Raw genomic sequence first — 72,089 nt, forward strand, 5'->3', positions numbered from 1 at the left:
TTCAGTAATCAACAAACAAGATTTATTAAATATAATGGTATGAGGGGTGTTTTATTAGAACCTCCAGATTATGTCCTAGTGATAGTGATTTTTTCAATAGATTGATGTCCTGGTAGAGATGGTTGTGGCTAGAGATTATAGACAGACAGGAGAGTGCAAGTAATAGTAGAAGAAGTATGAGTACAAGAGACAAGTTGAAACATAGTCTTGTTAATGGTTTGACATTTACAGCGAAAAATATATCTAATACAAGTCTTTCAGACAGTTTTGCCTCTTTCATCTCTGTGAACAGCAGGAGAATTATTGAAACAACTGAGACAATTTGGAAAATTATTTCAGGAAATAATGACTTAACTAAGATCATTGGTACAAAACCTGATTTTGTGTATAGAAAAAGAAGAAATTTGAAAGATCTTTTGGAAGCTATCCTGCAGCTGACCATCTGGGAACTCTAGTGCCACTCCTCAACTGACAGGACTACCTAACCCTCATAGCCTCCCCAAGACTTTCTCCAATAAGGATATGAGCTGTAGATGAGATCAAGTCATACCAGGTCTTCATCATACTGCTGCCAGTAATATTTTCCTACATTTCCCCACCCCCATATGTCCCTCAGGGACACCTTGTGGGTGGGATGTGTGCAGTGGGTGGACTCCATCAATCTGCTCCTCACCTTCACAATAAGCTGACCTCAGCAAGCTGCCCTGGCCTCCATCAGAAAGTGTTTTGCAATTATTTCTTCAGCCTCTACAGTGGAAATCTAGTGGTTTTGTGTGCGCAGGACACATAACCTTCCCATCCCAGGAAGGGTACGTCCATCCTCCCGTTTTAGCAAACAAGCCTCTAATTTAACCTGGGTTACTTGTGCTGCAATCAGGGCTTCACAGCACTGAGGGAATTTATATCTAGACCAGGGCAGATAGTGATGAGGTCTACAGGAACTTATCTTTGTGGACAGGGTAAATTGTGCAAATATATTTACTCAGGTTCTAGAATTTATTTTCCACATTTGAATCATAGGGAGACCATCAGATATCACTTCAACGGTTGAAGTATAGATGTGGTATATGATACATTGTGCTTAAGCTGTGAGAGTCTGTATGAAGATAAAACTGTGAGGAAGCTCTTACAATGCATCTATGAAAAAATATACTATTAACACATTGAGCAAACAGAATAATGCATAAGAGCTTAAATAAAATTTTTGTTAATGTATTAGTTTTTATTATATTAGACTGTGTTCAACCTAATGATAGGGGTAAGGGAATGAATAACTCACTGGAAGTTAATGAACTTAAATGAGAGCTATTGTTAAAATGCACCTGGTGGGCCAAGGATTAATAACTATGCTAAGGTGAAATTTTACATAAGGTCTTAACCAATGAGGAAATGGCAAGATGATTTTCTGATTGGTCATTTTATGTCATATGGTCTTACTCATGTGTATTTAAATATAAGGCCAGATTCAAAAAGGTTACCAGAATGTGTGGCTTGTTGTGATATTCTGGAAGTTTCAGTCTGTTTTGTGGATTATTGGTTTTATTTGACTTGTTATGGCTGAGAGCAATAAGGGGGATCCTCTTCTTGAATGCAGTATTCATCCTACACCAGGCAGCAGTGAAAATGGCCTCATAGTGTACTTGCTTAAGACCATGGCTGGCATTCAAAAATCCTTGGATTTGCTGGTGAAAGAGTGAGTGACAGAATCCCATGGGTACACCAGTTCCGAAGATGATGGTGACACGGTGGTAGAGTGTAATATTTAACCTATTATTGCACAAGGTAACCACACTGAAGTTCATTTAAATTCTAAAAACAATTTTGCAAATGTTGCATCTATTCTTACTAGTGGTACTGATCCTTTTTTTACCACAGAAAGACTTATAAACAAGCTGATATGTTATCTTACAGCAGGGGCGGCTCGTCCTATCGGACTGCCGGTCTGTAGCCCTCCATTTAAATTCTAAAAACTATTTTGCGAATATTGCATCTATTCTTACTAGTGGTACTGATCCTTTTTTTACCACAGAAAGACTTCTAAACAAGCTGATAGCAGGGGTGGCTCGTCCTATCGGACTGCCGGTCTGTAGCCCTCCCACCTAGAAAAAAAATAAGAAAAACAATCTGTGAAACAAAAAATCCATTCAGACTGCCTTTATTGGCAGTCTGAATGCAGAGAAACAGGTACCCAGCAACCTGTGCTGCAGAATACCCAGAAATCTGTGCGGTCGATGACCGCACAGAACAGAGGAGCTCCGGACTGCTTCCCTTGCAGTCAGGGCCAATGAGGAGTGAGCTGAGAGCTCTCTCTCAGCTCTCGCAGGGATTTTGGTGCGCGGGCATCGTGTAGAGCGATCGGTTCTGTTGGCTGGATTATGTGGCTTCCCTGCAGGTCAGTCGCTGGCTTCGGATATGTTCACAGGTAGGTGCCGACATGGTCGGACTGTGTGTTTGTGTGTTTGTGTGTTTGTGTGTTTGTGTGTTTGTGTGTGTGTGTGTGTGTGTGTGTGTGTGTGTGTGTGTGTGTGTGTGTGTGTGTGAGACTTAAGTTTCAGAAAGAGAATTCTGTACATAGACAGCATAGTTATATAAAGCAATAAGCTTGTATAACTTGTTATACAGAGAGATTTGTTTCTTATTGACTTTAATATTGTTCCCTTTTGTCTAGAAGACTGGACAATGCTTGCTATTTTTTGAACAGTCTAAAGAGACTAGGTCCTAGAGGAAGATAGTACTGGTTCCCAGACAAATCAGGCAGCATTTCCGGTATGCATTTCTAATAAAGACAGCAGTACAACGCAAACTGCAAACAAAAATATTGCTTTTCAGCCAGGTCTACTAATGTCGACTTGAAAGCATGCTGAATAGACCTTAGGCTTTTACTTATATAAATGCTAAGTATGATTTTTTTTTTTTAATTTTGCACTATACAGTGTCACATGTTTATGTTTCAGAACTTTTCATAGGTGTGCCTTGGTGTTTACTTTTTTAGTATTGAGTCAGTTAGTTTTTCTCAAGATTATGCCTGGTCGTGTAATGGTAACAAGTTCCGGTCTGTTGTGAAAGGAGGTAATTGCTCTTTCAGTGGTATCACAGTTTTAAGAAGGCAAGAAATTAAATGACTGTACTTGACCTAAAAAAGCACATGCTGTTATCTGATGTCACTCTTACCAACAGAGGTTTACTAGCTCCTACCAAAAGACCTGTAAGTGTGATGTTTCAGCACCAAAGACCACAGGAATAGACCACACTAAGTGCCATTAGAACTACAGCTAAGGAGGTAAAGAAATTGCTTGTGAACAATTTTCGTTCTACACACTTGTGCTTGCAACCCTCAACTTCTTCCTGTGCATTTGTGCAAAACACATTTTATTCTGTTTATTTTTATTACTTATACTTTGCTTGCACACCTACATGCAGCAAACTAAAAAGGGGTCTCCCAGAGAAATAGATTACTGGATGAATCATTAACACACTAGTAAGGTTCTTTAACATTATGAGTTTGACATGGACAATAATAAACTCATCAATTAAAACTGCAAAATTCACGACAGAAAATGCATATCACAAAAGTGTGTTTTTCCTTCTCTTTGTTGTAAAAACTGTTTTGTACCATATACAAAGAATCTGTAGTATTTATCTACTTTTATAGCCAGATTTAAGGTCCTATTTGAGACTTTGGAAAGGCCATCAGATAATGTCCATGTTGCACCTGATATGGGTAAAACAATTTTCTGTTTTACATTCATTGTCTCTGTGTACTGGCTACCTAGTTATACAATATTTTCTACTTTGTTTTTAGTTTACATAGGTGTTTTAGTAGTTCAGTCACTTCTGCTCAAAATGTATGCATTTTCAGAAAAGCTGTCTGTTAAATACCGATTTTTCCTGTTTCCAACATACTTTACCCCTAATGGCTACTGGCAGTGCATAACTAGCCACTGATCCCAGTTGCTTTGTACATTCTATGATTCTAGGTACTGCTGTTGCTACCTGCTGTGACTTTGCCTGATCATAAACCATCCCTTTAGCCAATTTGTCAAGCAGTGACCACTTTTGACAGCTGCCCGTATGCCAAAACATATCATCTCCTTGCACACATTTCACTCCTCCCTACAAACATCCCTGACATCCATCCTTTGTCATAAACACCTTTGTCATAAACACTATTGGCTGACATTTCTGTATTTAGAATTAAACTAACCAAACACTTCTATCAGTAGTAAGGTCCTTTGGTATTATGAATCTATTCACATGTAACGTAGTAACAAGTAACACCAACCCATCAAAGTTGTCATTATCAGGGACCCTTTAAGAAGGTTGTCATCACTTTCTTTAACAAAAATGCAGTTTATACTCTGGTGCAGTGGTAGCGTTGTCGCCTCACAACAAGAGGTTCTCCCATTCGATTCACGGCTGGAGCACCTTCTGTGTGGAGTCTGCATGTCCTCCCCATGGTTGAGTGGTGTTTGAAAGACATCCGTGAATGGGCGGGCCTTTGTTGAAGGTTGGGCATCGGGCTGGCACCGAAAAAATCTACTGCCAATCATTAGCGGACCGGAGTTCCACTGTGGCGACCCCAACCGGGAAAAGCCGAAAGAAGAGCAACTCTGTATGCTATTCTTTTTCTCTTCCTCAAACACTTCTATCAGTAGTAAGGTCCTTTGGTATTATGAATCTATTCACATGTAACGTAGTAACAAGTAACACCAACCCATCAAAGTTGTCATTATCAGGGACCCTTTAAGAAGGTTGTCATCTCTTTCTTTAACAAAAATGCAGTTTATACTCTGGTGCAGTGGTAGCGTTGTCGCCTCACAACAAGAGGTTCTCCCATTCGATTCATGGCTGGAGCACCTTCTGTGTGGAGTCTGCATGTCCTCCCCATGGTTGAGTGGTGTTTGAAAGACATCCGTGAATGGGCGGGCCTTTGTTGAAGGTTGGGCATCGGGCTGGCACCGAAAAAATCTACTGCCAATCATTAGCGGACCGGAGTTCCACTGTGGCGACCCCAACCGGGAAAAGCCGAAAGAAGAGCAACTCTGTATGCTATTCTTTTTCTCTTCCTGCTATATCACCAAACTGGAAAGAATCTACACTACAACTGATGTAGACTCAGAAGGTCACCTTATAAAAAAAATATATGCTTGTAAATATATAAACACTGTCTAAATATTCATGTACTCTGAAAAATTATGCACACTATTTAAAATATCATGTACTCTATGAATACCTGTATACTGTTCATATACTGTCATTTGATGGTGCACTGGTAGCATTGTTGCTTTACAGCTGTAGGTTCTTGGGTTTGATTCTTGGCTGGGGTACCTTCTGTGTGGGGTCTGCATATTCTCCCTGCATTTGTGTGGGTTTGCTTTTGTGTCCTCCCATGTTATAAAGACATGTCTACATTATTTTTTCCTGGGCCTCTGCTAAAAATTGTTGTTCTGTTCCAAGTCAGATTGTCCGGATTAACAAAATTGACAGGCATTTGAATTTCAGACTTCAGGTTTCTGAATGTTTAATTCCTTACATATTTGATAGTGTAGTGGTAGCATTGTTGCCTCACAGCTATAGGTTTTCTGGTTTGATTCTTGGCTGGGGTGCCTTCTGTGTGGAGTCTGCATCTCATCCCTGTGTTTATGTGGATTTGCTCTGGTGTCCTGCCATTTTACAAAGACATGTGTCTGCAGTATTTCTCCCTGGGCCTCTGTTGAAAATTGTTTTTGTTCCGTCAGAAGTAAAATTGACAGGCATTTGAATTTCAGACTTCATACTCTTCAGAAAATACATAGTAACACAACCTTAGTAACACAACCTTTTATTCTAGCAATTTTCTAAGTTTATAAGATGAATATTTGAAATTTGTCCTTATTTTTGGGACTGTATTACCCCATTATTGGCTTTGTCCAGGTTTTTTGTGCTAAGGTTGACAACTATGGCAAGAACTGAATTCACTGAATATGTTTGAGGGCTGTATTTCCTCATTACTGGGTTTGTCCAGGTGTTTTGTGCTAAGAGGTTGACAGCTATGGTGAGAACTGAATTCATTAAATGATAGCCATTTAAGTTTCAGTCTTCCTCTCTTTCACAAAGCAGCTGATTTGGCATAGTGGTATGTTGCTGTGACTCTTTTGCACAGGGACCTTGGCAGTAAAATGTATGGTGGTAACACAGCATTTTATTCCAGCAACTTTCCAAGATTATACAAGCAATGTTTAATGTGTCCCTGATTTTTGGCCTTTTGACCCCCCCCCCCAATAAATTTGGCCTTTTCCAGATTTCTTGTGCTGCAAAGTTGAGATGCAGTTGAGTATTGAGTAGATTTTACAAGGAGCTGAGAGCTGCAGGGGAAGAGAAGTTTAGCGCTGCTTATGCTAAGTCAGCTCGCATTGTTAATAGCACAACAGGTTGTGTTCTTGCTTTTAATGCAAAAGGTTGTTGGTTCTACTCCTACAAGGGGTGAATGCTGCCGTACTGAAAAAGTTAAGATACTAACAATGAGCCTGTTATCAGTTTGCCATCCATTTCCTATTGCAATATTACTAGCTTATCATTTTTAATGTAATATAGGCAATTTATTCCTCAGTGGCATTAGACACTTTATTTTTCGATGAAGCCATGAAATATAAAGGTGTTTGCTAGCAGCAACCTCTTCATTAGTTACAGATTTATTTAATGTGGAATTATTTAGATGACATTTTTACTTCTTCAGAGATTGTGCATATTTACTGATAATGGTGGACTGTAGAATTGTGCATATTTACTGATAATGGTGGACTGTAGAAGTTTGAGTAGACTTTTATGATGGAAATGTTCTGAATTGGGCAGTTTTGTCATTATTGGTGCATGAGTTTTGTTTCATTGTTTACTGGAAAAATGTTCAAAACAATAGGAAGGTGTATCAAAGAGCACATGTATGTTTCATATGCAAGGGGCCTGTGATTTGAAAACAGCCCAGAATTAATCTTTATCTGCCACCGGTAAAATGTATTTTCTTTGAATGTGGGTTTCAATGCTGTTTTAATGAATGTGAGTTTCAAGGCCAGAGAAGTTTTAATGCTAAGATTGTTTAGCAGATGCTGTAAAATGCAAGATAAAACTTTCAAATGAAGTCCAAATCATCATAGAAGTAAATCAATATGCACATTAGTGTTTATGGTAAATGGAGTGAAATAGCCAAGTAATGGATCATTGGAATGGCTGCAGGGGAAGGCTCCAACTCGACCATGATTTTGTGAAGGGGAAGGGCGGCAAACTTAGACAGCTCCAGATGAACTATACCTCCCAACTGTCCAGATTTTCAAAGAATGAATAGGTTTTTGCTTCTTATTTTTGGTTTGTTCCTCATAAAATTTGTGGTTTTCTGGCAAATAAATGAAGTCACTAAATAATACGCTGAGTTTCAGACTTCATAACCTTCAGAAAATTGCATGCTAAAGTAAGACCTGTTGTTCTATCCAACTATCTCAGTTTATACAAGAGCAATTTTTAGTACTATTTATATGTTCCCCCGATATATTTGGCCTTGTCCAAATTTATTGCATTAACAGGTTGAGAGGTACATGCAAATACATTGCTTTATAGAATTAGGCATAGCCAAATCTCTCAAATGTCTGTGATGTTGGCTCAAAATGCTGTCCTTCCCTTAATAATCCCTCTGCAAAATAGCAATTTTGGAAGAAAACATGGAGGGTTTACAATTAAGAAATAACTGTAATAATTAGAGTTATAGATTCATAAAATTGTGGGGTTTTTTGGCAAATTAGTGACAAATCATTAAAGACTGAAGTTAGAAAATGACAGACATTTGAGTTTCAGATTTCATACCATTCAGAAAATGCATACTAATGCAAGACCTATTCTATTACCTTTCTAAGTTTATAAGAGCAATATTTTTAAAATTGTCCTTATTTTTGGGCCTTTGTCCCACTTCTTTGTATGGCTTTGTCTAGATTTCTTGCTCTGAGGTTGAGAGGTATGACAAATGTGTCAGGGTCATCACAGTCAGCCAGAGACATTTCAAATTGTGACATACTTGTTGCACCCCACTCCCCCATATAGTGACTCTGGGTGTGCCGAAGCAAGACAAGGAGTAGTTATGCAGTGTAAAGGTGCAGAGTACCCCCCCCCCCATCCAAGGTAGACACAAGTACTAGAGTGGCTTTTCATCTGTCCTCAGAATGAATTAAAGTCCAACAGTATGGATAGAATTATGAAGTGACAAAGGTGGTGCTTTGGTTGTGATGGATCAAGATAAGTATATTCATAGTATTGAAGCCATGTTAAGTAATACCTTAGAATACCAGGCAGCCAATGCAAGTGATGTATTAACATGTTATTGAAGAATTTATTTTTCTTTGTTTGACAGTTTCATGTGTGGTAATTTAGGCAAAATTTCTTATGAATTTTCTGCAACATTCAGAATCCCAAGTTAGGGGTTTTGTTTGGAATACCAAAGGTCCATAAAGACCTCAACCACCCTTCATTTAGGCTCATTGTTTCAGCACCTAATTACAACACAGAAGGAATTTCCCTTATGGTTGATTTTTTAAACCCATTACTCAGTAAAATGAGTTCTTTTTTAAAGGACTCTTGGGATTTTTTGGAACAGTTCAGGAAATTTAATGACCCCTTTTCATTTGACCCACGAAAACATATTTTGTTCACCATTGATGTGGTATCCCTTTTTACATGTATTCCACATGAAACAGGAGTAGAATATGTTAGACAATATGTTGGGAAATTTTCCAAATTCTGTAATGACAAGTGCAACTTTTGCTGTGATCTGATAGATGTTCTGTTGAAAGCAATTTTTCATGTTTAATAATAGTGTATAAACAGAACGGGGGGGGGGTTGCTATGGGTTCTCCAGTCACCCCTTCATTTGCATTGTTGTTCGATGGTGGGAACATACATTTTTGGAGCCTATTATGGGCAGATACAATGCTTTGTTTTTTAAAAGATTTGTCAATGACTTGTTTTTCATCTTAGAAGGTGACCCCCAACCAGGTAAAAGAGTTTATAGACTGTTTACATTTTGGTTCTGGGTTTCTAAAATTTACTTTAGGTGATGTGGGTTTAAAGGTTAACTGTTTAGATGTCAGTTTAGAATGGATTAAGGTAATGAAGAGATTTGTAAGCAGGATTCACCACAAAAAAAACTTTTACTAACAGTTACCTACACTATAAAAGTTTTCATCCACAGTTTATGAAAGACAACATACCAAAGGCCAATATATCAGGGCCAGCTGAATGACTAGAGAAGACAGTGATTTTATTAATGAAATAGATTTCATTTGTTCACTTTTTGTGGAAAGAGGTTACCATGAAGACAAATTAAGAAGTACAGCTAAGTATGTCATGGACAATCGAATGACACTCTACCCGCTTATATTACAAGTTCCTTATAGTGGATCAAAAGTTTTGAGCAAGTCCAACAAATAAATATTTTGCAATTTGAACATGACTTTGGACAGTGGATTGATAAGAAGCATTATACAGGACAACTGGAAAATTTTCGAGGGTAATCAGGATCTTTTTGCTATGGTTGGCCCCCATCCCCATGTTGTGTATCAAAACCAGTATAATTTAAAATTATTATTTGTTGGGTAAAAAAAAACTGAGAAAAGGACTGTTTTATACACAAACAAATGATTTGGCATGCATAAATGTGGAAGTTGTGCCATTTGTAGGTACATATTAGAGGGACCTTTTGTTAACTTGCCACATTTGTCATACACTATTCCAGTGTCAGGTCATTTTAACTGTAAAACTAAAGGTGTGGTGTACATTGGGTTATGTTTTCATTGTAATGCATTTTATATTGGGATGACCACCCGGGTTCTCTGTGCCAGGATTGAAGAGCACTACTATAGCATAAAAAAGAAAGACAGTAGAAATGCATTATTTAAACACACTTTGAAGTGTCCCAACTATAAGTTCCTTTTTTTTCAGTTCTGGAACAGGGAACACATCATACAAAGGGTGGGAATTTTAAGACAGAGTTAGAAAAAAAAAGCATTCTGGTAGATCAGGTTAAACTCTGACAAAGCACCACGGTTAAATGATGTTATTAACATCGTGTTTCTTAAAGAACCGTAGGCTTCACTTGAACAAATAAGTTTTTAACAGAAGTATGTCTTTAATAGTTGAGTTTGTGATGTCACTTAATTGTGGGATGAAGATGTACTTTCTATTGGCTTACAGATATTTTTAAACTGAATGTTTTTTTACAGTTGAACGTATTGTTTTCTGATTAACTCTAATGATGAAGGGGAAAATAAATGGTTGTTTATGCTAAAATGTGTGCCTCTTGTTCTCAGTCTAAGTTCTAGTTCTTGTGGCTTATCTGCATGGAATTGTGCACAAGCACTAAAAAGGGGGTAGTTATACCCACTATATGCAGCTTGCACATACCCTACCAAAGGACTGAAAAAAGATATTAAAAAATTTCATATAATTTGATTGGTCCATTCAGAGTTCTCTTTCATAGCAAAACAGTTTTATTTTTTTCTCTAATATGCAGAAGTCATAATTATAGTTTAATTTCCGTTTCGTGTCTAATTCTATTATTCACACAATTAATTATGTCTGACCTAAGTTTTTTTTTCAGAATTCTTGTCAGTCAGTTTGCATTTAGTGTGCAATAGTAAAGTCATCACTATACTCACTTGAAGGGTAAAACATTTTATTTTAGTAGGCTATGAAACTTCAAAATTTATGAGCAATCATCCTGGCATATTATAATTGGGCTTAGTCAATCTTTTAATAAAACCCTTAGTTAGATAGGCTTCATTTAAAGTTATAACACGGGGGTTCATGATTAGCAAGGCCTCCTTTGGCAATCAAAGTGATGGATTTATGAACCAAACTTAAGTTCTCTGCATGTTCCAAACTAAAAAAAATAAAAAAAAAAAATAACCATTTGGATGCATGACAGAAAAAAATCTACAGAATTATACATTTACAAAATTTCTTAAATTGTTATTTATGCTCTTGAGTATTTTTGTAAGATATTCATTTGTTTAGTTAAGTATTGTCAGCTCCATTGGCATAAAAGTATAAAGCCCTACGATCCAGACATCCTGAGTTTGACAAACAGTTCAGTCTACTGCTAGAGCTGGCAAATGAAGAATAGGTGTGCCCATCCTGTAATGTAGGGAGCACACTTGGTCTATTTTGTGTCACAGTCCTTTATAGGAGGGATGACCATGCAAAGAGATAGACTAACAGTGGACATTTGACCAAGCTATTTCAGGAATAACTTTCATTGCAACTGCATGGGAGTGTTCACTCATGTGAGGATGAATATAATGGTCAGTGATCTGAGTCATTTATATCCCCTGCCAAAAGGAGGGTTTAAGGCCTTCAAAAATATTCCCATGTAAGATACTCATACCCCTGTCAACAGAAGTATTAGAGCCTTCCAAATATATGTCCCTCTTTCTGGGATAGCAGCAAAGGCCCAAACCATGCTCAATGTTCCCTGAATTATGCCTCTACTGGACTGCTCTCATCCCCAAGTTGATACCCAGTATAGAATAATAAATGGATAGAGTCTGATTGGGGAGACTTGGTGGTCAGTATGCATTGGGGAAAAGCACCTAGAAAAATGGCTAAATATTCAGAGCAATAGCTAAGGTTATTAAAATCAGTACTGCTAAGAATGCATTCTTTTACGTTAGCAAGGATTTAGCTAAGACCATTAAAATTAGTACTCCTAAGAAGTTCAATTCTTGCAAAAGGAGTGATAATGGGTATTATACTGATAGGTCTAATATCACTGATATATCTGATTTATTTCTAGAAAGTGTATTTCTGTGTCCCCACAGGATCTAAATGATGGCATAACTGAAAAAATACTTAAGTAGATTTGGAATCAGTGTATTTCCACTGATCATGAAAACAGACTAAAGCAAAACATCACAGTGGATGGCATTCATTGAAATATTAGTTGGCCCAGAATGAATACATCTACTGGGGAAGATGGATTTTCAGAAATATTTTTAAACCCTTTTATATTACGATTTGAATGATTTTATTGAAAGCTTATGATGATATTCACTTATATCCATCAGATCTCAAAACTATAACACCACTGCATTTAAAACTGTAAAGTATTTACTGCAAGTTCAGCTAATATGTTAAAACTGATTATTTCTAAAACAGTTTCCCCATTTCATCCTAGCTTCTCATTGAAAGGAGAAAGACCAGATTCTAACCCAGGAATCACTAATCAGTAGCAATAGCCAACCAATAAAGCAATACATCGATATTACTTTTTTCATTGAAACTTCTAGGGCATATAGTAGAGCTGGTTATAATTTATATGATTTTCCTGTTTTAATAAAAATGATAAACAATCATATATGATAACTGTCCCACATTTTTGGATTAATAATCCCAGCTTAAAACCAAATACTGTCAAAACAGAAGCTAAACAAGATTGGTCAATTTCTTTGTGTTTATTTAGCATTTATATGGAACATTTGTTTAACTACCTTTTAAAATGTCACTTCTCTTGGTACTATCCCCTTTTTCATTTAAAACCAATGCTTCATCTAGCACTGTCATTACATATACTTCCTTTTCTGAGTCTGCTGTCTTGCACATCTTATATGCTATTAGTCATTTCCCTCATTGTTTAATAATATACTAAATCGGAAAAACACACTTCTGTTTTCTTTTAATGATATCTATATTCATATTTAGATTTCATTTAATTTAGTGGCATGATTTAAGTGTTTCCATAATGTTAAGCATCTCCAAATGAGGACAGTATTTGTAAATCCTTGAGAAATACAAATAAATATTATGAGACCAACACTTTTGAAACTATCATTATTTTTTTAAAATGTCCATATTAAAGATGAATATTTTCCACAGATTATTATTTTATTTAACCTTCTCTCTCTCTCTCTCTCTCTCTCTATATATATATATATATATATATATATATATAAATTCTGATTTTTTTTCTAACAAATAGATAAAACATTGAAAAACTTACAGTTGTGAAAATTAACAGTGGACTTAAGATCCCAACTATTTATGTTTATTATTTAATTGCAAGAATTTATAAGTTAGTTCATATTTCTAGGAATACGTTTTAACACCTGCTGTCATTTTTATCAAAGGATAATATAGCATAAATGTACATACTGTAAATAACCTAATTGTACGTATTATAAATAATGCTTCCCACCTTTTTTCTCTCTTTTCCTAATAAGTCTTTATTCTCCCTCCCAATTAAGTTACCACTGCCATCCTAAATATTTAGATACTATATAACAAAAGAATTTATTCCTGTTCTGTAGCATAAAATGAAATTGTAATTGTGTTTCCTTTACTATGATTGTATCTGTAACTAAACTACGTAATGCAGAGCTTTTCTCCCCAGGCCTCCACTGAAAATGGGCTCCCTGAGTCCAGTAGATCTCCCCGGTCATCAAACTGGAAATAAATAAATAAATATAAATTGAAGATGATTTATGTTTGAGAGGAATAGTGTTCACATTTCAAAATGTAACATCCTTACTGAAATTGGATGATGTTCTCTACTTTTCTCAACTAGACTGCACAATTTCAACAGCTGATCGAATTATTCAATGTTTAAATGTGACTGTGTTCTATATTGTTTGCATTAAAAGGTTAACATTTTGTTTTACACAGTTTATATGCTACCAAATATGTTTAAAAAAAAGAGATTACTCTCTGGGTGTATGTCTATAATTTGGGTCTACTTGAATAGACCAAAATGTCACATTACCGACACTTAAAAGGCCGGGACCACATGCCTGAAATTTCAAAAACCTGAAACCACAAAAGCCTGACTATGATTTTTTTTAACAGAAGTATATGGCTTTAATAGTTGAGTTTGTGATGTCACTTAATTGTGGTATGAAGACATACTTTCTATTGGCTTACAGATATTTTTAAACTGAATGTTTTTTACAGTTGAATATATTGTTTTCTGATGAAGTCTAATGACAAAAGTGGAAAATAAATTGTTGTTTACCCTAAAATTTGGGCCTCTTTTTCCAGTTCTTGTGGCTTTTTGTGATATTCTGGAAGTTTCAGTCTGTTTTTGTGGATCCATGCAGATAACAATGAAGGCTTCTATATTCAGTATTGTTGAGAAAAATGTATATCCTTTGACTAGCCACAAGCTTTGTTGTCCTCCCTCTGAGAACTAACATCTCTTCCCCAACATAGGCTCCCTTATTCTCCCTGTACTGCTCCTGCACATGCCTGTATAAATAATCAAGCTTGAATCACCTGATTCTTAGGACTTTTTCCCTCTATGCTGCTTGGTTTTGAAATGTTTGAAATGTTATGGTGATCTGAGTTAGTTTCATCAAAAATCTTATGATTTTTACAGGGATGTAAACATTCAGCAGGAATATGGGACACTTTAAACTTAGAACTGTATTGGTTAAATGCTTAGTATAGAAATTTGTGAATTGTCAACATTTTAAAGAAACTTCTTCTTAACCAAATCTGCAACACCCACACCAGATATCTCACCAGCTACAATATTTTATTCTATTTATTTCTGGATGCTTATCTGTTGATCAATTAATATGTACATGCTTCTTGTACAAACAAAAAATTAGTTGAGTTTTCAAATACTAAAAGAAAAATAGACTTCTTTTCCAAGTAATTTGAGTCCCATAAGATTCCAAGATGTCAACTTCACAGTCAAAAATGTAAGTATGGAAGTAACATTATTTACCAAAAGGCAAAAGAAAGTCAACCCCTTAGTAAGTATCTGCCAAGGGAGCTGAATGAGGGCCTTCAGAAATCTGTCTTTGATAATCCATTATTTAATAACAATGCTATTTAAAAACAGAATAGAAAAAAAGTAGTCAGCTCTCTTATGTGAAAATGTACAATGAGCTAATGTAACACTCTAGTAGAGCAAACTAATGATCCCTTCCCAATCCTCAAAAAGTAAATCAATCACTCTCCCACTCAGGAAAGAATCTGAAAAACACACAAGAAATGAATTACAAGATGAAAAAATATGACAGAATATGGTCTAAAACCTTTCATAATATTGACCAAGGCTCAGGGGCTAAAATTACCTCAGATATCATGACATACAGACAAAAAATATGTTACAAGAATAGTAGTATTGACACTATTTTGTGTGAAAACGCAGGAGAATCCAACCAAATTACATGCACATGATAACTATTAACAATAACTGAGTACATAAAGTTAAAAAATATATTGTTTTGAAATAAAGGATATATTTTGTTAAATTGAATGAAAACAGAGCAAAAATACATAAAAAAACACAGAACAGAATTTCTGCTAATCTGACAAAACCGTGAAACTCAAAAAAATGAAAAGAATATTTTTGTGGGGAAGGCCTCCCATGCACCCCATCCTCAAGATATATAACATATATATATATATATATATATATATATATATATATATATATATATATATATATATAAACAAAAGCCATTCAACAAAATGGCTTTCAAAAATTAAACAAAACCCAAAATAAATGTCACTCATTTTTGTGTGTGTGTGTATATGTTTTGTGTATATATATATATATATATATATATATATATATATCAACAAGAAATGTAAAAATAAAAATTTCTAACAGTTGCAAGTCTACAATAAAATATCAATGCCATTCATCATTTAAAAATATATGTATCGCTTCATCCATAAAGAATTAACAATCTTTTCTAGAAAACTGTTCTAGTTTTTAAACATAGCTGGAAATAACTATACCATTCAGTAGAAACTACAGCCAGTGAAAAAACACTAAAAGAAATAAGGAATGCCTAATTAAGACGCAATCAAGATCCATAAAAATGTCTGCTAAGTCTAATACTAAAAATGTCTTCATGAACTCAAACAAAAAGATACACTGAAACTCTTAGCATCATAATAAGGAATGCATCCTTAGCATTAACCATGAAATGTGAGATATTGGTAATAGCTATACTGTAAGTACAGTGAATAAAAATCCAAAAAGCAGAAAAAACAAATGGACAGCTAAAAGTCCACTTATTTATTGAAGTAGTAAATCCACATTATGTGCTTTCACCTTATTGAAGACTTCATCAGAATGTGGATTTACTACTTCAATAAATAAGTGGACTTTTAGCTGTCCACTTGTTTTTTTTCCTACTTTCTGGATTTATCAGTTTGCTGTGGAACTTGTTTACAGTGAAGTAAAGAAAGTTATAAAATTAAGGAGGACATTGGCTAAAAGCTTTTGATGCTAAAGAAAGAAAAAATAGTCAAGTCAAGTAGGCCCTAAGAAAAAAAATACATGGTGGCTAGGGCTACCATTGTGTATTTATTGAAGAGTTGATATAAAAAGCAAGTAGAGGACCCTATAAAATAAAAAAGTGACAGATAAGGTAACATACATAATATTATCTCGCTTAAACTACAAGAAGAATGATGAATGTTACTTATCATTCAAATTAAACTGAGAGCCGCTATGAATAATATTAGGCAGAATAATATGCAATAACCAAGCAAGATCATACTATCCAAATGTATTTAAAATAATAGGGACACGCCCATAAAAGACAATCTCTCTGAGCTTACATATCCATATAGTTAAACTATACAAGACTGTTCTTTCTCAGTACAGAAACTCAATAAACAATCAAAAATCTGGAATAATCAACAAATGCATCAGAATGCAGATACCAAATAAAATGCTTCTAAGTTCATCATGTGCTGCTCGGATAGCTATCATAACAAAATAAATTTCAATGAACCATAATATATAGTTAGTGTAAACTGACAATCACATCAGAAAGTTATGTCTTTAGTGAGCTATCTGTATAAAAACAATTATGTAGATATTTCATTTAACTTATGAATCCATAAAAACCTTCAAATGTAAGAGATCAGAAAAATGCATTCAGTATTCTTCACAAGAAATAAGTAACTAAAGAGTTTGGTTGCATCTATTGCATTGTCTAACGTATGCGTTTGTTCATATTTAATGAAACAGAGAATGATTGGATAATGCATCTGAAACCTTAACTTATGTTTAATTAAAATTTGACCACATTTGGAGAGTTGTGTGCATTGCTGTTTTATCTCCAAAAAACAGTTTGAGCAATTTTTCATTTACAGCCATTCTACAAAAAAAAAAATCTTACCTATTCATACTGGCAAGAAACAATTGCTTACATGCCCTGGTCATTCAATAATTTTAAAAGACTGAACAAGGAACTTGAGAAACTGCTGTAAATCTTGCACAATTATCAGTATTACAAAAAAAAAATGTGCTCGTAATGTTTCACTGAATGTAAAAGTTGCACATATGTCTTGAAATATTTTGATTAGCAAGTTCAACATTTCAGATGTAGGAAGACCTCTTACTAATAAGCTATTGTGATGGCTTCATGCTGTAAGATTCATGACTTTTTCATGTACTTGATTTATACGTTGTATTGTCTTGGCATAAGATCTCTTCTAAGTTTAGCCAGTCTTTAGTTTCTTTGATCCATAATTCAGTACTGTCAAATTTCTTTATGTTAGACAAAATATTATTTTTAGATTTGAATACACAGTAAGCAACCTTGCCAGTGCTTCATGTTAGGGAACAAATTATTTATTTTTAGGCTTTGCAGGGTTATTAGTGTATCCATGTTTAAACTTTGTAGGCTTACTTTTCTTAGATTATTTTGGAATTAGACTCTTTTGGAGTTTTGTATTTTTTGTCTTTTCTGTCTACTTTAGTTTTTGTTTAAAGAACGCAGAGAAAGCGTATCTTTTGAGGAAAGAACACTGATCAACTCCAGCTGGAAATTATTTGTGGCATACTTGGCATTTTGTGATGAAAAAAAATAAAACCTTAACATTTTGCCATCTAAGCACAATAGCAAAGTGAAGGTAAAACAGACATTTAGTGAATGCACATGCACTCCCAGTTTTAATTTATAAGACTAAAACTAATATTTGCCAAGTTGGAAAGATAAAATAATTACATCATTACAGCTCTTTGCTAGCTTAGAGAGTGACTTAGGTGTCATTCAGAAATGTCTTTTGGTGTACATATAAAAGCTGCTGAAGTAAAATTAGCCAAATATTGGCACTACTTTTCTGCCTGCACCCTTGATTTTGACTAATAAAGCTAAGTGCAGTTTGTAAAGACTTGCTTCATCCTATAACAGGCTTAGATTTGCTAATTATATTCCTATCAGAATGTACCATGATGTAAATCTAAAAAAAAAATATGTGCTGGCTTAGTAGTAGTAATAAAATACTTTAACTTTCTTCAGCTTGCAAATTACTATAGAAAAATATTTTTTCTTCCATAGTAAACCATTTAAATGGTATGGTCTAGTCTTGGTTTTAATTTACAAATGTCTGGATAATTGTGAAAACACGTGCATTCTGCATTTAATAATTTTATTCCAATATATGGATTCACTTTTCAATCTGGAATTACCACAATGCCGAATCACATAATGTTGAGACCACAATAACGAAAAGTTAAAACAACAAAAATAAAATACAAAGAATCTCAGAAAATTGAACCTCACAACACTGAAAAAAAACTTGTAGAAATCACTCCACATAACCAACACCTGAAACACTATTACAACAAAAAACTGCAAAACCATACCCACAACACATCCAAACAACTAATAACTAAAATTATATCTACCTTCCCACTTAACCTCAACATTACAAACACGTACAACTCCACCAAATAAAATAAATGAATACACTGGAAAAAAGTATTCATCTTACCTTACAAACTTCCATAGCAAACCAGGAAACACTAACACTACAGCTAACGTAACACGTAAGAAACTTCCCATAACTAAGATTAAAGTCGTACAAGATCTTAAAGAAAAAAAAATCAATAATAACATTTACACAGAGGGACAAGCTCCACTGCACCACTAATAATTATATATACCAACTCCAAGATCACACTACACTGAGGGAAAGGTTAGACTTTCAATCTGTATTACACCGATATCTTCATATGAAAACACAGCGGTATGTCAATCTTCTCAGGTATGATTGATCTTCTAAACTTTCATGGTAATGCATTTTTGTTATTGTGGTGCCGACATTATGTGATTTGGCTTTGTGGTAATTTATATATATATATATATATATATATATATATATATATATATATATATATATATATATATATACCATGCTTTATTTTCTTGCTGTAATACTTGCATATCAGTAAACTTATTACATACATATTTCTTCTGAATAGCATGCAGTTCATCCTTTATTATTAACAGACTCATACAATGGATCTATTTGTCTATTAGTACTGTTTCATAGCCTATTTTGACATGCAGCAGATGTAAGGCAATGTGTCCTCTGCAACCCTAAACAACATTCCAGTGATGGCAGTGTTACACACTATCACACAGCAGAGTGTTGTACAATGCTTGGTGTATTACAGACCTGAAACTCACCTCCTAAGAAAACACATAAGCCATACTCTGCTACTGTTCAGATGTGCTGCATTTTACTCCCAGTCATATGTAAAGCAGGTCTAATCTTCTGCCTCGTACAATATATTGCATCTGTCACAACATGGCAATTCAATTGTTAAAGTATTAAACCTGCATTTGACTTGCCTGTCATTCTTAGTCTGTTTTTTTACAGTAAACATCTTTATTAAATTATCACGTATGACATAGGCAATATTACAGTTATATAAATGAAAAGCAAACAATGTTGACACCACTTTAGTTGCAAACATTATACATCATAGACACCACTGAAACAACTGTAGTTGCAAACATTATACATCACTTATAATCTATGCAGTCATTGTCAGGTAAGCTCATTATGGCTCATTCAGATCCTGCCTCTTAAACCTCATTGCTTTTCTGCATATATTGTTCCCACAATACCCTTTTCTAAAGATCCCAATTCCAGCTGTTTTTTCTCTGTTACTGTATTTACTACTTCTAGTAAAGTTGGTCTAGACTTTGATTTCCATTTTGGCAGCCACCATAATTAGACTCAGCAAGGCTTTACTATGTCTAGGCAATTCCGATTCTGTATCATAGCTCAAAATAAATCATCTCCTCAGTCAATCCAATCTGTTCACCCAGCACCTCTAACAGAGAGTTCCACAGAGAATGCCTAAAGTCCGCCAGCTCACAACACGCCCGCAAAATATGTTCCCAGCCACCTCTTTCTTGTCCATCATACCTCCATCATTTGCTATTCACCTGAGGAAAAATTCTTTAGAGTCTACTTGGGGTATAAAAATGCCTATGTAAACACTTTCAAGCAAAGATCCTAAATCTTATAGACTTTGTTGCATATTTGGGAGATATACATATACCCCCCCCACACTGTCTCTTTGTAAATTGCTTAGCCAATCTCTCCCCCCAATCCTTTCTAAGTACCTCTGATTCTTATTATCATGTAATATTTTATATGCTCTACTAATTATTCCTTTTTTAATGGCAGCTTCTCTTCTAGATTCTATTAAAACTCTTACCAGTGCTTGTCTTTCATTTAGGACCCCCTCCCCATTTCTTTCTCTTTGCCTGTACTCTGATATCAATCCTTGACAAGGAAGGCAATCTCTAACCTGCAGTCTGTAGAATAGTGTGTCTTGTACCTTTAAGAAGCATTTCAAGGTTGGCATGTGCATATAAATAGCCAGCACGTGCTAGCTTCAGTGTCATTTTGAGAGTGCAGCCAGAGAGTAAGTATGTACGAGTGTAATAGCTAGTTTGTTTATAAGTTTATCTAAGTTAAAGTTATTAAACCTCAATCCTGATGTGTTTGTACATAATAAAGCTGCTTGAACAGAACTCACAAACACTCTTCTATTTTATTCTGACTAGACAAGCAACATGGTGTCAGAACTGGAATTCCAGAGACTGTTTTTCAGAGCTATGAGGTGCAGAGTTAACAGTGAAGATAAATTAAGAGAAACAAGCATGAAAAAGGGCCAGAAATCAACCAAAGGTAATGAAAACTTGCGCAAACTATTTATTTATTTTATAAAAAAGATTAAACAAAGTATTACAAGGGCACAAACCACATTATTAAACAAGCAAGAGGCACAAGGGGTTTATTAATTGAACAAAATGTTAAGGATTAAGATATTTGGAAAAAAAATATTCTCAGAAAAGCACATAAGGGGTTTGGAATTACCTCGGAATTGGAAATTGAGCATGTTTAAAGCAAAACGGGCATGTTTAGAGTAAAACAAGCACAAGAAAATTATAATGGGCATGGAAAAAGATTAAATGAGCAAAACAAATATAATAGGAGCAAAAGGGCACATTAAGCATAAATAAAGCACGGCAACTGCATGTTTTTTGGCAAAGTACTATTTTTTGGCATAACCACTATTTTGCATTGTATTCAGGGCATAATGAGTTACTCTAAGTATCTCAGTGTGTAAAAGTGCTTACACTGTAAACTGATTACTGTGTTTTTTGTTCTGAAGAGTTTGTGTGCAAAGTGCCACTATTTTGTAAAGTACAGCAAAAATACAGCCATTTCAAAAAGTTTCTTGCGCTAGGCATGTCTATTCGCAAAGTGCCACCATTACAGAGTCTTTCCTGCACTGTAAAGAGTTATTTAGCAAAGTACAGCCATTTTGGAAAAGTTCCAGTGTGCTGTGTACTGGTTATTTGCAAAGTGCAGTTACTTTGAAATGTTTCTTAATCCAAGCTTCTTTTGCCAAGTTTATTTGCACAGTGATGTTGTTTTGAAAATTTTCTCACAATGATAAGAGGTGATTTCCTACAGTACAGTGATTTCAAGAGTATTACAGTGCCTGAGAGACTTATTTTGCAAAGTTCAGTTATTAAGAGGCTTTTTGTGCTATTGGGCATAGTTACAAATACTGACATAAATTTCTGGAATATGTATTTGTGTGTGTGTTCGTGCATACTTGCAAAAGCGTTCACTGGTATGTGTTAATATGACAGACAGATTTCGAAAACCATCACCATTGGTGTTTCATCAGAATACTGCGGAGAATTGGAGAATATTTGAAGAAGAGTATGATATTTTTATACAAGCAGCTTATTCTGACAAAGATGCATGCACCAGGGCATTCATTATGCTAAACCTAGCTGGGTCAGAGGCCATTGAAAGGGAGCATTCATTTGTATATGCACCAGCCGTATATGAGGGAGAAGGTGAGAACCATCACATTGTTGTATAGGTTGAATCAAGGGAAGACCCTGAGTGTTTGAAGCACAAGTTCAGGGAAATGTGTAACCCCCCCGACAAATATTACCGTAGAGAGGCATTTGTTTTACACGAGATCAAAAACCAGGGAAAACTTTACTGACCTGAAACAAAGCTAAAATGTGTCGGTTTAGTGACTTAAAAGATGAGTTAATAAAGGACACGCTTGTGTGTGGTATTAACAGTGCTGCAGTGAGAGATTTTGCTTCGTGCCAGTGATTTAATGCTGAGCAAAACCATTGAGATTGGTCAAATCCATGAAGTTACAGAAATGCACACAAGTATGCTTGCAAGTGATAAGAGCATGGTTTCAGCAGGCTCCAGAGCAAACGTAGACAGCATGCAGCATGTGGCTAGCAGAAGCAGGCCTAAGCACATGGCACCTGCCACCCCTGCAGGCTTCTCAGGTAAAACCCATAGCTTTCCAGCAAGTTCTAAGAAAAGGACATGCTTAGTGCAGGACAAGGGTGAATCAGCAAAACCCAAATTCAGCTTTGTTAACTGTCACAATTGTGGTGCCAGTCATGAGTCTAAAAGAGAAAACTGCTTAGCATTTTGTCAATGCACAAGTGTAAAATATGGAACCATTTTCAAAAGTTTTTCAAATCAAGTAAACCTCACACAGTTATAAAGAATGGTCACTCTAAAAAGCAAGTTGATCACATAGAGAGTTGCAAATCTACTTTCTACGTAGATGGTGTATCAGTGATTGGTGAAAATGTTGATGCAGTAAATTTGTTGGCAAAGAATGAAGTGTTTTGTACTGTCCAGATCAATGGTAAATCCACCGAGCTTAAACATCAGTAGAGCTTTCATGTTGTTTCGCTAGAAACTGGTACAGCTTGTTATTGCATGTAGTCCGAAGACCTGTGCAGTTATTAGTGGGTCTAAGACAGTTTGAGAATGAATTTGCGTTCTTTTAACAAAGAAGGTCATCATATAAGCACATATCCTAGTTCCAATTTTACTGAAGCTATTTTCTCAGAGTATGCAGATGTTTTCGATATCTGCGGTGATGCAGCGGTAGCATTGTTGCCTCACAGCAAGAGGTTCTCCCGTTAGATTCTTGGCTGGAGTGCAGGGAGTGCCTTCTGTGTGGAGTCTGCATGTCCTCCCCGCGGTTGGGTGGGCGTTCGAAAGACATGCGTAAATGGGTGTGCCTTCATTGAAGGTTGAACGTCAAGCTGGCACCTCGGCATTTGTGAAAATCTACTGCCAATCATTAGTGGACCGGAGTTCCACTGTGATGACCCCTAACCGTGAAAAGCCAAAAGACAGCAACAACAACATGCAGATGTTTTTGATGACAAGTTGGGCAAACTTCCAATTGTGTATTCTATAAAGTTAGACCCAGAGGTCAGTACAGTGGTCAGACCAGCAAGAAAAGTTCTGATAGCTATTCAGAATAAAGTAAAAGCTCAACTCAGTTGGATAAAATGGTGCAGCAAAATCAGAATATATATTGACCCAAGAGATTTAAATAAAGCATTAAAGAGACTGCATCATCCAATGTGTACAGTCGAGGAAGTCGCAGCCCTAATACCAAATGCCACAGTTTTTTCTGTCTTGAATGCAAAAATGTTGATTTTGCTAAGTGATGCTTGATTGCAAATCCTCATTACGGACTACCTTCAGTACCCCCTTTGGCAGATACAGATTTCTCAGGATGCCATTTGGAATAAATTCTGTGAAGCTTTTCAGCGTGCAATGGAGCAAATTTTTTCAGGTTATCCTCGAGCCATAATAATAGATGATTTATTGGTTGGAGGCAATGGTGAAGCAGAGCATGACAGAAACCTTAAAGTTCTAGACAGAGCACGTGAAGTGAACTTAAAGCTCAATCCTCTGAAGTGCAAATTCAGACTATCAGAAGTTACATATGTAGGTCATTTATTTACTAGCACTGGCTTGAGACCAGATCTGTCCAAGCATGCAGCTATTCTTGAAATACCAGCACAAGATAATGTTCAAGCTCTACAATGTTTTCTTGGTATGGTCAACTATTTAGGCAAGTTTATACCAGACTTCAGTGAGTTGACATCACCTTTGAGAGAGCTGATGCGCAAAAATGTTATATGGTCTTGGTTGGAACAGCACCAGAATGTATTTTCAGACCTTAAGCAGAAATTGCCACCCTACCTACATTAAGATACTATGATGTCAATAAACCCGTAACTCTTTCCTGTGATGCTTCAAAATTTGGTCTTGATGCAGTTATTCTTCAAGATGGCTGACCAGTAGCCTATGCATCTAGAACTCTTACTCAAACTAAAATGCAGTATGATCAAATTAAGAGAACTTTTGACAATAATATTTGCATGTTCAAAGTTTCATGATTATATCTATGGTCGAACTATTCAGATTGAAACTGATCAACAACCTCTAGTTACTATTCTAAAGAAGACTATACATTCAGGTAGAGTGAGATTACAAAGAATGATGCTCAAATAGCAAAAGTACAACTTCAAAATGGTCTGTACGAAAGGCAAACTTCTTTATCTGGCTGATACCTTATCCAGATCGCCCAGAAATAGAACAGAACAGCTTCATGCATAGAATTTTGACTTTGACATCATGGAAGCCCATAATCTTTCTACCATGAGACTTGATGAGCTGGGAGATAATACAAAGACTGATCCTGTTTAGCAAAAGCTCAACCACTACATTAATGTTGGATGGCCGTCAAAGCAATCTAGTGTACCACCTTACGAAGATGAGATGTTGTTGGAAGATGCCATTATTTTCAAGGGTCATAGGAATTAGTTCCTGCTTCCTTACATCATGAATATATCCAGATTTTGCATCGTGGTCACCCAGGTTCCAAACCTAGCAAAAGAAGGGTGAGAAAACTAGTATTTTGGCCTTCTCTAGTAAAAGACATTGATAAAGTACTTTCTTCTTGTTCAGTACACAATAGTACTAAACTGCATTTGCAAAAAGAACCACTTCAGCTAAGTCAAGTTCCTGAACTACCTTGGTCAACAGTAGCCACTGATATATTCGAGTGGAATAATCAGCATTACTTAGTGTTGGTAGACTCTTATTCGAACTGGCTTGAGATTGATTTACTACCTAATCTAACATCCACTGCTGATTTACTACCTAATCTAACATCCACTGCTGTTATCACCAAGTTGAAACGTCATTTCTCAATCCATGGTAGTCCACACAAAATAATTTCTGACAATGGTACCCAATTTACCAGTCAGTTGTTTCAGAAATTTGCAAAAGAATGAGACTTCGTCCATGTTACTAGTAGTCCAGAATATCCACAGACTAATGGACTAGCTGAATGTGCAGTACAGAGTGCAAAGCAATTACTTGAGTGGTCAAAGCATGATAATACCGATATCTTTTTGAATTTACTTATTCTCAGAAACGTATCCCGTGATGATATACTTGGCTTGCCTGCTCAGAGACTTCTATCTAGGCAAACCAAAACAACAGTGCCTATTAGTTCCAGTTTGTTGAGGCCTAAAGCTAAGAACAACGGAACAATTGGAGCCCAATTATTCAGAAACCATTCTTTCCAGAAGTCCAGCTATGATAAATCGAGCAGATTTCTTCATCTACTGAAAGAAGGAGAGACAGTGAGGATACAAACTGCAACAGGTTTTGACATGATTGGTCAACTAACAGGTATACGTACCAATCCAAGATCCTGCTTCTTAGAATCTGAGGGTGTGGAGTACAGGAAAAATCGAAGACATCTCCTTCCTGTAACCAGAATTGATGTTACAGCATTGTTCCTGTGATACAAACTCTAGATCTCAGAGCAATCCAGACAATATTGCTGTTGCAGAACATGTCTTAACTTCTACTTCCATTCCTGATGTCCCTAATGCCCCCTAAAGTTGAGCAGAGACAGTCCAAGTTGCTAGACCTAATTCTAATTTCTGTGTTACATGATTTGGTCATATTTTCAGACCTAGTGTGAAATACACAGCAACCTGGATATAATTGTCTATATGTATTTAGTTCTGTATAATTGCATGACAAAGAATTATTTGTATTGATTGCATGTCAATTAATGTCATCAATATTGCATGACTTATTTCTCAAAGAGGGAGGATGTAGAATAGTGTGTGTTTTGTACCTTTAAGAAGTGTCTCAAGGTCAGCATGTGCATATAAATAGCAAGCACATGCTAGCTTCAGTGCCATTTTGACAGTGCAGCCAGAGAGTGAGCATGTATGAGTGTAATAGCTAGTTTGTTTATAAGTTTCTCTAAGTTAAATTTATTAAGCCTCAATCCTGATGTGTTTGTACATAATAAAGCTGCTTGAATAGAACCCACAAACACTCTTCTATTTTATCCTGACTGGTTGAGCGACACAGTCCAAATGCATTCTTGGCTTCTTCCCCCTTCAATTACCTTTCCCTTTCTAGTTATTTGCTCCCAATACCTTGGTTCCTTTGCCAGTTTTCTCCAATAAATTCCAGCCCCCTCTTGCCTATTATCTGTATCCCTGACCACAGTCATCCCTATCGTTCAAATCTCTTTTCTCCATTCTCGTGCTGGTTTACTTCTTAGGATACTCCCTGCTATTGTATGCTTAATGATACTCTGTATGGTTTTTCTTGGTTTCCTTAAGAGTCTGCATCCTAAATCCCAATCCCTGATTATTTCTTGAGTTTCCCCCTTATCATCATTCCTTTCCACTTTGAATAATAGTTTTCTGGTTGTGCTATGTATAACAGTGTTACTGTAAAATACCCCTTCAAACTGGGTAATCCTAGTTCTCCTTGTCCTATTAGAAGGATCAGCTTATCCCATTTGACCCTTGCTGTCTTCCCTTCCCAGATAAAATCCTTCAACTCTTTTTTAATTGCTATCCACAGCTTCTCTGTTTGATAAAAAATGCCTGATGTGTATAAGACTAAAGGGACTAAAAACATTTTAATTGCTTGTATCTTAGTATCCATATCCATATAACAAAGCATCCAGTTTCTCAATTTTTGTATTATCTTCTGTTAGTCTCTTCCCGCATATCCTTAGCTGCCACAACATAGTAATTTCTAATCCATACTCCTAAATACTTAGTTTTATAATGCCCCCATGTATATGGATAGAGTTGGACCAATTTGTGCGTGGGTACATAATGTATCGCTATAGCCTTTGTTTTAGCTTCATTAATTTTGTATCCCAAGAAGATTGGAAACTGTCTTAAAATGTTCCACTACACTGTAATGTCCCTTTCTGGTTTTGTCATGTATAAAATAATATCTTCTGCAAATATAGCCAGCTTTTCCTGACTACTATACCAATTATATCCTTGAATTTCTGAATCCCTTATTTTCTTTGCCAATGTTTCTAAATATAATGCAAACAACAAAGGGGAAAGTGGCCAACCCTTTCTGGTTCCTCTACTCAAGCAGAAATTATCAGAGAGGATGCCACCCACTTTTATGATCCCTCATATATACTTGTAATCAACCTTATAATTGTATCAGGGAAAGCTAATGCTTCCATTGCCCTGCCCATGAAGTCCCAGTCTACTCTGTCAAATGCTTTCTCTGTATCAAGACCCACCAATAACAGTGGTATTTTCTTACATTCTGCTTCCCTCTGGATCATCAATGTTCTGTTAATATTGTCAAATGTTTGCCTCCCTTCCACAAAACCACACTGACCCATATCTATCAATTTTGGTATCACTTTTACCATTCTTTTAGCCATTATAGACATGAACACTTTATAATCATTGATTAGTATTTAAATGGGCCTATATGAAGCTGGATCTGATAGACCTTTGCCCTCTTTAGATATTACTGTTCCACCTTCTTCCAGGATGCTGGTACTTGCCTTCTTAAAATACTGTTAAACAAAACCTTCCGGATCTTTATCAGTTTTTTTTCCCTCCTAGCTTCCAAACTTTGACAGAATTACCATCTATTCCTGGGGACTTTTCTGTAGATTAGTTATACATAGCCATTTTGATCTCATATCTTCATATCCTAACTGTTAGTAATTGAACTTCATCTCCCTCTAACCTTAACATATTTAATTCTTCCATAAACATTTCCATTTGTACCTTTTCTTGATTTCCATATTTCTCTGTTTTATACAAACCTTCATAAAGTTCAAAATATTTCTAATACTTCTACAGGGTGTCTTGTTATCTTCCTTGTTATAGGCTCCTAAGCTTAGTGAGAGCCCTTTCCACTTTCTGTTGCCTGAGTCATTGTGCTAAAAGTTTTTGTGCTCTAGAATTATTATCAAAAAACAGTTGCTTAAAAGCAATCTTTCTAAACTCATGCATATTATCGAGGTAATCACTTATTTTCTGTATAGCATTCTGCAGTTATTCCTTTTCCTGTTCTGAGAGGTTCCCCCTAATCTGCAATACTTTAAGATTTGTCAGTCCCTCTAAATAATTCTTGTTACTTCTTAGCCATGTCTCCCTTTCCTTTATTTCCACCCTAGTTTTAAACTCCACTTTAATTTTTATCCCACTCCCTAGCAACATTTTCAGAAGAAATTTCTATCTTCTCTAGTAGATCCTGAACTAATTCCAAAACCCATTCCTTAAATTCCTGTCTTTTCAGCTGATAGGTGGGAAAGTGCAAGTGTCTAATTTTTATTTCATTACCTTGCATTTTATTTTAGTTATTATTGGTGCATGATCTGATACTGCGGCGGTGGTGCTGCGGTAGCATTGTCGCCTCACAGTTAGACGTTGCCCGTTTGATTCTCAGTTAGAGCGTCTTCTGTGTGTCGACATGCATGAATGGGCATTCCTTTGTTGGAGGTTGTGCGTTAGGCCCGGCAAGCCAGCACATAAAAATCAACTGCCAATTATTAGCGGACCAGAGTTCCGCTGTGGCAACCCCTAACCGGGAAAAGCCGAAAGACGGTTGTTGTTATTGGTGCATGATCTGAAATAGTTTTTGGGTGTGTTTCAAGACCTTAAATTAAATGCACATGTTCCTGTTCCTAAATTCTATTTAGTCTAGCCCAGTTTTTGTATCTTGGAGAATAATATGTAAATTCACACCAAACTCCTAGTACTGAAGTCGCATATTCCATGCCAAACATTTTCATAAATATCTTCAAAAATCTACCCTCCTTTTGTTATATTTTCCCTTCTAAGCCCCTCGGACACATCTTCACTGCTGCAAATCAAATTGCAGTCTCCACATATAGGTAATATTCCCTTCTGAAAGCTGATTATTTCTCCCAGAATTTTCTTAAGCTCTGTTATAGCAGCTTTATTTGGAATGTAAATACATACCAATGTAATCATCCTTCCTTGCCAGTCACTGAAATTTACCCATAAACACAAGTCTACTGGCCTTCTCTGCTGAGTTTCTGTTTTCACACTGGGAGAGCTAGAAACAAACTGTTACTCGGTGGGCAGCCATCTTGGAAGTCCTGCCATTTTTTTTCTTCTGCTCATTTAACTGTTGTGCTACAAAGAGTTCCACTAAGTGTGACCTTTACAGAGGCTTGCTTTTAAAACTGGGTCCCTATTCAACAGTTATTTCAGACCTGTGTTTCAAGACTACCAAGCATTTTTCACTTACTCTTTTCTTGATTATGTTAGTCCCACTCCCACCTAATCAATAGCATATTTCCATGTAAGACCTGATGAAGTATTTACACTGATGTGAGATAATTTGGTAAGAAATCCAGGGAAATTTGCCTACTGTTTTCATGGGACTTTTTAATTGATGCTCATCCATCAGAGATTTCAGGTTAAGGAAGTACAAAGCGTAGGATGACAGATTATGTATTGAATGTCAGATGAAAGAAATAATTAACATGTTTCTGACTTGTAAAAGATTATAAAATTTGGGGGGGGAAGAGTAGCAACAGATTCAACATTCACTAAAATAAGGTGATTTCAGTATTTCAAATAATGTAATTCATCATCATTACCTTGTACTGTTTTTATAGATTTTTGTGGTGATATACTGCAGTGGGCAAATTTGATTTGGATGTTTTTCTAACTTATTGTGTAAAAAAGATCTGGTATGTCAATCAGGAATTGCTAAACTTGTTTCTTATTTATTTATTGTGCTATGAGATGTAAAACTTACATTTGACGCTTGTTTTTATTGAATTCCGGTGCCTTGTATCATCTTGTTAAAATAAAGTTACCCTTACTCTTTTCAATAAATGTTATGAGATCTTTAATATCTACCTCTGCAACCACCAGCACAAGCAGATGTGACCTCAGTTTGACATCTCATCTGTAGAACAGCACCTCAGGAGTGCAGCAACTTGCGTCACAGTATCAGTGCTGAACACTAATCCAAGCACCTGGTGTGGGGATGGAACACACAGCCTTCTAATATTTCCTGCATAAATCTGAATGTGGAATCTACTGAGCTGTAAAGTGATCATGTCATGCTGTTGTGTTTATTGTTGCTTTGTACAGCAGCTGGAATTAGGATTTAGTCTTAGTTGAAAACATAACGCATTGTTTACAGTTCATTTCCTCACTTTCTGAACAAAAAAGTAGTTCTCAAATGCCCTAGTTCTGGCTGGGTGGTATGTGGCACCAGGCCAACAGAATGGTGATTCACATGGCCCATTTGGAATGCAAACCTATTAGTACATTCAGCTGTCACATCGTAAGTGGCACACCTTTACCACCTAGACACTGTAATGTGTCAAAGTTAAAACGTTAATGCCTTTTTGATGCATATTTTGAACATCCAGTACAAAAACATCTGCCTCACTATGAAAACATCTTAGTCTGTTATATTTTTCAATATGATTAAATGCATTAATGGGAACTGAATAATAAAAATATACAACAAAAACAACTAAAGCAGCTCAGTTAACTAAATCTTGAGTTTGTTGAGAAGATAAAACCAGCCAGGGTTTGGTGTACTTGTTTGTATTTTGTTATTTTTTATGCAACATTGCAGACACACACACACACACACACACACGCACACACACATACACACACTCACACTTGTGCTATTCAGTTGATTTCATTGAATAATTCAATGAATTACAAAGTTTTCACAGTGAATTTAGGTACGGTGCTGGAACCTAAATTGACTTTGAATGCAGTAGTTTACCCACCTGTATTACGATACTGACATCTTGTGGACTGAAAATTATGCTTACTCCAGAAACCCAATCAGCTGTCAGTTACTCTAGTAATCATTAACTCTGGTTTCATAGTTATCAAAGGTAATCACAAGGCATGCAGTCTGGGGGACCATTAAAGAACCTAGTTCAAATTCCCAATTGCCCCCAAAAACAACATCTGGTTAAGTGACTTTTTTAAGGTCACAAAGTTTGTAAATAAAGGTGGAAAGATTCAAATCCTGTACCAGCTCATTACAAGTCAGAGTTTTAGTCTGCTTCTCTAACTGCCATTCAGACTGGAAGAACTTGTGTACCTCTGTAGGTCAGAAGTACCGCTCCTGCAGCTCCTAATGATAAGTGCGCATGAGGCAGATACAAGGTGCAGTACCTGCAGCAGAAAGATGCACCACAGCCAAAAATGAAGAGCATTAGATGTTTTATCATTGCAGGGAAAAAAGTAGCGTTGGCTGAACCCATATGTATATGCCTACAAATATATAGATACACACACACACACTACAAATATGCATAAATAATCATGTGCATCTATGTATATGTGTGTGTATGTATGTGTAATATATATATATATATATACATACATACACACACAAACAAAGGCTCACGTAGTGTGAAGGACCAGAACCAAAAAATAAAACACTTTGATGTATTATGAAGCTATTTAATAAAATCCACCAAAAACAGTAAAAATCTTACAAAACAACTTAGTAGTAATGGTTAAGCACTTTTGTCCTCAGTATATGACTTAATCAGAACCATTGAAAATATAAAAGTACTACTATAAATACCAAAAGGATGCCAAGTGCAAAGGTCAAAGTTGATGAAATTAAATTTGTTTCTGGTTTCAAAACACATGGTTAAAGGGAAGTCTGAACAAGAAAGAGAAAGCTAGAATCAGAGGGGCTGCAGCCAACTGGTACAGAGTGTAAGTGATAATATATGATAGAAGAATTCCAAAAAGCTGAAAAGTAAGGTGCACAAAACTATGGTGAGATCAGTATATTGTATGGCACATTAGGCTGGGCAGTGAAGACAGAGCAGATGAGGAAGCTGGGGATAATGGAAATGAAGTGCCTGGGTGGGTGGTAGGATGTCCACAATGGGAATGACAAAGAAATAAGGACATCAGAGCAGAAGCCAAGTATCTCCAGTTGCAGAGAACAGAAGCATAGGATTGATGAAGCTAAGAGGGCAGCTGCCTCAGTTGCAAAGTATCAGGAGGTTCTATCAAGAAGTATAGTTCTTGCATTCTTGTTTTCTGAACCAGCATTTTGAAAAGCAAGTACAGAAAGGCATTTCAACACGTGTGTTAAACTGCTTAAGTCTTTTTTTTTTATGCTCTTCAATTGAAAAGCTGAGGGGCAGAGATCTGGTAAAGGCTGAATGTACCAATGGTTTGCTACAACAGGTGAAGAGCTGAGGGGGTGGGGTGCTATAACTAGATGAGCCAGCGAAGGTCAATGAGGACAGATTACAGTACTTCAGACACATGTCCAAGAAAACAAAAGACAATCTGGTGAAGAAATGTTGGGACAGACAGGAAGATGGATGGATTGTGTGAGAGAAGACACACTGTCAAAGAAGGCAAGACAGTGGCATTGAATCAAGAGAGATGGTGATAGTTGACATGACACCCTGACCTCATGTAGAAAATGGGAAAAGGGGGGGTTGACAATAATAATAATAATGATGATGATGATTTGTGAGCCAGTTTACATTTATATGAGATTATCCACAATACCGGAGTGTGAGATGGTGTTTAATGCCTTTGTGAGGACTAAATATGTTGTGAGCAGTGAATTACTCTCATCTTTTGCCTCAGAGACCTTCTCAAAGACATCAACCACATTAAGTAGGCAGGATTTGCACTTGACTATTGCAGACTGCATACAGGGAAATACTGGATAAGGTGGAAATGGGTGCACATAAGTGTCTTTTTGTAATGGTAAAAAATTGTCAAGAGGTTGGGGTCAGCATAATCGTTAAGGCATTTACCTCACAGGAACTAGGTACAGGGTTTGATTCTCACCTTTAGCCACTATCTGGTTGTTATAGATATATATAAAATACTCTCCAAACTAATTGCCTAGTATATGGCAAGTCCTCATTATTACAGTGGTAAGTATCCCTGCCTGTTACATCAGAGACTAGGGTTTGCTCTCTGGACAGGGAGTGCTAATCTGGCTCAATTCCTCATATCTGTCCTTGGTTTGACAGCTTCACCTGAGAGTTGTTCAAAGAATTTTGCACTTCTGCTGATTATTTTTCCTGTATTTCATAAGAATCCTGGATTATTTGTTACATTTCTCACACTTAAGTAGTGTAAGCGTTCCTGTGGTAAAACTTGTTTTTCTGATTCTATATAAGCCCAGTGTTTGTGTGGGTTTGTGCTCAGTTCCTCAGAGCTGTTCTTGGTTTGGCTACTTCACCTGAGAGTTACAGAGAATCTGTTGCACCTAAACCCACTGCTCAAAGAATAAGAATAAGTATAATGTTTTACTTTGCTGATTATTTTTAATGTATCCTGTATTAGTTGTTGCATTTCTCACACGTAAGTAGAGTTTCAAAGCTAAACTGTTTCCACTGCTACTGCTGTAGTACTTAATTATATTGTGTCTGCTAGTTTTACAGGACTGTAGTATCTAGATTCCTGCACTTGAGCTCTAGAACCAGCATTTTTATATTAACCATTCCCTCCAATCGGTCTACTTTGAGTGTATACATTAAGTTCCAATGGGCATGGCCTAAACCTTTAAAAAAACATGAAGTTATCACCTCACAGTTCAAAACCATGTTTATATCTCTAGAACTATAAACGCTACTAGAAAAACTGTTAATGGCAAACTGTTCAGCACAAATTAACCTGTATAGCTGTTAAATTTATTTGATTCTATATCCTAAACTGGACTTCAGAAGCCACAACAAACAGCAAATATTAGTTTTTTTGTAATGTTGCATAAACAGATTACTGTATCTCAGTAACCATTCAATAATTATACATACTGCTAGCAGTATTTTATTACTGCAGCTCTGAGCTTTCATGTGAGGCTATAAAGTTCTGTGTCAAATCCATCTCAGTTGGAGGCTGCTGGCTGAAAGCTTATTGTGCGCTTTCCTCATTGGTATGTTGGCTTTGCTGTTGTAAAACTTGTTTTTCTGATTCTGTATAAGCACAGTTTACATGGGCTTGTGCTCAAATCCTCAGAGCTGGTCTTGATTTTGTGTACTTCATCTGAGAGTTACAGAGAATCTGTTGCATCTAAAGCCATCCACTGCTAAAAAGAATGAAAATAAGTATTATTTTGTACTGCCGGTGATTAATTTTACTGTATTTCATAAGAATCATGTATAATTTGTTACATTTCCCACCCTTTAGTAGAGTTTCAAAGATGACCTGTTTCCACTGCTGATGTAGTACTTAATTACATTGTGTCTGCTAGTTTCACAGGACTGTATCTAGATTGTGTGGTTTCCCTGCATTTGAGCTCTAAAACCAGCATTTTCACACTGAGCATTTTCTGACTGCAGTTGTATGACAGAAGTGTTCTGTACCAAACCTATCTGAGTTGGGGGCTGCAGACTGAAAGCATATTGTGTGTTTTCCTGATTGGTCTGTAGGCCTTGTGTTGAAAAACTTGTTTTTCTGTTTCTATATAAGCCCAGTGTTTGGATCAGACTGGTCTCTGTGCAGCGGCAGTTAGCAGTGCCTAGTATCGATGGAAGCACATGCAAGTTAAAATTTCCCTTAGAAAAACTATCTCTGCAACCTTCCCCAGTTCCCCTGCTGCTCTAGGAGCATCTGAGTTGCACACAGAGCAGCATCGCCTTGTTGGATAGCTGCAGTTCACACTGTGTATAGCACCCATTCTTCATCATGTGCTCTGATCCCAGTCCAGTTAAATCTACCCACACTTCTCCCTAGTTAAACTCATAGTAATAAACCTGAAACCATGGACAGGTACTTTCCTGCTATCTCTGTGGCCAGCCTGGTGGACATGGGCATCCTGAGACAATGCAGGAATTGTCTCATGTATACCGCCAACCACATAATCCTGAAACAAACAAACATGATATGCGAGAGGTGTAGTTACACTATGAAAATTGAGACATGACTCTCACATCCTGACAAATCAAATGACAAACATGTTGTTGCACATGCACATCCTTTCCCTCACTTAATAAGGTTTCAACACATAAACCTACATATGCGGATGTACTCACAAGTAATTTACCAATACCTCAGTGGCCTCCCATATGCTGCCCTCAGAAACCACATGCAAACAAACTAAATTAACACCAATGATTTCTCATGAAGATACATATCACAGTGCAAAACACCACACATTCAAACATCTTGGTCATAGGAGACTCCATTGTAATACACACAGATGCCCCACTCACCAGGTTGGATAAAGAGATTGTTATAGTCAGTGGCTTGTCACCAGATCATGCAGTCAGGTCAATCAATCAGAACTACCAATATGACTCAAGTCATAATCCATGTGGGTGTGAATGACCTGAGATGTACCTCCTTTGACTATATGAAGAGAGACATGATGAACCTCTCTTCTCTGAATACATATCACAGGCTGGTATAACCCTCACATTGAGCAATATTTCACCCTCATCAAGAATGATACCACAATGCAAACAGAAAATCCTTGGCTTCAATAACTGAGTTAGCTACTGGTGTCATTACAATGGGATCCAGTATTTTTCAGCCTGGGACAACATAATCAATAGACCACATTGCTCTTCCAGAGATGGTCTGTACATGTCACTCCTAGGCTTTCAAGTACTGGCCAAGGCATTCGTTATCCCCATAGTGCCTTTTTTTTAGGCAGTGCCAAACCAACAGCTCTACCAACATAACAAATTCTTCTAATGCCAAGCTGCAACTACTGCTGCTCAATGCTAGAAGTCTTATCAAGAAACTGCACTCCCTGCAAGCTCCCCCCACCCTGGAGAATGCTGACATCTGTACAGTTATAGAGATATGTTGCAAGGTTGAGGAAAGCATCCCAGCAGTGCAAGGCTACAATAACTATTACACATTCAGATCATACCTCAAGATTGGTCAAGCAGGATGGCTCACTTGAGCTACTCCATGTCAAACTGTTCATAGGCAAAACCCCCACCATATCATCTCTAGCTACAGGTCCCCAACCATGAACCATGAGAACCATTCCTCATATCTGAGGTTACTCATGGGTGATTTTAACTACCCCTCCATAAACTGGGAAACATATACAACCATTAACATGCAGGATCAGAAATTCATGGATTTTGTCAATGCAAATGCTCTCGAACATCTGGTCTGCACTCCCACTAGGTGCTCAAATATCCTTCACATAGTACTCACAAACATGGGGGAGTTTTGCACCCTCTCCCCAGTGTAATGTCCTCATTGGTAAGATCAGATCATAAATCCTTCTCCTTTGAAATAAATATAACAGCAGAACCTCTATCAAACATTAAAATCCTAAAGCATTTTTCCAAGGCAAATTACCTTCTATTACTTACTAGCATAGGTCATTTTAAAGCTCCTCCTAACCCCCAAAACACAGAAGCCTATGCAGAAGTATAGACTGATGCCCTGTACAACCACTTAAACAACTGCATAGAAACCGCAGTACCTGATCGAACTAAACCCAGGTCTAGCTGAAAAAACAAACCACCCTGCTAGATCCCTGGCATAAGTAGATTATACAACAGAAGAAGTTCCTATCTAAAAGTAAGTGGGAGGGAGCACAACAGAGAAAAAAATCCCTCATTATTCTCAATAGGCAAATCAGGGAACTAGTCAAGTCTTCAAAAGCTAAATATGAGACTACAATAGCCACCCAAGCAAAGGATAACCACAAATCATTTTCTAGTTATGCCCAAAACCTTAAGGGAAACACTCAATAATATGCTGAGTTGGCAGTAGATGGCACTCCCTGTACTCAGCCAGATGAAGTGGAAAATCAGCTGGTCAATAAATTAGGCTCAGATTTCACCCCCTCATCACTTCCAGTCACTCCCCATGAAATACCTCCTACCATTCCTTTCCTGCTATCACAAAAGAACAGGTCATCACTGTGCTCTCTAAAGCTAGAAACACAGCTTCAATAGGCCCTGATGGAATCCCAGGGTGCCATTTAAATAGCTTGAAACATGACCTAGCAGACTCACTCAGATATCTATTTAACCACACTCTCAAGACAGGCTTTCTCCCAGTAGAGTGGAGGACAGCAACAGTCATCCCTCTGTACAAAGGCAGACTATCAACAGACCAAGAAAACTACCAACCCATAAGTCTAACTAGCATCATATGCAAGGCTATAGAAAGGATAATCATGGACCTGACTCACAAAAACATAGGAAATCTCCAGACTCTAGACGAAACCCAATTTGGTTTCATCAAGGGCAGATAATGCCTGCTCAGTCTGATGGATATCTTTGAGAAGATCACCGAGGTCATGGATGAGGGTAAGATAGTGCATACCTTCAACCTTGACCTGGCCAGGACATTTGACACAATACCCACTTGGGCATTGTAGATAAAAAAAATTGGGCATAAACCTCTACATCACTAGATGGATAGCCAAATATTTCACAGATAGGACACATGTTATTAGAATGGAATCCACATCCAGCAAGAGGGAAGTCACCAGTGGAGTACCACAGGGTTTAGTGCTGGGCCCCCTTCTGTTTGGGATATACTTCTCAGATATCAAGGCAAATGTAGATGAACTTTGGCTGACAAGGTTGCTGATGACTGCAAGTTAGGGACAATCACTGACTCCCCAAACAATGCTGATATTCTACAGAAAGGACTATCATAGACTACTAACTGTTGTCAAAACTGTGGTGTCAAACTAAATTCAAAGTAGTGCATAATAACACCCTTCAGGAAATCAAAAATCCCTGCAAATTACAATATTGATAGCACCCCCCCCCAAGAGTGGACTCAGTGGTGAGAGTTGTGGGTACTCAGATCGATAGTAATCTGAACTTTGACCACCATGTCTCCATGGTGATGAAGAAATCCTTCTATGTCACTCATCTTATAAGTAAGTAAGGGCATGGCATCTAGATCTAAGGGTGTCATAGTACCACTATACTTGCCCTCATCAGACCAATAATTGAGGACAGTGCACCCTTTTGCCTGTATCTCACCAGGCACCTACAAAAGTTAGAGCATCCTTACAGGATTCTCACCTAAAAAGTGCAGGGTATAACCAACATGTCATATGCGGGCTGATTAAAAGTCCTATCACTGTATTCAGTTTCCTACTGATTACTGAGGGGGTGATCTATGCCTGACCTACAAAGCAGTCTTTGACCCAGCCCTGATGGAAATGTTCCATATTTGCAAAACTAACCACATGTGAGGATATCTGACACAAATAGATCATGCTGGAGGAACAGATATGAGTCACAGAGATTGTCCCTCCTCTGTAATAAGCCTCCTATTCCCGTGAAGCAAAGCCCTTCCCTGACCATCTGAACCAATGAATGAGAATTCGTAAATTCATTCCTGGAGTGGCGCCGACAAAACGGTATCTGAACTGTGGCTATTATTTTAAAATGCATTTACTTTCTATGAAAACTAAAACAGATTCTAGCAAATGACTCCCAGATCTCAATACTCTGCTTCAACTTATTGGCCTGCTGCTTTATTTCTGAATCTTTCAGGTGTTTCAGATATTCTGTTTTGTTTCTCTTTCTAATGGGAAAGAAAGATGTCAAGCACAATGATTAATTTATGATATGATCGGGGCTGTATCGCACAGTTAGGCTATTCATCTCTGTTATTATCAAAAGTCCTTTACTTGAATCAAAGCTGACAAAGTGTTACCAGAGCACTGCCTTATTAGCTGAGTATTGTTAACTTCTGATTTTTATTCCTGTGTTTGACATCTCATATCACTACATGCATCACTCTAGTCAACACAAGAGCAAGTCTCACTGTGACTCTCTCATCTTTCTTATCCCTGTTTCTTTCTCTTTTATCCCCACCAGTGCTCCTCCAACTAACCTAAATCCGAAATCCTAATTTACTAATACCGCCTCCTTACCTACCTCATCATCTTACCTGTCTACTGTTATCTCAACCTCTCCACCATCAGAACTTTTTCTATTTATGTTTTTTTTTATTATTTCTGCTTACTCCCTTCCTTCTCCTCTGTTTTATTTTTTTTGTTTCTGCTCTAGTGACATCCTACCTCATTAATGTCAATATACATATACTGAAACTGTGTGTATTATCATTGATTTTGTATTTCCATCTATTACATGCTAAATGTCTTTGACTTATGTAAAATAATATAACTTCTAAAGTATAAAATTAATGTCTTTACTATTTGTCTGATCACTACCTGGAAAGTAATACTGAAAATGTTTAATTAATATTATTGTTCATTATGTATTTTATGCAGAACTTTTCTCTCAAGATATCTGCTGAAAATGGGACTTGTGTCCAGTTGAACTTTCTCAGTAAACAAACGACAATAAATAAAAATAAAATATATAAATAAACAAGTTTGCACTTGCAGGGAGAATATAACAGTGTTTGTCAAACAGTTGTGCAGATCTTTTGATACTGACCCAAAGTCATCAATATACACACTATTAGCTTTATCGTAAAACCGAATGAAGAGCCCATACAATGTGATATTAATTCATTAATTTCTAGAAAGGCTCAGCAAAAGAGAAAGTTTAAAAACAAGCTTGATGTCCATAACATCAGGGAGCCTACAAAAAACATCATATCAAAATAATATCATCAAATGGTTAAAAAGTCACACAGATAAACCATTTAGTAAAAACTTCAAGTCTTCACTGAAATCTTCACTTCACTTCACCACATTAAACCTCCTGTAGTGGGAACTAAAGGCATATAACATCAACCTTGTGTTTAAGCTCTATGTTTCTCAAGTATGCCCAGACAACCTTCTTATGTTGTACAGACAAACCCCAAAAAAATGAAAAATGGCATGCCTACAGCTAGTGGGGTTTGCCTTTATTGATCTGCATATCAGGCATGTTTTTATTTTTAAACTCTGTGTTTCTCAAGTATGGACAAGCAATTCATGTATGCTGTCCTAATAAGCTCAGAAAAAGTGGGAAACATGGAATGTGTACAGCTAGTGGGGGTGGGCTTTATTAGTCTGAATGTACCAGTAAAGACTTAAAAAAGTAAAAATAAAATGCTGTGGGTATTCAGAAGCCATGTATATGAACCACAGGTATGCCCTTAAGGAGTCATTTGTATATATCCCATGGGCATCCACTGCAGGAAGATGAAGGAAATTACACAGTGAAGACTCTGGCTTTGGGGAGTCTTTCTTGTAGTTTTTACTAAATCATTTGTCACTGTGACCTTTTTACTTTCTTGTTTGGATGTTATTTGGGATATATGCAGTCACCGTAATGTTATGAGCATCAGACTTGTTTTTAAAGTATGGCCAAACACTCCACTTATGCTATACTGACAAGCTCAGAAAAAGGACAAAACATTGCTGCTTGGCTTTATTCACTTGACTGCACCAGTAAAGATGCAAAAAGTAAAAATAAAAGTAATTACTTTTAAAAAACTATGTAACTATGAGTCTTTTTTGTAGTTTTTACTAAATAGTTTGCCTGTGTGACCCCTTTACCCTTAGGTTTGGATACATTTACTAATTCTAATACATTAAAAGCAATATATTTTATTGAAACCTTTGGAATATGAATTTTGCATCTCTCAAGAAAATAAAATATTTTATTGGAATCTTTAGAACATTCATTTTGTATTACTCAAGAAATATAAGTTGCATCACAACATCTATCAAAAATGCCTTAACTATTTAAACAAACATGAATGAGAAAATTAATTTACAAATGTTCAGGTTAAAATATAGGCTAGGATTAATTCACAGACATACAGCACATAGTACAATGCTAATTAGCAAGTTTAGCACCATGCACAGGGTCTGGGTAGTTCAGAGATAATGCTAATAACTGTCCACTTAGCTGTGAGCCACCTCATGCAGCACACCAATACAATATTAGCTGCCCTCATCTGTGAATCCAGCCTTAGAGAAAAAAACAAGTCTGATAAGCAATTGTGTAGAATAAGCACTAGAATCAGGTGTACACCCTTCACAATCTAATTATTAGTTATAATCGGAAAGTAAATAAGAAAACAAATACACTATCCAGAGGACTGCATGAAATTTTAGAACAGTATGTATATGTATTTAACAGAGTGGTGCCATACAGCAAAAGTCAGCATTGTTGCATTACAGCCTTTGTTTCTCTAATTTCATTCCCAGGTGGGACTATATGCTCTTCTTGTATATGTCTGCGTTTCTTGGATTGCAGGAGGGTGAGTCTGTTTCCATGCACAGAGCAAATATATGCCATTAGGAGAATCTTCTAAACTGCCTGCTGGTATGCATGCGGTGTGTGTATGGGAATCCTGTGATCACAGAGAAAGAGGGCTCAATGACGGGATGTTTTGGAATCCCCACAACTGAACAGCAATCCTGCCAAAAAGATAAATGTGATGAAATCTAGTGCAGTACAGTCACTTAGTACAGTAACACTGTAATTGCACTATACATTTCATAGGAGAACAAAGATCAGGATGCAGACAAACATACAGACAAGCAACAGACATCAGAAACTATAGAGAATTTTGTGCACATCTCCATTCCTTGACAGTTTTCTTAGAAAAAAAAATAATATATATATATGGGTCCCCGTTACATGGTCGACATTTCAGAATGTCAAAGACCATATGGCCGAGACCATATGATTGACATTTGAAATGTCGACCATGCGGAACCGGCATCTCCATACAGTGCGGAATGGAAAGATTTCCATCTTCCGCACTGTAGTGTGATCTCAGAGTTGGTATATTTGAGTTCCGGGGGGTGTGGGGGTGCAAGGGGGCATAGCCCCCCCATCTAGCAGTTTTTGTTGTCTTTTTTTTTTTTTTTTTTTTTTTTATGGTTGACTTTTCGAATGTCGATCATATGGTCGACCATATGGTCTTTGACATTCTGAAATGTCGACCATATGAAGTAGATCCATACACACACAGACACACACACACACACATATTACCATTTACACTTAGTTATTACTATAGGTGAATCTAATAGCAGCAACAAAAAGCGCATGGCGGTACTTCTGCTGTCTTCTGACGGTAGACAAGTAAAGTGATGGGAACTACAACCTGGATGATTAAGGGCAGTGTTAAAGCTGCTACTGTTATGGAAGCTAGAAGTTAGAAGTGGGTAACAACAGAAAGATAAAGGTTTTTCACTCAATCAGAGACAGGGATGGGATAAAACAAGGTGGTGGCAAGCAGGATACTGGGAGAGGACAAGAATGACATAGGGTATGGTAAAGCAGTTACATAATTTGGGGAGGAGGTATTATGATTTTAGTAAGGAGATTTTACATATGGAAGCACACACTGTTTTTTTTGGCCCCTGTTCATAAGAATAAATTTTAAATATCTGTAGATTACAAGGCCGAAACTCAAAATCCTGAAATAATGCTAAATGTTTGCATGAAAGAAGATACAAAGCATGGGCTTACCACACAATGAACTAAAATAAATATTCTGGACTGTGGCTAAGCTTCTTATACTCCCCATGTGACAGCTTTGTCCCTAAACTCCCAAGTATATATTCTACATGTAGGTTTGTGTAACCCCAGAGGCAAAGAAAAAATGATTTAAAAGGAAAAATGCGGTTTATTTATTTTCAGTTGGTGCGGACCACCAGAAGCAGACTTTGATGGCAGTGGTAGTAGCTGACAAATTGTTGTCATGTATCCTCAGCAGGATAAATTTTAGAAGCATTGTGTTATGCTCCTGATCTACTGGGTCCTAGTCAGGTCAGTTTGGAAGGTTATATAAGGAAAGGAACCTTGGAGGAAAAGCACCAGAAGGGTGAGTGGTATGGAGAGGAAAGGATAAGACTGGAGACTAGATGAGCAAAAACTCTCCTCACCTGAGTGCAAAAGATACAGAGATGGGAGAACATGATATTCTTTCAAAAAATCTTGTCAAGGAGAAATAAATGGGTTTTTGTACTAGGAAAGACAGTGGAAGCTTGAAGGGGCATCTAGCACAGTCAGCAGACTCTACAGACTGTTCTCCTGTATAGACCCACAACCTCTTATATCTGTAAAATTACCTCTTCCCAAGGAGAGCAGTGAACAAACAGAAAATCATTGACTTCAGTAATTGGCTTAGCTACTGGTGTCATTACAAGGGGAGCCCGTATGTTGGGACAACATGGTCAATAGACCATGCTGTTCTTCCAGAGATAATCTGCACGTGACTGCTAAGCTTTTGTGTACTGGCCAAGGCATTCGTTATCCCCATAGTGCCTTTTTTAGGCAGTGCCAAACCAACAGCTCTACCAATGTAACAAATTCTTCTAATGTCAAGCTGCAGCTACTGCTGCTCAATGCTAGGAGTCTTAACAAGAAACTGCGCTCCCTGCAAGCTCTCCTCACCCTGGAGAACAATACTGACAACATCTGTATAGTTACAGAGACATGTCGCAAGGCTGAGGAAAGCATCCCAGCAGTGCAAGGCTACAATAACTATTACACATTCAGATCACACCTCAAGATTGGTCAAGCAGGATGGCTCACTTGAGCTACTCCATGTCAAGCTGATCATAGGCAAAACCCCCACCATATCATCTCTAGTTACAGGTCCCCAACCATGAACCATGAAAACCACTCCTCATATCTGAGGTTACTCATGGGTGATTTTAACTACCCCTCCATAAACTGGGAAACATATACAACCACTAACATGCACGGTCAGAGATTCCTGGACTTTATCATTGCAAATGCTCTCAAACAGCTGGTCTGCACTCCCACTAGGGGCTCAAATATCCTTCACATAGTACTCACAAACATGGGTGAGTTTTGCACCCTCTCCCCAGTGTAATGTCCTCATTGGTAAGATCAGATCATAAATCAATTTCCTTTGAAATAAATGTAATGGTAGAACCTCCATCAAACGTTAAAATCCTAAAGAATTTTTCCAAGGCAAATTACCTTCTATTAAGTGATAGTATAGGTAATTTATTATATCTGTAAAAGTACCTCTTCACAAGGAGAGCAGTGAACCAATGAAATGGAAGGGACTTCCAGAATGGATGTTGGTGAGGACTCAAGTGAGACATTCAAGAGGGTATGGGAGACTTGGAGAAGAGGTAAGGTAGGAGATATAGATGGAGGGAACATAGAACATCAAATGTTAATTATCACTAAGCTATCAGAAGACAATTTAATGTAATATAACACTTTGTATTTGCTTTTAATGCAATATAAACATTTATATTTGCTTTCATGTATATATGCAGTTTTATTTCAGGATTTTGAGTTTCTGCCTTTGAATTCTGTCTTTTCTGGATTTTGTTTTCCCTTTTATGATCTACAGTAACTTCATCTTATGTCTTATCAATGGAAGTCATCACTTTCAGCAAAGGTAGCCAACAAGCAGGAGATCACATTAATGTTTGCACTGTGGGAGGTTACTGGGTGGAGGAGGGTGGGGATTCCAACTGCCTTTTTGGGTAGTGAGCCAAATGCAAAAGACAAGTGTCTGTAGCAGTCTGATTGGCCAGATCTGAACCAGATTGTAGGGGTGCATGGCTATACATCAATTAATTTTTGTGTCATTCATTCCAATGGAAAAACATTACCCTCAATTTACACATAAAATACAAATATAGCATTTTTTGAGTGGGAAAGTCCCCCTTTACCCCCCACCCTCTCATACACATACACTACCATATCTATAAATATACTGTCTATGAAATTCCACATCAAAAGTGTAAATGAGAAACTGCTTACTCCCTTAATTCTACATTCTCAGAGATTATACTGTAAAGCTTTCAACAAAACAGGGAATTAACTAAACATAGCAGCAGATTCTCATCTCAGCAAAAAGCAAATTGATTAACAGCATGACTCCCGCTTTTGGCAGTATACAAACAAGAGGATTGCCTTGAGTTTGTTTGGTGTGGTTTTGCAGAAAGATTCAGGATTCCTTATTTAAGGGTTAGAATTGGAGGATGGACATGAAACTGGAAATTATTGAGGTTTATGTCAGATATTGTTGAAAAGAAACTGACAAACGAGTGAGCTATTATAATATTTTTGGGATCTTTTCTATACTGCATTGACCGCAGAACATGTTTCAGTAAAGACATAAAGGCGGCACCTAAAAGTATCTGATCAATTTACCAGCATGGGAGCAACTGAAACAGACTCAAGAACCATGTGACACACTGCACGCATTATGAATTATGGGTACTCAGTACATAAAATGATACTACTAGATACAGATATAGATATACATATATTACATCCCTCCCATTAAACTTATCACATTTTATAATAGTAGTAAACATTATCTATACTACACTGTGCATGTAATGTGGGTAACATTTTTGGGAACCCAGTATTGTATATGCAGTCACACAACATTTCAGCATTTATTATTTCTGTGTAGCAGCTGAAACCATCAGTCTTTGCCATGGCAGCATGTTTCATAGTCTTTCCATTGATTAGAGTTTTGATTATTCTTCCAGCTTTATAGATGTCTGTGTTTTCAAGTGTTATGAATACCTCAGAGGTAGGCAAATTTTTGTTTAGGCTTCTAACATTGAGCAGTGACACGTTAATATACTCCTGACTGGAAATTGCTGGGTTGGCAGGTTTAGAAGACTGACTTTACACAAAAATGCACAATAGGGTCAGAAAGCATCTATGCCAATGTGTGAAGCCCTGGGTAGGGGAGTATAACTTTTGACCAGCTAGCTCTCTCTTTCCAAGCTGACACTTTTGACCCCCCCCCCAAAATGACACCAATTACTGAGCCAGCTGTTGAAGCTGAATAGTTTTTGTTTATATTATTGCAGCATTGGCAGCGATTGCTGAATACTGCGCAGGACTAGCTGCTTGCCAGCCACAGAGGCATAAATGCAGACCTCAGCCACAACTCTCTTCATATCATCCAAGCTGGAACATCAGAGGCCATTCATATCCACATGCGCAATGACCAGGTTGTGTGTACATTTTGAGGTGAAAAGATCTAAGAGCTTAGCACCAGAGCCAGAGCATGGTCAAATGGGGCCTTAGGCAGGGTAATAGATCAGGGCCTGCCAGAGCAGCTCCTTCTGTGACAACCCCCCACCCCCCACAGCAGCCCCCTTACAGACATTCCAGTGTTTTATTACTTGGCTATTTTTCATCAGTGACCAACACTGTTTAAATCTGTCAGTGTGCATACTATTTTCTTATTTACTTCTGCAATGACTACAGATATTGAAACAGAACAGCACATTTTGCTAAACAATACAGTCTCACAATGAAAACACTTAACATGAGCAGTAAACTTCTCTTCCCTTGAAACTCACATTCATCAAAATGGCAATAAAACCCATATTCAAAGAAAATGCATCTGGCTAGTGGAGAATTAAGTTTACCTTTGGGCTGTTTTCAAACCATAAGCTCCTTGCACACATTTTTAGGGCCACACATACATGTGTGTTCTTTGATTCACCTTTATTTTTTTCAATTTTTTTTTTATTTTTCAAATACATTTGAATGAATTCCATAGTATTTATACATAACAACTTAAATAACTATGTACACTATTTACATTTGCCTGACACTATAAGAGATCTTAATGTATGTAGTTACTTTATAAGTATATCCAATCCATTATCAGAGTGTCTGATCAATTATTGTATAGTGTCAATCAACGATAAGACTTTTCCCCAAGGGTTGTTGATAAATGGTTTTGGATAAATTCTTAGTTCTTTAATTTTAATTTCCAATAATTCTGTGGTCTTCAGTAGGCTGTAGAGGTTGTCCAAAGTTGGTATTGTGTTTGTATTCCATCTTCTTCTTATACACTTCTTTGAAATTGAAAGTATAGTCCATACTAGATACATGTTTGACCTATTCAAATGAGGACCTTCATTCACATTTAATAATACAATAGTTTTAGTTAAATAAAATCATTCATTAAATAAAGCTTGTAGAAAGTTATTAATACCATTCCAAAATGGCTTAATTTTAACACAGTCAAAGAAAATGTGATTCCAATCTGCATTGTCTACTTGCTCACATCTCCAACATATTCCTTTTATGGAACAACTAATTTACTAATTCTATCTGGGGTTAAGAATGCTCTCTGCAAGCATTTTCAATTAAAAACATTCCAGTATTGTGTAAAGGATGTATATTTTATCGATAATAAGATATTTGTTTTAATATCTTCAGTTAACTGTATTGAGTACCCTTTTGTTATATATTTCCAATATGAGGTTTTGGGTGTTGTTTTATAGTTTATCAATATTTTATAAAATGTTGAAATACTGTTTCCCATTTCAAAGTCATTATATATGATTTCATATATGTACTTCATAAATTTAGATATTTCTTTAAATGAAGAATTGCTAATTATTCTACTTAAATCTTGTGAATATGACAGAATAGTCTGTAAAGTTAGCTAGTCCTGTTGTAGAATTTTGTATGTTCTTTTTATTACTTGTATATCTAAAACTTTTAGTTCTTTGATACATTGGAGCCAACAAACAAATCCTTTCTCTTGCCAGGAATTAATAATTTGTATATATTTTATGTGGAAAGTTCTTTGTGACTATAAATGAGATTAAAAGATCAAACCAGATTTTTAAATCTATATTTGCATTAATAATTTTCCTAAATGAGTCAATGTAATAATTAATCATACAAGCTTTAGTGGGTTTAGTTATGTTATATTGCATACTAATACATATATGCCATGGCAAATTGCTTTTATCTATTTGAAATGTTTTTGTAAATCAAATTAATTTATTGATATTACAGTTAGTAATTATTTCCAATTTGCAGAGTAATTTGGACTTATCCAATCTGAGATTGTTTCATATATTGATGCTTTTATATATGTTTCTATATCAGGAAAAGTTTAATCCTCCCTGTTTTCATGGTCTGATATGATGCATTAAAGCTATTCTGTTTCTTTTGGGAAACCATAAAAATTTTATTAGGCATGAATTTATTTCTTTAAGTATATTCCTTTCTGGTAACAGTTGCATTGCCAAGGCCAGGCTATATATAGGATCTTGGGCAGTAAAACTATTTTTATTAACTGTAGTCTATCTTCAAATGTTAATATTATTTTGTTCTATTTTTCTACAGAGATTTTAATTGTATTGATGATATCATTGTAGTTTTTGGAGACTGATTCATTATTATCCATGCATAACTTAATTCCTAGGTATTTTATGGTAGATTCTTGTTTCCCTGTGATGTGATCCCCCTTAGTCTGCAGTTCTTTTTTTTTTTTAAATAAAAATTTAGATTTTGATTTACTGAAATGGAGTCCGAAAGTCATGTGAAATTTGTCAATTAATATATCTAATTTTCTAATGTCTCTCTTGTATTAGATAAAAATGTTAGTCATATGTCATCAGCAAATAGCATTATTTTAGGATTGTATTGTTCATAAATATCTATTCCTTTGATTTTTATATTGTTATGAATTGAATCTGCCAATATTTCAATAGCCAGAGCAAATAGAATTGGTGGCATGGGATATCCTTGGTTAGTGCCTTTTGTTATATGTATAGATTCAGAGATAAAAGGACCTAACTTGACATGCACTAAATTATTCGTATATATATTCTTTAGGAGATGAACAAAGGATGCAGGAAATTCAAATAGCATTAGGATTTTGAATAAATAGTCCCAATTTAGGAATTAAAGGCTTTCTATATATTTAAGCCAATTATGAGTGTTTTTTTATTTTCTTTATTAACATGCTATTGTCATGTGTGTGTCTATGATATATAAATCCAGTTCAATCATTATTGTTTTGGCTAGTGGTATTTTCATTCTGTTAGTTAATATTGTCATGAATATCTTATAGTCATTATTTAATAATGATATAGGTCTATATGAGGTACAGAGGTTTGGGGATTTGTTTTCCTTTAGGATTGGTGTGATTAAGGAATATCTCCAAGAGGGTGGTATTAAAGATTGTGACTAAATTTCTAATAGAGTTTTATGGAAGAGGGATAGTATCTTTGAAGGAAAAAGTTTATATATTTCCATAATTATGCCATCTATACCTGGAGCTTTATTATTTTTACCTTCTTTTATTGTATCTGTAATTTCTTTGTAGGATATGGGTCCTTGCAGATCTAGTTTTAATTTTTCTGGTATTTTTTATATAAGAAAACATTTTATCTAGATTTAATTGATCGATATGTATATTTTCTTTTTGTAAATGTTCCATATAGTGATTTCTATAGGCATCAAGAATGTCACCTATATCCGACATATTTTCCCTTTCTTTTCATGGAAGATATTTTTAATGTTCCACAGAGTCAGTTTCAATAAAGGCTGTCCCTCCTGCTGTTCCCCTATTCAGAGGACCAGATAGTTTCAAAATACTGTTACAAATAACACACATTCAAACTGACGTGAAACTTGTTATTCAACACAAAAAAAAACAAAAATGGTAAAATGTCTGGATTAAGCTCTTTCATCTCACCTCAGGAGACTTCATCAGAATCAACTGACGAAAGATTTTACCCATTGTAAATACTCCACAAAACTGTTTCATTGGTCAACCAATTAACTAATTATTGAGACTTTCAAAGTTGATGGTGCTTACAACAGTGGTGCTTAGAACAATGCAGTACTTCCCAGTACTCCTAACTATTTTAATTTATAAGTTATTATGAAGAGTGCACCTTTTAGTAACTATGAATGGGAAGTACTGCATTGTTCTAAGCACCACTGTTTTAAGCACTATGCACTTTAAAAGTCTCAATAATTAGTTAATTGGTTGAACAATGAAACAGTTTTGTGGAGTATTTACAATGGGTAAAATCTTTTGTCAGTTGATTCTGATGAAGTCTCCTGAGGGGAGATGAAAGCACTTAATCCAAACATTTTACCATTTATGTTTGTTTTTTTTGTGTTGAATAAACAAGTTACACTTCAGTTTGAATGTGTGTTATTTGCAACGGTGTTTTGAATCTATCTGGTCCTCTGAATAGGGGAACAGCAAGAGGGTCAGCCTTTATTGGAACCAATACTGTGGAACTGGTATTTGTGCTTGTGTGTGTGAGGTCCTTTGTTTTATTTTTAATGTTATTAGCTTTTGATTGCATTTTGATTTTTGTGGATAAATTATGTAGATATTTGGAAGAAGTGGCCAAGGTATTAATCTTTAGTTTTTCTAAAGGTAAACTAGCTTTATGTGTTAGAATTTCATTCTATTTATTGTTTAATACTTCTACTTTCTTTTTTATCTCCAAATGATTTTGATTTTTTTCAGCTTTTACTGACAAAAGTTTGGATTGTAGATCTAATAATTCAGAATCCCATTCTCTGATTTATTTTATACCAAGTTAGGGTTTTACCATATATGTAAACTTTTAATGAGTCCCATATCATTATTTTATTTATCCCTGTGGTGTAATTAATATCTAAGAAGAGCTGTAATTCAGATAATAACCATGGTTTGAACTCTTTAATTTTAGTTATATATGCTGGAATTCTAGAGTTAAGAATTAATGGTTTGTACCCATTTTGAAGTTTTAGTATCAATGAATTGTGGTCTGAAAAGGGGCAGGGAGTGATTGAGAAATTAATGATTTTAGAGTGTAAGTCATGTTCAGCAAATATTTTATCTATTCTAGTTTGGGTACCAAATCTGTGATCTTGATGGAAAAACTACAAAGATTTATCTTCTTTAAATTTGAAAGTATCTACAAGATAAAATGATTTTACCCACTTGGTCTAAGCTTTTGATACAACAGATATACTACATGGTCTTTTATTTGTAGTTTCAGAAATATCAAATATACAGTTAAAATCTCCTCCTAATATTAAGTTGCCTTTATAATTATTTAAATGAAATCCAAGTTTTTTTAACAGTTCCTGTTCCAATGCCTGGCAACCAGTATAGATTGGCTAGGGTCCATATTCTGTTATTATATTTAACTATTACTAATGCCATAAGGCCTTCGTTATCTTCATACTTCTACATTATTTCTGGGTTAATCACATTTGTTTTCCATAAAATTGTTACCCCTTTTGTCTTTATCTTATAAGTGGATTGCACCAATATCATATATTCCTTAGGATTCCATTTATAATTGTCATTTGTTTTGAAATGAGTTTCTTGAAGGAAGACAGTTTGTGCATTGTTCAGTTTTAAATATTTCAGTAGATTTGATCTCTTGCTAGGATTGTTTAAGTCATTGGTATTTAAAGAAAATAAAGTTAAATCCATCTTAGGTTATTTAGACTATGTATTTTTTGTTTTATTGTGACTATTAAACATTTTCCTCTGATAACTATAAAGTATATATTTGAGCTTTTAAAGGAAATTGTCAGTTTTATACTTTGAGTGTTTACCAATAAAGTAATGTTTTGGTCAGGCATACTAAAATTGTTATTGTGAAATAACAAATTTAAATTAATAAATGTTAACAAAACTAAGATTCGCACTAGCCATGGAATGAAAATCATTCCTAATCTGATGAATAAACCTAAGTCCATCAGATTATCACTCATACCTTGACAATCCAGAACATCTGAGCTCCATAAATTGAATTATCCTATGGAGAATAGTTGTAATAGGAATAAGCAATATTTATGTTATTTTGAACAAATAATGTACTATTGTAGATTAGACAGAATTATAATACAATATAAATGTCTACTTATTGTATAAGTAATTAATATTTACATGAAAGATAGATGACAAGCAATTCAATCATAGTAAAGTAGGATGTATCATATATAAAACCTCAGTAAAAGATTATAGCAGACAGTTATTTAACATATTCACCCTTATTGATGAAGTCTTTCAAAACTAATTACTTAATATAAATAGATGGTAATAATATTTATACCTAATGTTTATAATACAATGTATTTTACTAGATATATCAGAAGTTATATTTCATTGTTTGCCAGCATTTAAGTAATCACTTTGTTTGTTGCTAACTTACTTAAAGCATCCATTTTATTTTATGTGAAGATTGATGATTGTTAGTGCATTTTAATTATCAGTGCATCCCTCTCCCCACCCCCCATTACCTACACATAAGGAGTTTCATATCTGTCATTTCTTATTATAAAATGAGTGAAATTATAGGTTAAAAACAACAAATCCACTTATTGTGATTAATGATTACAAGTTCCCTTTCCATATTCATAAATTGCCATTTTATGGTATATACTGAAAGTTTTTAGATTTAAATGGCAACATTCTATTTTGTATAATCAGCAAAGGTTAAACTGAGTGATTATTGTCAATTTAGTACTATTTGTTCAGAATGTGATTGTTACATTCTGTGACATTCCTAGTTCAGGCTTCTATTGTTTCCCTTGAACAACTTTGTCAGTTTGATGCCATGTATAAAACATTAGTTACCTTGGTAACAGCTTAAGTATTATGTATGGTCAAGAGGAGTTACAAAATTACAATTCAAGTTAAAGCAATTACATGACTTGTTATGCACATTTACTTATATGAGAAAATCATCATGCTTCCCCTTGATGTTCAATATAGTGTATGTCATTTATGACAAGTTAAAACAGTAGTGTTATTATGCACAAGCCCAGGTTATTAAACTGAGTGTCTGTTCTCAATTTAATACAATTTGTTCAGAATATGATAAAGCAATTACATGACTTGGTATGCATATTTACTTATATAAGAAAAGCATCATGCTTCCCCTTGATGTTCAATGTAGTGTATGTCATTTATGACAAATTAAGACAGTAGTGTTATTATACACAAGCCCATATTATTAAATCTTGTCTTTAATATCTAAATTCAGCAGACTGCTTCATCTTATATCACAATTATATATTTCATGTCTAGATTTACTAACATCATACATTACATAACTATTGTGTGTGTTTTTTTTTTTTTTTTTGCTTAGCTATTTGAGAGACCACAAGCTGTAATGCTTATTCTTATTATTAGCTCCTTCCAAGCATGTTTATACAGTCCATAGACTTTAAATTATGAGACCCTTCTAGTTTCTTATTTGTTATAAGTATATTTATATCCTGACATACACACATATCAGTACTTCAAGCACGGGCAACAATGCCCATCCAGTTTTGCCAGAATATCATTTACTAGTTCATGTGGTGTGTTTCCAGGCTGTTCTTAAAATATTCAAACCAATATTTGTCCTGTTCCATTTTACCAGCCTGTTCCATGCAGTGGCCACTCTGCCAGTGAATCACTCAACACACCTTCCATTCCCATAGATATTTACACAAAGGAAATCTGATAACTCACTAGCACTTCCTGGCAACCCCAAACACCCCTAGAATCAGCTATCCCCATATGCCCAACACATCCAAGCAAGCTCACCTCCCAGACCACTGCAAAGGATACTGCACAAGACCAAGTGCTCTTAGTCTTTCACAATAACTCAGACTTCCACTCTTTTGTAAGTCCTTAATGTGTTTGGACCAAAATACATTTTAAATATAAAATTGCACTTATTATTTATTTATTTTGTTTTATCAAGAATCAACTTAATGAGCTAAACGAAGTGTTGGGAGATTATCAATATGTACATGTGGCTTAAAACAGCCCTTTTATTATATTTATATATATAGATATATATATATATATATATATATATATATTTTTTTTTTTTTTTAAAACTAAAAACTTCATTGCCGAGAATCATCTTGGAGGCTCCTTAGAGCCATTAAGCATTATCGTCACTCTGTCTCTATTACTGGAGCAACCTGGGAGCATCTGTTTCTGTTAGTGTGTCTGTGTACTGCATACCAGAGACTCACGATGCACCTGAAGCAAAGCTTCACCTCACTGCAACTTCAAGCCTAAATTCCCTCCCTTTCAGTGAGGCAGCAGCTAGGAAAAGAACGGAGAGCAAACAGATAAAAAAAAAAAAACTCCCAACAAGCCACCACAACAAGAGATAACACATTCTTCCAGCCTTCCCACCTCTCACTCAGCAGATGTATAAACAAACTATTCTCTGCCAAAATATCCTAAATCACAGTTCTATTCACCCCCTTCCCCTGGATCCAAATGTATCTTCCTAATACACAAGCATCAGTAAACCTTGATCACAAGCCACAAACCACAGCTTCCCGGAGACGAAAACAGCAACATACAACAGCTGCCTGATACAGCTGCATCCACACACACACCATGTCAGGCTTAATCAACCAGCATTCAAAGCTATGATACCTGCCATAATTGATATTAACTATGTTTAGACAGAATAATAATGACATTTGTACTAGCTGCCCGACAGGGCTGCATCTATGCACATCATATCAGGATTGATCAAACAACAGTCGTAACTGTGATACCTGCCATAATTAATATTAACTATATTTAGACAGAATAATGATGACATTTGTACTAAGAGCTTGCTACTATTATTTAACCAGGATATACATAACATATTTAAATCATACTTTAACTGAAGAAGGCATTATTCTCCATGACAGCATTTTTTTTTCAAAACACTGTACTGTTACTGCTATTATATATGATGTTAATTTGTTACATTTGAGTCTGAACGCTGATAAATGGTAACTTGCTGAATTAGTTAATTGTTTGTTTCTTTCGGCTTTTCCCGGTTAGGGGTCGCCACAGAGGAACTTCGGTCCGCTAATGATTGGCAGTAGATTTTGACGTGCTGGCTTGCCGGGCCTAACGCACAACCTTCAACGAAGGAAGGCCCATTCATGAATGTCGCCACACAGAAGACACTCTAACTGAGAATCAAACGGGCAACGCCTAAATGTGAGGCGACAACGCTACCACAGCACCACCACGATTAATTACTTAAATTATTATAAGTAAAATCAATGAAAAATGAACAAGATAAGTATTCATTGAGTTCAGGTAGGGGAACAGAAACTTCTATGTTTGTATTATATGTTGCTTTATTTGGCTTATATATAATGTAAATAGTAACCCATCTTGACCTACCTTTATTTGTGAAGAATTACTGGACTCTTTGAACATTCTGAATAAATCATTACTGTTTCTCAGTTGTTTAAGAAACCCTCCTTTTTTTAAATAAAAACACATGACAAGTGATGTACCATATCAGTTGATACTATGAGAGATGTAGTTATAAGAGTTATTGTTTTGGGACAGCTATCTTGGAATCAGTTTTTTGTTTCTTCTTTCTAGCATCAGTCTAAGGATTTGTTTTTTGTATTCTTTTAAGAGTAGGGGCCATCCATTCCATTTCTTTTGGGATAGACACTATGTTGTTGTTTTTGATGAATATAGTAGCTTCTTCTAAGTCATTAAAGGTTCTCATCTCATTGACAAAAAGTATTTTTATCTTGGCCAAAAAGGCCAGGTGTGCTTTAATGTTGTTTTGTTTCAACAGTTTTATTATTGGCCAGACTTTTTTCCTTTGTTCTAGTATTCTGGAAGAATAATCATTGTCAAACCTTATCAGACTTTGATTGTATTTTAAGGGTGATGTTCTCCAAGCAGATTTTAATATTGGTTCCTTGTCCAGAAATGAAAGAAATTTTATAACTATGGATCTAGGTGGAGTATTTATTGAGTTAGAAGCAAGTTTCCTTAGTGCTCTATGCGCCCTTTCAATTCCAAATGAAAATCCCTCTTTCAAGTCTAAAATTCAGGAATCCAGGTTGTTAAGAATGAAAGAATATCTTCTCCTTCAGTGTTTTCAGGCGAACCAAAGATCCTTATGTTGCTTCTCCTTTCCCTGTTTTCTAAGTCATCTATTTTGTTAAGCAGCCATGTATTCTGTTTAAGCAGACATTCTTTTTGGAATTCTTCCTCTTTGAGTCTCCCTTCAATGTCATTTAGAGAAGTCTCTATAGTTATTATTTTTGTATGGTGTTGCTGTAATAGTTCCTTAAGAGTATCAGTCTGTTTTTGAGAATTTAGTTTGAGGTTTTCTAAGTAATTTTTAAAGCCATCCATCTTCAAAGATAGTTCCTGTAAGGTAGATGTCATCAGTTGCAGTTATTTTTTCAAAGCAACATCTGGATGAGAATTCCTTGAGTTGTTCATATTCAGTGAGTCAATATATCTCCAAGTTACTTGACAGGAAAACTTTTGTATATCTCCACCAAAATTGATATTTATGTAGTTTAGTAGTTTATCTATAGATTTCTGACATTTTAAACTTGAAAATAATAAAAAATGTTCCTGTATTATTATACTAGTTTATGGAACTCTCACAATTCACTGCTCTCAGTTGGCCATCTAGGCTCCACCTCTTTGATTCACCTTTCTGATTATATTAAATTATATTCCTTGTATAATACAGCACATTCTTCCAGTAAGCAATAAAGCAAAATATATGAACCAATAATGACAAAACTACTCATTTCAGAACATTTCAACCATAAAAGGTCACTCAGAAATCTGCCATTACAATCCACCAATAGCAGTCAATAAGCATAATCTCTGCAGAAGTAAAAGTCATCCAAATAATTCCACGTTAAAGAGATCTATAAATAATGAAGAGGTTGCTACTGGGCAAACAACTTTACATTTCAGTGTTTCAACTACAAATTCAGTGCCTGCTGCCCTTGAATTAATTACCTATGTTACATTTAAAAATGTTTAGCTGGTAATATTGCAATACTGAATGACTGACAAACCAACAATAGGTTCATAGTTACTAGGCATCTTATACAAATGAGGACAAACATAGGAGTGTAGAACCTCTCTCCCCCATTAAAATGCCAAATAATCAGCTAAAAGGGCACTGCAGTATCAGCACTCCATCTATATGGTGTAAGAGTAGAATCCACAGCCTTTTGCACCAAAGGCACTTATGCTACTAACACTGCTTTCAAATTCTACAGCACAGTGACTGCCATTTGTTAAACAAAACAGTTAGTTGCACCATTGAAAACAGACTTAGCATGAGCAACAGTAAACTTGTTTTTCTTTGAAACACACGATTCCATGAAAATGAACTGAAACTCATAATATCCTGTAAATGTACTGAAAAATCTCACAATTCCTTCAGCAGTCTGGAAGTTGATGTAAAGAATTCAGGCTCTTGTCACCACTGAAGCTCACAATTCCTTTAGCAGTCTGGTAGTCAGTGTAGCAGATTCCTGGTCTTGTCTCCTGTAACCAAGTTACAATGTCAAAACTGATCAAGTTAATTGAGTAACCTCCCTTTCCCCTAACTAGGGCATTACATACTGTACCTCTTGACCTCTTAGTGCAAGAAATCTGGACAAAGTCTGAAATAATGGGATACTATGGCCCAAAAACAGGGATAGATTTTAAATATTGCTCTTTTTAACTTAGAGAGTTTCTAGAATAATAGGATTTGTGTTCGCATCCATTTTCTGAAGAATATGAAGTCTGAAACTCATATATATATATATATATATATATATGTGTGTGTGTGTGTGTGTGTGTGTGTGTGTGTGTGTCATTATTTAGTGACTTTAGTCCTCTGTCATTTGCCAGAAAACCACAAATTTTATAAGAAATTTTATTTTATATTTCTGAGTCCCTTATTTTCTTTGCTGATAGCTCTAAATATAAAGAAAATAACAAATGGAAATTAGGACACTCCTGCCTGCTTCCTCTGTCCAAACACAGCTTATCTGAGAGAAACCCTCCCACTTTAATTTGTGCCTCTGATCTTTCATATATCTTTCTAATTAACCATATTATTTTATCAGGGAATGCAGATGCTTCCAATGCCCTACTCATAAAATACCAGCATACTCTGTCAAATGCTTTCTGTACTCCACAATCCACCAACAACAGAGGTATTTTGCTTACATTCTGCTTCCTTCTTTATCCTCATTGTTCTATTAATGCTGTCAAATGTTTACCCTCCTTCCACAAAACCACACTGATCCATATCTATCAATTTTTGGCAACACCTTTGCCATTCATATAACTAGCATAGATATAAACACTTCATAATCTTGGTTTAAAATTGAAATTGGTCCATATGAAGCTGGATCTGAAGGGTCTTTGCCATCTTTAGGTGATACAGCCACAACAGCTTTCTTCCAAGATGATGGTGCTTCCCCTCCTTTTAAAATACTGTTAAACAAAATATTCCAGTTATTTATCACTTTCTTCCCTCCTAATTTCCAAACTTCCACAAGACTGCCATCTGCTGATTAAAACTTTCTTGAAACATGATTATACATCACTGTTTTTATTTCATTAACTCCTATCTTAACTGTTACTTGTTGAGCCCTTGTCTACCTCTAATCTTGGCATAATTAAGACTTCCGTAAATGGGGGCGTGGCTAGGATGCTGAACTGATAGCTGCACTTCATTTCAGCTCTCTTACCTCAATACAATTCCTGACAGGAATTTTACAAAATAATATTTAATTTGAAGAAATTTTTATTACTAACTTATTTCTAATAACTCTGAGCATCTATAAGAAAAATTTTATTGTCAGAACTTGAATAATTCCTGTCAAATTAATTACTGGAAAATCAGCACCAATATCAGCTTTACAGCATGAGTCATCTAAGGAATACAGCACAAGACTCTTCTCTCAAAAAAGACCTGCAGTCTCTCATTACAAATATACAGGAACTTACAATAAAAATCGACAAGATGGACAATAAAATAGATACTTTTAAAGAAAAGTGCTCACAACAACTGGAACAGCTTCAAGAAATGTTTACACAGCAGAAAGGACAGATATCACTTATTGAACAGTCATTAAGTGACATTGACACTAGAGCTCAAGTAGAAGAACAACAAACTGAATTCTTACTTCAACAGAATACATATTTACTAGAAAAGCTTGATGATATGGAAAACCGAACAAGAAGAAATAATATCAGAATATATGGTCTAGCAGAAAAATCTGAAGGGGACAATATGATAAACTTTCTTACCACCTGGATACCAGATGTAACAAAAATACCTGAAGCTCTTTCATATGGTATAGAATGGGCGCATAGATCACTAGCAGCTTCTGGAAATGCTTCTTCTCCGGGTAAGAACAAGCCGAGATCTATAATTGTGAGACTTTTTTCTACACAAGATAAAGATCTTATATTAAGAAATGCTTGGGCAAATTCTCCCATCAAATACAATGATTCATTAATAAGATTTGACAATGATTATTCTACAAAGGTGGTTTCAAAAGAAAAGAATTTCTACCAATAAAAAACCTTGAAGAAAAAGCAACTGAAAGTCCATCTTTTATTTCCAGCAAGACTGAAAGTTTTTCTACCAAATGGAATAAAATCTTTGAAACAGTAGATTCAGCAATAAAATACCTTACCAACAACAACATCCTAACACATGAAGAATCTATGGACTGGACAATAAGTACACGAAGAGAAATGCTGAAGTAAATAATTGGAAAACTGTTGAGCAAAAGAAAAAAAACTAAAGGACAAATAATCTTACATATGTTATATTCTGTAAAAATCTAAATAATAATACTAACAACAAAAGAAAAGTTCTTACTGTCTTCAAGTTACACCAAAACAGGTACTGTTTTCAATTATATTTTAAATGTCAAAATTAGCATAAATGTAAATACATTTATCTCAAATCACATCAATATACTAAGCATAATTTAAACATTACTCTATTTTCATTATTATCCATCTATTATTTTCATATTCTTAATCAGAGTAATCAATGCATAATAATGTTCCCAAATAGTTTATTTATTTATTTATTTATTTATTTTCTCTCTTTGTGTTTTGTTGTTTTATTTTTCTCTTCTTTTATTAAATCTTCATTAACTTATAATATTTTAATCAGTATATGGTTATATTGCTTAATAGGTATAGTAATGGCTGCTATATAACTTATTATTAGTTACATCCCTGATAGTATTACTTTTTATAAGTTAAAAGTGTCCCTGTTTGGATAAACGCTAATGCTGGGCAGAAATGTGTTGCTTTTGAAATGAAGTATTTCAGTTAGGATGTATCATAAGACTACTTTAAATAATCTTAAAAGATGTTCTGCCTTTGACCCATATGCACATACTGATATAGTCCAGTGAAAAATATGTTTTAAGTGATATTTTGAGGCTATAAGTCATGTGTGTTGTGGCTCAGACATCCGGAGTTGAAAGATGCTTGTGACTAGCTTAGATATCCTGTTGTCTTTTCTTTTGTAGAGAAATAAGGCATACCATGTTTAAAATGCAAAGTTTGACAGTTGTGAACACTACTCCGTAAACTAGAGTGCTTGCGTGCACACTACATGAGTTTGTCACCAAATAAGAGGAGGGAAAAGAAAAAAAGAAAAAACACATACCTTTTCCCCGCTTGGTTCTCGAGACAATTTAACAGCCACAAACATCACTAGAAACTTGAGTTACTTATTGCTTGTCGCATTTACTTGTGTACGCCATCCCCTGACTCTTTCTAATTGACGTCTAGTCAGAAAATAAGCTAGGTTCACATTTAAAGATACAGAAACCTAAATTCCTTCTAAGGAAACATAAATAATATAAAAGGTTCATATAAATATACACAGATATTTATTTTTGAAGCACTTTCAGTTTATGGCTACTGATGTCTTCTAGCACCTTGATAGATAAGGACATATATTTGCTTGTCTTTCTATCAGTTTAGATTTCCAGACATTTTAGCTATCCCTTACTATGTTTTATACAGCAGAGTTTAAAAAGCAGAAATTAATCATCAGCAAATAAAATCACTGCTGTTTTACAAATTCTCTAAAGAAACTAGTAAATGTCAAGCAACTGACAGGTTTGTTTTGGGAGGGTTGCCATTTCCCACGCTGGTGCTCCTGCAGAATACTACTGATGTCCTGCTGCCAAGGTATGCCCTCGGGTGGGCAGGTGGGATGCAACAAGAAGGTTGGATGTGCATTTGGCAAATCAAACATTTAGATGGCGGTATGGTATACTAGATGGAGAAAGTGGAAGCAATGATTGTATAGGCAACTATAATGAGTAACATAACAACAGTGGATTTGACCCGTGTGTCAATTATACAATGTTTATATCCCATGTGGCTTTGGGCTTTGTCGAAGCATCTGTGTGCTACACACATATTGTGTTGGATCTGATTTGAGTGGAAGGGGAGAGGCTTAGCCCACACCTAATTTGTTACTGGTTGCCATGCATTATGGGCATGCATTGTGGCAGGTACTCAACGGGCTATCCATCCTTAGATGGCTCATGCTGTCCCGTTTGCTCATCTGAATGGTGACTGCGGCTGTGCTCTTCTTGTTATGTTGCCTGGCTGTGGCTTCACCCTTCTTATAATATTGCCTGGCTTTTTACATTATCAAGAATGACACAATACTAGTGTATGCGGGTATATCATGTTACTGTTAGTGTGGACAAGGATGCTTGACAATGCAACTATGATTCTTGGACCTTTCTGAAGATGGGTGTGTTGTCTGGCAGTTGAGAGCCTGGTTGTTCCTGATCAGCGGACCTGTATTTTTGTGTTTCAATGTGACTGCATGAAAGGATGCCAGTATTGGTCTGCAAGTTTGGTGGGCAGTAGATTCGTTGGGGATTGATTTGAGGAGACACTTGTATTATGGCTGGGGCACTTGACATTTGATAAATGTATCCTCTCAATGATGCGTTCTGTCTGGTCATTGGCTGTAAAACAGCTTTTCTGAGAAATATTGTTGTGGTGCCAGTTAATGATTTGGATTAAATGTTTCTATATACAGTCGTGAAGCAATTGCCAGGATAAAATGGTACTCTTGCAGTGCATGGATCATCGTGGCTGTCCTCCGATGTTGGAGGAAAAACAAGCTTCTTGGACACCTTTTTGGTAAAGGTGTTACCCCATGGTTTGAATCGTTTTGTCTCTTTGCTGCAAAATGGGTTGGGAATTTTGGCCTGTAATATTTTCGTACATGGTGGTTTGAATCTTGGCAGCTTCCATTGTTTTGATGTGTTCTCCAGTATACTTTTGTTCAGTCATAGGATTGAATTACTGGTGTTGTAGGTCAGGAGTGTATCTCCAGCACTTGTTGTCAGCAGATAGACTCACTGGTTGGGTGTCAGTCTAAGCTGTGGGAGTTGATGTGTGATATACATAGATGTTTGCTTTGAGGGTGTGGTCAAGTGCGCTGCAGTTTTACCTCTGTACTGTGTCAGTTTTCATTGTGCAGGGTCCCTCTGAGGGTTGATGGAAATGTTGGCAACAAGACACTCAATCAGGTAACAACATTATGAGTGGTCTCTTGGATAAGGGAGCTGTCTAAATTGTGATCTTGTTGTCTCCAGCCATGGGAATTGTCATTGAAAAGCTGAAAATGCAATCAGAGGAACATATTTAATGTCTACTAAAGAAATATTAATATACTTATACATTGTATCGCATTTCAGTTTATGTTAAACATGAAATATGATGTGGTTTCAGAACTATTCATGTTTTTATTCCAATATGACTTTGCAAATATTAATTTAAACACTGGTTTCGGACTTGAGTAGTCTAAAACAATTGCACAACAATGGTACTGTATTATACAGTAATGTCAGTAAATAGTTTTCAACAGATGTATGAAATATACAGTTATAGATTTTAACATGATGTTTATTAACACCCTAAATTATTTTGAAATGATACTACCTTAATCTAAATATTTGTACCTTTTGAAACCTGCTTAGAAGTAAGTATTATTGAATTACAATAAGATGAGTAAAGAATATATGTATATATTTTAGCTGATTAGATTATCTTAATATATTATTCAATTATCTTTATTTAAAACTAAGAGGATAAGAGAAACTGATCCAAATATTATTTGTGAGGGTAGAAAGTTTGTTTGGTTAGATTCACTAACCAAGCGAAGAGGTATATTACCTCATAGCAATAGGGAATGGTTTTAAGGTTAAGAATTACAAGTTTGGAAGTTCTTTGTTTTTTTTATTCTATCACTTTGGTGTCACTCAGAAACATGCAAAAATCATACAAGAAAAACTTTTTGAATACTGTATCCAAGATGGAACTAAGAATAAACAATATTTACATAAACTCACACATAAAACAAACTCAAAACTAGGAAATGAAATGTTTATCCATAAATGTTAATGGTCTAAATAATAGTAATAAAAGGAGAAGCCTATTCAAGTACATAAACTTACATAAACCACAAATAGTCTTTTTACAAGAGACACACTTATTAGATAGAGATATAAACAACTTAAATATTAATAATTACACAGTACTAATAAACTCTCAATACAAAACAAAAAAGAGGAGTAGCTATACTACTTCGCAACTCAACTATAACACCTAAAATAATTACTACTTATCAAGATACATCAGGTATGTTTTGTCTAGTTTCAATAGAGTTAAATAAGAGAATCTATACATTAGTAAATCTATATTGGATCCCAGGACTAGGATTAAAAACAGTTAAACAGCATTTTGAAGAGATAATTCATTTAATTAAGGGTAGCCTGATATTGGCAGGAGACTTCAACTGTATAATGAATGAAAAAGATACAGATTCTAAATCCAAAAGAAGAAAACAACCCATCTCTAAAGCACTATCAAAATTTATAGATACATTGTATTTAAAAGATATAAATGAATTTGCAGAACCAGACTCACTAATCTTCACATTTTATTCTCATAGATATAAAACTAACTCTAGAATTGATAGAATATATGTTGCCAATGACCTAATAACAAAATTGACAAAGTCAAAATCATAAATTGTCCTTTATCTGATCATAATGCCATAGTCTTTGAGATAGAGCTTACACCATTTTATTCAAATCCCATTACTAGGATACCTTCCTATATCACAAAATTGAGAGATTTCAAAGAATTTTATGAAGAAACAATCAAAAACTTTCTAGAAATAAATTACACAGAAGATATTTCAGAAATATATGTCTGGGATTCATTAAAAGCAGTTACATATGGGAAGATATTATCCTGGTACATAAATAAAAGGAAGTTATGGAATAAAGATATGCTAGACTTACAAAACAAAGCAGATAAATTGAAACTGGAAATACAAAAGCGTAATGCTATTCAAGTTCAAGAACTTACACAAATCAATAAGAAGTATACAGAATTGCTACACCATAAGATTATGATTAACTTAGAAAAGATAAAAATAAACTCATACTCTACTAATTCAGCACACCTGAGATACTTAACTAATAGAACAAAAAAAATAATTAAATCTAAGTAAATAAAAGAAATATTTATTCCCAATACTAACAAAAGAGTTACGGAACTAAATGATATTTTAGAAGCATTCAGACTCCAATTTAACATTGATAATTCCATAAATACTCAAGATACACCTACTAAGGATATAAAAAATACTTAGAAAACAATATTCATATTAAATTAACACAAGAACAAATAGACATTATAAACAAACCAATCAATATGACAGAATTAAAATCACAAATTAAAAGCTCAAGACAAATAAAGCACCTGGCCCAGACAATATGCTACCAGAAATGTATAAATTAATACCCAATCAAGCCATATCTTTATTATTAAAAGTATATGATATAGCCAATAAAGATTTGAATATACCACCCTCTTGGAAATATTCATTGATATCCCCAATTATCAAACCAGATAAAGATGAAGAACAGTGTTCCTCATATAGGCCAATATCATTACTCAATATAGACTACAAGATGTTTATGGCTATATCAGATAGGATCAAACACTTTCTTCCTTTCTTAATTCACAAAGATCAAACAGGTTTTATTAAAGGAAGAAATACTTCAGATAATATTAAAAGAATACTAACATTAATAGATTATAGCAAACATAAAGTCCTAAATTTAAATGTAATCTCATTAGATATTAATAAAGCTTTTGATTCGGTTAACTGGAACTTTCTTTCACTAGTTTTAAAAGAATATAACTTTCTTTCTAATTTTAATAATCTTATCCAAATACTATATGAAAAATCTACTGCATATGTTAAACTGGGATCATATAGATCAGGCCCTATAACAATAAAAAGGGAACTAAACAAGGTTGCCCTTTATCACCATTGTTATTTGCATTACTCATAGAACCCTTTGCAAATCAAATCAGATCAAACAATAACATAAAGGGCATTTGTATTAATAAAATGTTAAACCTTAAAATCCAACTCTTTGCTGATGACATACTATTAACTCTCTCAGATGCAAATGAGTCTTTGAATGCTCTATTTAACTCCATGAATAAATTTCAAAATATTTCAGGCTTAAAATTTAATGAAAACAAAACTAAAATTATGCCCTGTAATTGTAAAAAAAAAATAATATAAACAAAAGATTTTCCAAATATATAGTAACAGAAAGTAAATTATTATATCTGGGAATAAATCTACTCAATGAATTAACAGATTCTCTAATATTTAACTATAATAAAATACTAGACAAAATAGAACAAACAATTGGTTACTGGAATAAATATATCTTTTCAACAGCAGACAGATTATATCTTATTGAAATAAACATATTTCCCAAAATATTATACTTAATACAAAATTTTTCATTGCCACCTCCCAAATATATTATTCAAAGATACAATAAACTAATTTTAAATTTTCTATGGTTTCCAAATAAACCCGTATAGCCTTAAATAAACATTTGCCAGATTGGGAAGATGGTGGAATTAATTTACGGATATTGATTTATATATTACCTCATCTGTTATTAAAAACATAACACTATGGTTAAATAATTCATACACACCTATATGGAAACAAGCCCATGAGCAGATTTACATAGAAATCAATTATAATCACATACAAGACAACTTAACAGTAATACCATCACCCCTTATATGGATGTTAAAAGATTATTTTTAGGGAAAAGAAATAATATTAATAAATTGCCATCAAACTATGTAAGCTCTACACTTTCAGTGTTCAGAACATATATAAACAAAATACCAAATATTAATTCTTGGATTTTCTTATTTTCCCTATAGCTTTTACACCAAATATTCTAGATACATTCCAAATATCTAAAATAAATATACTTAAAGAAGAAACATTACTCTTTTGGCATCAACTTATAGAGAAAGGAAAATTCTAACAAAGGAACAGATAATTTATAATTATAATATAAATAAAGACAATTGGCTGTTTTACAAAATCTAAGGCATTTTCTTATAAATAAAATAGAACAAATGCAACCTTCAGTTAGACATGAAGCTCCAAAACTCATTGAATACCTTATTCTTATCACAAAACAGCCTTATCAGGGTACAGGTTATTTGTCTAATATCTATAAAATTGTTAAAAACAAAAACTATCATGAAAAATCATACTGGGATTATTATACTTTAATAAACAACCATCCTCCAGTTGAAGAAGAAAAAGTAATATTCTAAAATCTTCCAAATTTTCTACATTATCAAAATACTGGCAATTATTCACTTGGAGATATCTACATAGAAGTTTCTATACACCACATAGGTTAGCCAAAATGTATTCTATTGAAGATCAATGTTGGAGATGCCATACCAAGATAAAAGCAGATTGGCAGCATGTTTTTATGAATGTATATGTCTCAATATGTACTGAAATCCATTAATTATTTTTTCAGACTGTTTATAATGATAATTTTCAATTAACAAAGTCTTTAATTTTATTCAACTCTCCTATTCCAAACTGTGTACCAAAAAAGACACTAAAATTCTATGGTCACTATTGGCAATTTCACGTAAAATCATAACTATACACTGGAAAAATGAGGCTTCCTACGTTCAAGGAATTTGAGACTTTAACAACAACAGTTGCTCACATGGAAATATTAACAGTGAAGAACAGAACTAAAAGATCTACTTCTTACTATTACTCTTGGATGAAAGTACTGGAAATACTTGAAAATATCGAAGAAGATATATCATCTTATGTTTCTAACTTTATATAATATAGAATTTCAATGATATTTGCATAGACACCAATGTAAATAGTTATATAATGGTTTGAAGTTAGTAATGTTTTAGAATTGTAAATATGTTATTTATCTTTATTTCATGTAATGTTTAAGACATCTTATTTGAAATAATAAAAAAAAAATATTTAGTGAAAAAAGACTTCCGTAAATATTTACATTTGTACTCCTTCTTGGTTTAAACATTTCTCTGCTTTATACAAATTTTCATAAAATCTCTGGAATATCTCTAAAACTTCTACAGGATCTCTATTTTTCTTGTTATAGGTTCCCAATTTAAAGACAACCATTTCAATATTCTGTTGCCTAAGTCATTGTGCTAAAAGTTTTTGTGCTCTAGAGTTCTTATCAAAAATAGTTGTTTAATTACAGTCTTTCTAAATTCATGCATATTATTCACATAATTCCTTCTTTTCTCTTTAGCACTCCGCGTTTACTCTTCTTCTTCTGTGAGGTCCCCCTTATCCTACAAAATTTTTACTTTTGTCAACTCCTCTAGGTAATTTCTATTCCTTCTTAGGCATTTCTCTTTTTCTTTTATAACATCCATTTTCATTTTATTCCACAAGCAATAACTTCTGATGATATTTTGATTTCCCTAATAACTCTAAAATTATTTCATCTTTTCATTCCTTAAATTCCTCTCTTTTTTAAGTGGTAGATGGGCAAAGTGCCAGTGTCTTATTTTTAATTCATTACTCGGCATTTTTATCTTAGATTTTATTGGTGGATGATCAGGAGTGGGCGGCACAGTGGTGCAGCAGTTAACGTTGTCGCCTCACAGCAAGAGGTTCTCCGGTTCAATTCTCAGCTGGGGTGCCTTCTGTGTGGAGTTTGCATGTTCTCTCTGTGTTCGCGTGGGTTTCCTCCGAGTACTCCGGTTTCCTCCCACATTCCAAAGACATGCATCTGGAGCATTTCTCCCCGGGCCTCCGCTAAAAACAGGCTCTGTGGAACCTAGTCGCACATTCCCGGTCAACAAATGTTAAATAAAAAATAAAAATAAATAAATATTCGATGTGTGTCAAAGCTTTCAATTAAATGTACATGTTCCTGTGAAATATGTTTTCTATCTAGTCTAGCCCAATTATTGTGTATTGAGGAAAATGTGTAAATTCTGTCTGAGTTTCTACTACTGAATTCAAATCTTCCATACCAAATATTTTCATGAATTTCTTCAAAAATCTAACCTCTTTTGTTATATTCTCCCTTCTAGGTCCCCTGAAACATGCTCCCTATTACAAATCAAACTCCTGTCCCCACCTATAAATAACATTCCCTGCTGAAATCCGATTATTTCTTGACAAAATTTCTTAAGTTCATAATAGCAGTTTTCGGTGGAATATAAATACATGTCATTGCAATCCTCCTCCCTTGCCAATAGCCTGTTATTACCACAAATCTATCATTTTTGACTTTTTTCCTCATCTAATGCCTTTTCCTCTGTCCCTGATATTCTGCTGAATATTAATTCTAAAAACCTCTGTTTGTGAAATTCACATGCTCATTTCTTTCCAAATGTATTTTCTGCAGCATTCTTATTTGCACACTGCATTTCTTAATATAATTCAATACTCTCCTTTTGATCTATACCTCTAAAGCCATTCACATTCCAGGAAAATATGGACAACATAATCATCATGATAAAAAGCTATTGTTCCCACCTTTTCTATATGAGAGTTTTTTTAATGCGTATTTACAGCTTTTGTATTACATGCATATACTGCTTGTCAGCCTAATCTTTTGTACAGTTGTTCTTCTCATCTCCATTTGAACCTATTTCACATTTTTCCATTTTTTTTGTTTTAATAAAAACCCCTCAAACAAAAAAAAAAACTAAAGAGAAGACACCTCCATTCCCTATTAACTTGGAATAAACATATAAAACTATATACATCTTCAGAACATGAAGTTTAATCTCCAGAAGGGAAGTTTGGATGCTCTTTTAGTAGTAGCCACCCCTTTCATCAGAAGAAAGAGGTGGTAAAAAGTCAGCTAATTAGACTTTTGAGCTTGACTACAGAGGATGAATCCTGCCTTGAACAATTTGAGTTATTAAAATCTGTTTGTTAATAGAGGCTACACTAAGTTTTATTGGAACAAATACAAAATTAAAATTAATGTCTTCAAATCGGCGACCTGCATCGAATGTGTACTCCCTTTTCTACCCTTGATGTACTTGGTTATCCTGTGTGCTCCTGTCCACCAAGGAATAAGCAACCGGGGAACTAAACAGCACAGCCCCAAAGATACTGTTGACTGCTTCAATTAGTTTTACTTTTGCATGTAAAACTACAGAGTAACTATGTATGTTACAGCCTTTTTCTTGTACAAATAGGAGCTGCACACACTAGATCAGGCCAATACTGGGCCCTCCCTGCACTCTCTTAGCAAACTCTCACCCATCACTATTCCTGCATTTCAGCTTCAAACCTCCAGCTAAATTACTCACAGTAGTTTGGCTTTAAAGTATAGCTTTAAAGTATAGAATATTTTCAGGGCACAAATAATAATTTAGTTCAGTGCACAGTCAATATTATAGAGTGTGTTACACTTACCCTGCAATCACTACCCTGGAGTTTGGAGCATTCATCTTATATGTAGCTCCTCCCCAACCAAGCTATCCTATGGTACCTACAACAAGTTGCCATTTGCAAATCGATGACCTGCATCGAGTGTGTACTCCCTGTACATTTTTATTTTATTTTTTTTCACTGCTTAACTCACTGCTTAATCTATGTGCCTAGAATTAGACTCTGGTAGTATTTTTGTCTGCATAGTACGTGCCTCATGATAATTAGACTGTGCACCAGTTTTGTCATATACTGTTTCCTGCTTGTACCTGCTTTTTGGCACTGTTTACTGCTGAATCTAATTCTCTGTTTGTTGCCTAACACATGTAATGAGTGCCTAGCTAATGTATTAACAACTGTTGTTTTCTCTCCTCTATTAGCTGACATCATAGTGGAGGTGGGATTACATCAAGGATCAGCTCTGAGCCCTTTCTTATTTGCAGTGGTGATGGACAGGTTGACAGACGAGATCAGACAGGAGTCCCCGTGGACTATGATGTTTGCAGATGACATTGTGATCTGTAGTGAGCGTAGGGAACAGGTGGAGGAGATCCTGGAGAGGTGGAGATATGCTCTAGAGAGAATAGGAATGAAGGTCAGCAGGACTAAGACAGAATATATGTGTGTGAATGAGAGGGAGGACAGAGGAATGGAGAGGATACAGGGAGTAAAGGTGGCGAAGGTGAATGAGTTTAAGTACTTGGGATCAACAGTTCACAGTAATAGTGAGTGTGGAAGAGAGGTGAAGAAGAGAGTACAGGCAGGATGGAGTGGGTGGAGAAGAGTGTCAGGAGTGATTTGTGACAGATGAGTACCAGTAAGAGTGAAAGGGAAGGTCTACAAGAGGGTAGTGAGACCAGCTATGTTATACAGGTTGGAGACAGTGGCATTGACAAAAAGGCAGGAGTCAGAGCTTGATGTGGCAGAGTTGAAGATGTTAAGATTTGCACTGGGTGTGACGAGGATGGACAGGATTAGGAATAAGTATATTAGAGGGTCAGCCTAGGTTGGAAGGTTTGGAGACAAAACCAGGGAGGCAAGATTACGTTGGTTTGGACATGTGCTGAGGAGAGATGCAGAGTATATTGGGAAAAAGATGCTAAGGATGAAGCTGCCAGGTAACAGAAAAAGAGGAAGGCCTAAGATAAGGTTTATGGATGTGGTGAGAGAGGACATGCAGGCGGATGGTGTGACAGAGCAAGATGCAGAGGACAGGAAGAAATAGAAACAGTTGATCTGCTGTGGTGACCCCTGACGGGAGCAGCCGAAAGAAGAAGAAGGTAGTGTCATAACCTAATCAGTCACTCATTTAACTGCTATAAACCACTGAAATCATGATAAATGCTATTAACAGCATCAGCACAATAATGCAGCTTAGTAAGCCTCTCTATAGACAATTAGAGCCTTAGAAGTGTTTGCTATCAGTTAATACATAGAGTATAAGAGGGTTACAAGCATTTTTTGAGTTTTATTTTAAACTATAATGTGCATTTTTCAGTAGCTGTAGCTGCCTTGTTTAATTTCTAATATTTTGCTTAAAACTCTTTGCATGGTTCTGAATATCCACTATCTGCAAGTCAGCATAATGTTAAGAACTGTAAAATTGTACCTCTATTTTTCACTCTTCACCTATCTAACTCTATTATCTTACCTAACTGCCCTATACTGCTAATAGCCTAACTCTATTCCCTTCTATCCATCACAGTTTCTACCCTTGATGTACTTGGTTATCCTGTGTGCTCCTGTCCACCAAGGAATAAGCAACTCGGGAAATAAATAGTACAGCCCCAAAGATACTGTTGACTGCTACAATTAGTTTTACTTTTACATGTAAAGCTACAGAGTAACTGTGTATATTACAGCCTTTTTCTTGTACAAATAGGAGCTGCACACACTAGATCAGGCCAACGCTGAGCCCGCCCTACACTCTCTTAGCAAACTCTCACCCATCACTATTCCTGCATTCCAGCTTCAACCCCCCAGCTAAATTACTCACAGTAGTTAGGGCACAAATAATAATTTAGTTTAGTGCACAATCAATATTATAGAGTGTGTTTCATTTACCCGGCAATCATTAGCCTGGGGTTTATTGCCCACTCAGTTTGCTACACTCACTGTGCTCCACTCCCTGCCCCCATATCCCACCCACCCCCACAACATCCACATTTACTGCAACCTTAGAGACACTCCCACACTCAATCCACACCTCACAAATATCTCCACACCCCTAAACCAACCACCATCTACCACACCCACCTAACATAAACATGTCACTAACA

Source organism: Protopterus annectens, chromosome 11.part0 (genome assembly GCF_019279795.1).
Source record: "Protopterus annectens isolate FY-2018-M chromosome 11.part0, PAN1.0, whole genome shotgun sequence".
Taxonomy (NCBI): Eukaryota; Metazoa; Chordata; order Ceratodontiformes; family Protopteridae; genus Protopterus; species Protopterus annectens.